Genomic DNA, 72089 nt, shown 5'->3' on the forward strand with positions numbered 1-72089 from the left:
TTCTCGACCAACACGTTTTTCCAACCTTTGAGATTCGTGATATCAGAAAAAGGTTCAAAGATAGTTTTCTCATCATGAACAACTGACACATTCGGTTTAGAACAGACACCACAGGCGTGACTAGTGAACTCCCCAGTTTAGAACTTTCAACTGTCGCAACCACAAGCAGGTTGGGCACAATCGGCTGAATCACAGCCGGACTAAAAGGAGAATCCACCGTGGTACCAGGAGGGCATGAGATAGACATTGTCAGCATCACAGGGTCCAAAGTGGGGCCCGTAGGCAGTAGGGGATGATCCCCACCTGTAGAATCCACCATGAACGATGGTCGTTTGAAATTTGAAACTTGCAAAGCGGGAAAAGGGTTTCTTTATCACTACACTATTGTTGTAATATTTACAAATTATAATTTTGTTCTTTCGAAGACATATTAGAAGAAATATTTCTTTAATATCCATGTGTTTATCCTAATTTTAATTTTTCTGAATATCTCTTTTAGTATTTTTCCTTCTAGTCAAAGATGTCACTCATTTTGTTTTCTAACTCAAAATCAATTAATTAAATAGAAAACATCAAATAAAACGTTTTGAAAAAATAATTTAAAAACATCTAATTTGTTATAAAAATTTACATTTTATAAAACTTAGTTTATTTGTATACATAATTACTTTATTAGTTGTTTAAATATCCTAAAAGAATGGCACTTACTTTTGACTAGTGATGATAAAAACTTATTATTTTTTCATATTAAATTGAATTTTAGGACGGAAATATGTATGTAAATAGCATATTTTACTTGAATCTTCTACTAGTAAAGTACATTCATAATCTTTGTATCCTACTCTTCCAAATCAAAATGTTTAAGATAATGTATATTGATTTGAAAATAAAACAAGTGTCACGTATTCATTTTATAAATTTATGTAAACAATAAATAGTATCAATAATAGTCATAGTTATCACTAAATTTAGATGGAATCAAATATTAGAATTAGAATGTATAGTGTTTAAGATAAACTTTTAATAAATCGAATTGAACACTAAAATAAATCTTGATAAATTAAATTAAACTAAACCAAATTGAACCCTAATAACAAAGCAAGTTGAACCCTAATAAAATGTGCATTCAACATTAAGGGAAAAAACAAAAAATGAGGGTGGGTGCAAAGGCGGGAGCGGGAGGGACTGCTTCTGGTGTGGCCGAAGAGGGGGAAGAAGATACGAATGAAGATAGATTCGGCCTTGCTCTCATCTACTTACCTCCTGGTTGGGGAAGGGCTTCTCTGTGGCGAATCTTTGGTTCCTTCCTGGTGCCCTCTGAGATGACTTCTACTGGAGGCGTTAAGGGATATGATGTGGGAGATGTAGCTTGGGGGTTTGATGTTCTGGTCTTTGAGAGGGGCGTCTGCGGATGAGGGGATGGAGGGTGCGTGTCCCCAGTAGGTGTTTTCTTTCTGGCTGGGAGCGAGGAGCCTGGAGAGGATCTATTTGTGGTGCTCTCCCCTGTCTCTTTCCTTTTTGTTCAGATTGTTGAGTAGAGGGCTCAAGGGATGAGGTATTCGGGTGTGGGAGTAGAGGTGGATGAAGTTCATTCACTAAGGGGGGTTGTGTTTCAGGTGAATGGGCCTTGTATCCATTCGTGGGAGAGTAGATCTGGCTTTGAGAAGAGTCAAAGGGTTGTGGTGAGGTGCATATGGGGTCATGTTCTTTCTCCTTTGCTCGGTTTCACGACTCCTTTGATGCTTTGGTCTGTCTTGTTTTGGCTTTCAGAAGGAGATGATTTTCGCTCTTTTTTGGTGTTGGGATACTCTCCTATTGAGGTGGAGGGTTGTCTTTTGAGTAGCCCTTTGGGAGGATTTTTTGGGCCTTTGTCCTTCTCCCATCCTTGTCTTTTTGAGGTGACCCTATTTCCTATTGAGGTGGAAACGTGGAGGAGGGGAGAGGGTGGGTTTTTGCTAGCTGTTAGAGAGCATTGTATGTTGTATATCTACCTTTTTCCTATTCCTATTGAGATGGTCATCTTCCATATTGAGGTGGGGAGATGGAGTGATGGGGCTTTTCGACTACTGGTGTTGCTCGTGCTGCCTGCTAAGGGTGCTGGTTTATTCTCCCAAAAGTGTCTTCTCAGATGGGTTTGGGACTTTCTTATCTCAGATTCCCAACTGGTTCTGTGGCTAGAGGTCTTCTTGTTGTATCTTGGTTTGGCCTTTTGGCTTTACTTTGTGGGAGCTTTGGCTTTGCTGGATGCTGGTAGTTTTCATGGGCCCAACCTAGCCAGTTATTAATCTTCTTTTTGGTTAAAGACAAGCTTTTCTTTTGGTGACGTGGAATCTTTGTTGGAGGTTTGAGGATCTTGGGATAACCCTTTGCTTGTTTTGGGTACTAGTTCAAAACCCAGATTCAAGGTTTGGGAAGCCTTTCAAAACCCTTTGTTTCTAGATTGGGTTTGTATGGTCAAATGTTGTAATCTGGAGTTTTTTTTAGTGGTTATGGGTGCCCGGATTCACCCATGGTTGCAGTTATAGGCTAAGGATACCTCTGTGTTTGTTCTTGGGGTTGATCCTTTCAAACCTGGATCTAGTAGGTATGTTGGGTTTCTATGTCTATCCTTTTTAACAACATCGTTTTGCATTAGTTGGAAGTTTAAGAGTCAGTTGTGCTGGTTTTTGGCTGTGGTCTTCATTGTTAATATCTTTGAGCAACCTGCCTTGTTGGATTCTAGATCCCAGTAAAATCTATTGGGTTTCGAGTACCTTCAAAACCTGTTGTATGGGGTTTCTAGTCCCCTTAAAACCTGTTTTCCCTTAATCAAAAACATTAAGGGTTAGAGTTTAAATAACACTATTAAGTAATTAGGATTAGAATTCAACTATAGCTAGGATTAAAGTTACAATTTTGATTATGGTTCAATTTGATTTAGTGTTAGATTAGTGTTCAATTTCATTTATAGTTACAATTCAATTTGGTTTACTGTTATGGTTAGGATTTCATATAAAATTAGAGTTAGGCTTAGTATTAAAACATTAATCCTACTTTAATAATGGTTACAATTGAATTAATAAAATTTGGTTTAGTGTTTAATTATATTTAATGATGAGATTCAACCCATCAATTTTGTCTAACGATAGGGTTAGGGTTATTGTTAAATTCAATTATGGGTTTAAAAATTTTGTTTTGGGTTAGGGTTAAATTTGGGTATGGGTCGAGATTAAGATTTAATTTGATTTTATGTTAGTGTTTAGTTTTGTTTGGTCTTAACTTAGATTAAGGGTTAGTGTTCAATTATATTTAAAATTAGCTTTCAATTTTGTATAATTTAGGGTTGTTAAATTTGGTTTGGTGTTAGTGTTAAACTTTCTTATGAGTTAGGGTTAAGGTTAAAATTTAGTTTTAGTTTTAGCGTTTAGTTTGGTTTAGTCTTAAATTACATTAAGGGTTAGCATTTAACTTGAATTGGTTTTAAATTATATTTAAAGTTAGGATTCAATTTTGTATTGTTTTAGGGTTACAATTCAATTTGATTTAGTGTAAGGTTTAGGTTAAGGAAAAGATTATGTAACTTGACTTAGTTTTAAATTATTTTTTAAGTTAGTTCATTAATCTTAACTATAATATCTGTAAATATGTGGTCTTAAATATTAGAGAATCCATTTTTTAAATTAAAATTCAATTATTATTATAATTGGTTTTATAATTTTAATAATAAAAGAAAAAATCATTTGTCATCATAGTAACATATATCAAATTTATGAAATTTTTATATTTTAATTGTATGAGGATAACTAAAATAAAGTTTAAAATATTTAAAGATTTGCATACAGATTAAAAATAATTTGAAAAGAAAACGAAAACATACTAAATATTATTTTAATGACCTAAAAATACTCATGTAGAAAGTGGATCCGGAAAATCCGGTAATAAGTGTTGAGACATGGACCAACTAGGACTCGAACCTAGGACCTTCCATACGTTGTTGGAGTGCTCTACCACTAAGCTATTGGCCCCTCTTGGACCAATCTATCATTCGTCCGGGTGTGGCTTATTTTCAACACCAACACCCCCACCTTATGCCACACCTCTCGTGTGCTTGGGGCTCCTAGCCTGGACCTGGCTCTAATACCATGTTGAGACATGGACCAGCTAGGACTCGAACCTAGGACCTTCCATACGTTGTTGGAGTGCTCTACCACGAAACTACTGGCCCCTCTTGGACCAGTCCATCGTCGGTTGAGGTGTGGCTTATTTCCAACACCAACAATAAGATGCAAGTTATTTGAGCCAATTAAATTGAAGAAAAACAATTTCTATAATTTGAAAACTTAAAAATTATGCATCTAACTATTTAAAAATTAAAACATAAACATAGAAAAAAAAAATCATAACAAAAACATAGAAAAAAAAAATCCGTAGATGCAATAGGGTGGAAAAGCAATTGAATAATAACAAGTTAATGAAAATTGGGTGCAACTGAATAAAATAATAAAAATTAAATTTTAAAATATGTATATTTTACATGTTAAAAAATAATAACATATTAAATGTTTTAAAATCTTGTTCATTTAGTTAGATTGTTGATCTCAGGGGATTTCGATTGAAGTGACTAAGTTTTATTTGATTGTTGTAATTGAACATCTACCTTTTCCCACACAATCACAACTGAAAACAATGAAGTTGAATCTAATGTAAAAACGAGTTAAATCCCAATCAATCGGGTATGTCCAACTCGGACATTGAACTAAAACCACAAATTACAACTTGCAGATTTCACTTATGATCCAGAATCTGGGGCTTGATTGACACTAAAATAGCATGCAGATTACCAATCCGTGTCGAATTTTAAAAGATAGGAAGGCCTGGGTCGGCATCAATCAAATGGCTAACAATATGAACATACTGTCATTCAAATCATGGTATATACCAGGCAAGTCTCAGCCACCTTCTCAATTGCATGAGCTCCATTTAAGCATCGTTAACATATTGCTTCTTTCATAATGTGCATCTTTGTTGCTATGCTGCACCTTCACAGTAAATGACCGATTATGTTGATGTACACGAATATGAAATCATTCACAAGCATCATCCATAAGTGATGGGAAATGTTGCCCAAGGAAAATCCAGAGTGTAGGCATGGAAAATGTCCTCTTACACCAAGGTAGTGGACTTCATGTTGATGGCATCAATTTTTGGGCAATGATTTGTATATTTATGTAGCATCTAGAGAAGCATATTAAGGGAAAGAATCTTTGAAACCGTTGAGAGCCCTTCTTCCCAAACTTCTACACTAAAGACACCTTCAAATTCAAGAAAGTTGGAACCATTCTCTTTGTATTTTTCTGGCGTGGTTGCTCTGGACTATATTGTATGTGATCAAGGTGATGTATTTGTGACAAACGAAAAGAGTAACATGGCAAGGATTTTATCTTAGAGATGGCAATGCTTTGGGCACAAGTGTATCTCAGTCCATTTAGAACTATCATTTCCATATCAGCACTCTTATTTTTCGTCTGATCCGGCATATCACATACACAAACAACATGACACAAATGAAACTGCCAGGATCGAAATAGAACCACAATGACACCAACACAACTGCCACCCTTGTATTTATGTCACTGTGCAAACAGCACAGTGTGATCCGAAACATTGATGTAAAAGAGACATATAATTGAATCCAGAAACAACACAAAGAATTATTTTAAATCCTGAAAACTGAGCTCTCTTAACTCTTTCTTCTTTGCTTCAAGAATGTTCTTCATTATTTCATGGTCTCAAGGTGTCAATGTCACCCTAGAACCATCTGTTCTGTAGCTTCTGTACACCCCTGTATCAATCCTGCATGCTTATTGAAACTCGTCATGTTAGGAGCAATAAAGTGCTTTCAAATTACTTAATTAGTCAATTTGATCGATAGATAAGAATAGCTGCCTAATAAGCTAAAATTACTAGCTTTTCATGTTCCAATTTGTATAAGTTAAATATCTAGGGGAAAAGCACCAGTAGTTGAGCACCCTAACTTCACGCTTCTCAAAATCTTACGTGGAAATCTCAAATCACTCCCAATTTTTTACAGTAGCTTACTTGGCAAGTCCCCTGCTTATAACTAAGCTTTCAGCACCACATCATCAAGTATGGTGCCACATCAGCATGCTTTTTGTCAAGGTGTCCAAAACAGCCCAAAAAAAAAAGTGAGACCAATAGGCGTGCAAAAGAGGCCCCAATAGTTCTGCAGTTGATATGGCATCACCCGATTGGTTACTTTTTACAATATTAGTACATTTCCTAACAACTATTGGTACATTTTCTCACGACTATTGGTACATTTCATAACAAAAATTGATATTTTATGTTTCAAACAATAGGTTTTATTTGTTCAATTTTTGGAACAAAGGGTATCAACAACCCTCACAACAATTGGTACATGCTCAACTACTGGTGCTCTTCCCCTAGATGGCCCCCCAAATATGGAAAAAGAATATTGTTTTTGAAAGCCATGGATAACTATTGTACCACTTATCACAAATATAGGGAAAAATGCAAGTCTGAAATAATCTCATCAGATAAACAATACAAAGAAGAAGAAAGGTAAAAGATCAATATTCTATGGTACAAGAACCACACCCTCTTGTGCCCCGCTCTCCCAATCTCCTACTCCATTTCATTCCTACCATCAAGTTCATATAATTCAAGCTTAGCCCCTACAAAGTTTAGTGGACCCAGCATAAGGATTTTTTACTCCAAGGCTGAAAGAGTAGCTTCATACAACCCATGAAACCATGATTTGACTCCTGCAAGGAACTCCCACATAAGGTCTCTGATTTAGTTTGTCTTTTCAAAATCTTTCTATAGCTTTTGAGTGACTGTGCTCTTGCATGCACAAGGAAATGAATCGCATGACTTGGGGTGTGACATTTATAACTACACAGAAGTTTTATGTTTCTCATGCTTCGTGGTTACAGATGGATCTAAGTTGACACATTTCTGTAAGCCTGGTTTAAAAATATGGTAAAAGTGGGCCTATGGACTCAACCGTTGGAGTATGAACATCTATCATTTTAATGTAGGGGTTGTCATGAGTAGTGATTTAGCTCAAGGCTTCCTAAAGCAAACTTTGAGAGCCCCAAGAAAACTTAAAAGAAGAGGGCAACAAAACTTCCGAAGTGACAAAATGCCAGAAAAAAAAGAGATCTAAAAAACACTTATGTCCTAGACAAAATACCAGGAAAAAAAGAGATCTAAACAGAAACACTTCTGTCCTAGGGATTCTTCAGAAGGGAAGACAAGATCAATAGGTGATACCTCCTATCCCAAAAGATGATTTGTATCGGGTAGTATAAGTCATCCGTGATATTTATGAGAACGAAGAGAAGAAACAGAGTTACGCTAAAGCATAGAATGTATATGAGAATGTCATAATTATGGAAAAATAACAGCAAAAACGCAGAAAAGGACATAATTATTCAGCCCGAGTCCAAGGAGAAATTTCTTCCAAGAAAGTGCAATTAAAATTATTCCTAGAAATGGAACAGTTTAAATGAATGATTTAGTGAATATGGTAATATAAATAGGCTAAAAAGAAAATTCTTGAACATATTTATAAGGAATTCTACTAAATCAAGTTTGTTAATCTTCATTCAATAAACCGTAAACAATAATCTTGAGAATATCTAAATTAGAATTAATCATACTCTTCACATTAGATTTGGAATCTTCCACGTATATTTTAGGGCATATCATATTTTAAATGTAAAAAAATGTGTATGAAAATAGATCACAGCCTATGTTAAACGATTATAGCATAAACCTAGTCTAGACGAGGAACTTAAATGGCACGATACATTCCATTGCAGAATGGAAAACCATTCAATACCATGATCTGCATCAACGTTGAGTATCATTCTGCGAACATAACAACTATATTTCCTCAAGGCCAATTTTCTGCAAAAGAAAAATAAAGAGCTCCAAAGGGGTGTGAACCTTATGGGGGTAAAAAGGTCTGCTAGTGCAAGCCCTAGGGCTTTCTGGTTACATTTTGGTTTTTGAAATTTTGAACAACTACAATTATTTTGTGTGCCGTAGGGCGTTTTGACTTAATTTTCAGGTTGAAAATTCTGTTGCAATCACCTCATGTTGGGTACTGCAGGTCTGAGTGGACCTTTGAACGTTTTAATAAATTTTTCAACAGAATGTATTATAGCACAAGCCAGTAGGGTTTTAGGACCTTTTCACACCTCTGAAATTCTGTCCTATGTTACAGGGTTCACCAGCTGCCAGGCCGGATCTGAGTTCGGTTCACATCAGATCCCGGTATTGGTGCAGTTCACCTGCAGATCTCAGCAGGTTTCTGCAAATTGGCCAAAAAAAAGATTTTTACATGCCAGCAGGGATCTAACTTAAAATCAGGGTTGAATATTATAAGTAATTGAGGATTTTTGTTGTACCTTGCTACAATATCATTTATAACCTAGATTGCCAGTTCGGGTTCGGGTTCGGGCACGGGTTTGGGTTCGAAGAACCCGGTACGCCGGTACGGCAAAATTTTGAAAAGGGGTTTGGGTTCGTTTGGGTTCGTTAGTACAAAAACATGTAAATTTTATATATATATATATATATATATATATATATATATATATTAATATTTGTGAAGCCTATAAGCATGAATTAAAATTTGCATGTCACATAGCATCATATAAACAACAAAACAAACATAAACTTGTAATCATAGCATCATGATCATACCATAATAGCATCATATACATCAAGTTTAATATCAAAATGACAAAATATTCAAGTATCATTGTTTCAACTTTCAACAATATAAACTTAAAGTTTAATCATCAAATGGATCATCTAATTCATCCTCCTCCTCCTCCTCCTCCTCATTGACATTGACATTAGATGAGCCAATGCCACTTGCACTTGCACTATAAGTTGGCTCAATTTCCGAGTCATCAAGTGTCAATGCAAGAAGCTGAGAAGCAGGAGCATCCAAATCAGTATGCTCTGGCTCTATATCCCACATCTTTGTTTCCCCTTGTGTGTAGTCATGTTGTTTGTGTGAAAGAAGACGTAGGTTGGAATGCACATATACTAAATTCTCCACTCTTTTTGATAGCAGCCTATTGCGCTTTACAGAGTGGATGAAAGAGTATGTGCTCCAATTTCTTTCTGAAGCAGATGAACTAGCAACCTATGAAGACAAAGTAAACAATTAAAGTTATACATTAATAAAAATAAAATTACTAGCAACCTATGAAGACAAAGTAAACTATATTTAAACTAAAACTTGTAAATTTAAAATTTTAATTAATTAAACTTACTTGTGATAAAACTTTTATAGCGAGGGGTTGTAGGTGTTGGAAGCATGTGCCATGGAAGTACCACCAGCTATGAGCATCCTTCTTGGATCTATGACGAAGTGCATCAACACTTAGACCATTCCCATTTGCGAATTCTATGAACTCGTTTGTAACAACATCTCGCAAATCATCATCGAGATATAGTCCAAGAAATGTTGCCTTGTGCCCATCAGATACTTCTAGATCTCTCCGTGGTGGAATCCTTCCTAGTTTATCAAGAAACTGATTGCTATAGTACTTAGGTGTCAAGGCATAGGCAAGAAGGTGCAAAGGAGTGGTCATCTTATTCCACCTTTCTACAATAATTACTTCCAGTTCTTTGAAGAATTTCTCCTGAGGATCATTCTCTTTTTCATTTATAGTGACCTTTATTTTTTCAAGCATTGAGTCAATGCCATCATAAATCTCACCTATGCAAGGCTATCCATGTCTGTATAGCGAATCATGCTCATGATGGGCTCAGTGATACTTAGGAGATATGTAACAAGATCCCACCATTTCTCACTCAATATTCTATCCTTAATTTTTTCTGCCCTCTCAGTGCTACTTTGCTTCCATACAGTCCAATTGGTGCTGATCACCATATTGCATAGTGCCACTCTAACTTTCACAAGTCGTCTTAAGACGATTGTGTTTGATGCAAAACGGGTCTCAGCAACCTATAACACAAATTAATGCCAAATGATTAAAAAATAAAGCAAAACTTTAAAGAAGAATACACAATATAGCTTACACTATGATATTATGAACATTGAAAATAAAAAAAAATCAGAAAATGTAAAATTAAATTACTATTTCATTTACCTTCAATAGCTCCAAATTCGAATAGGTTCTAAAAATCCCTTGAGACATGTGGTGGTTTGTGATGAACATCTGGATGTCCTCAGCCTCTGCATACACATCTCTGATCCGTTTTATTTTTTGCCCAATTCTTTGTAGCATAAGATTGAGTGAATGTACCGCACAAGGTGTCCAAAAGATGTGATCATAGCGTTGCTCAACCAACAAACCAGCAGCTCTACAATTTTTTGCATTGTCCGTTATGACTTGGACAACATTGCGGGATACCATAGACTCAATGGCAGAGATGAGAATTTCTGCAATAAATTGGCCATCTTTTATTTGGCCCTCACAATCCACAGCTCTCAAAAACATTGCCCCTTTAGGGGACACCGCTATGACATTGATCAAGGGACGGTTTTTAGCATCTTTCCACCCATCTGAAACAATTGTTACACCTATCTCAACCCATGAATCCCTTATGGGTTTCAATGCATCTTCAACCCTCTTCACCTCTTTCTCCAGTAATGTTCCACGTACCTTCTCATAACCGGGGCCCTTATACCCTTTTGGAGCCTCATTAACACTTTTTATCATTTGCTTCCAATATGGGGAACGAACAACATTGAATGACAACTCATTTGCATAAATGCACCTTACTATATCTTCGTCAGCATTGTCTCTACTCTCATTTTGGAATGCGGTTTCTAAAGGCCCCTTTGTTCTTTTATGTGTCAAGGGTGGTTCACTTTGAGGTTCATTTGTGGCCAAGAAGGGGTGGTCTTCTACTACAATAGTGGGATTAGAAGGGCCTTGCATTCCCTTTGTTTTCTTTGATGCAGTTTGGTTCAATCTACGGGCTTCCCTCTCTTCTGTCGCCTCATGCTCCCTAATATATTTCATCACTGTCTCATCTGGTATAGGTTTACCATTTTTTCCAGGGCATTTTTTGATGCCTCTTCCTTTTATTCCACACAAATGGCCTACCACCCGATAATATGAACTATTATGTTCAATATCACATCCATGGCATTTCCAACGGAATCCCCCACCTCCCCCGGAAGTTGTTTTATAATGTCCACATATTTCCATAAGGGAGAATTTGGATCATTTCTTTGTTTTGCAAATATTTGTTCATTGCCAATGGAGGAAGATGTAGATGCCATTCTAGTTCCTATGGCAAGAAATAATATAAACATATTCAAAAACAAAAACTAAATAATGAAAAAAAATTCAAGTTTCATGTTTGACAATTTGTGAAACAAAAAATGTTTAGAAACCTACCTCTTGCAGCCAATGGAAGCTTGAAAATGTATGGAAATGATGCTGCAACACTTGTTGAAGCTTCAAAAAACAGTCTTCAACTCCTCTTTGATCTTGGAAGCCAAATTTTGTTCACCCTTTCTTCAACCTGCTCTCATTAAACTTTTGTTTGCAACACAAATGAGGTGAAATGAGTCAATAAAATGTTTTAGAAGTCAATTTTAGGTTATAATTTTCACTTTTTACAAGGCGGAATTGAAAACAAAATTAATTTTGCAATGTTTTTTGACTTTACGGGCCGCCCGGGTTCGACTGGGTCCGCCCGGGTTCGACTGGGTTCAACCAAGGTCGAACCCACTCTGGGTTTTTCAAACCCTGGTCGAACCGGACCCGTACCAAGGCGGCCCAGGGGTGAACCCGGTAACCTAGTTTATAACCTTGTAAACTTATATGGTTTGGATATGTAATGGCTTCATAATTTATTGTTTTTATACATCTGCTTAGTGCTAGTTGCATCAGCTGTCACATTATACCAACATTATTTATTGTTGGATTTGCTGCGACAACCGTGATAATTTGATGTATGAGGGTTTCCCATACTTATTTTTGTTATTGATAAACATTGATCAGCATTTATTAGAGAAGATAAACATACTGGCTGTATCTATATATAATATGATTTTTTTACATATTTTTTGTACAAACGAACCCAAACCCCAAAAAAATTTAGCCAAACCCACGAACCAGCTCCACAAACCCCAACCAGGAGCAGTACCAGAACTGGCAACTTAGATTTTGTCCATAAAGGGTTAGGGCACGCGCTCAGATCTGCATGTCTATTTTTTTAATTTCAACCTCCTTTCAGACCTCCCTTTTAGGCATGCGCTTCTGCAATCTTGATCACATTTTTGCTGAAAAATATGTCCAAACCCTATTTGTTTTTACAAGCCTGCAAACTGAGTTTGAAACCCTAGATCATGGGAAAACAAAACATGAAGAAACACTGAAACCCGTTCATAATCAAACATAGTCCTCTTTGAGATTGAAAACCTGCAAGACATCAAAGGAAAGACAAAACCCTAGGCGCCTGGAAAACAGCAGTTTATTCTTGATATAATGTTCAAAAATATATTGAAAATCTGCCATAGATGCTGAAAAAGTATGCAACGACCAAGATACCTGAAATACAAACTGTTCTCAAAACCCTGCTGGAATCTGTTGTTTATCATGACTGGAAACTTGACATAACTGCTGAAGCTATTTGACTTGAAGGTGTGCATTGGAGCATCGTGCAGAGAAACTATATCAGTACCCCTTAGCTTACAAATTTATTGTCCTGTTGGCATTGAATTTCCCCTGTTTGTGATCTGCAACTCCATTGGTGAGCTCGCTATGCTACCAACAGACCCCAAAGTCTGTGGACTAAGTGGAGGGCTGGAAGGACCTACAACCAATGAACCAAGATTGGCAGCATTCATCTGCTGAGGATTCAGCTCTGGTTGTGAGTTTAATTGTTGTGCATTAAGTTGTTGCAGAGAATTTAATTGGTAGTGTGAATTAATTTGTTGTTGTGGACTGATTTCTTGGCTCAGTTGATGTTGAACATTCAATAAAAGCTGTTGAGATGAGGGTGGTTGTGGCACATTCAATTGTTGCTGAACATTTAACTGCTGCTGTTGATTCAGCTGTTGTGAATTAATTTGCGGGGATTGATTGTTCAGTTGTTGGTTCACATAGAAGCTCTGTCCAGTGACTCCATGCATGCCACTTGTTTTTGGATAATTCATACCCCTACTTTGTAAAGAACTCATGTTGCTCCTACCTTGTTGTGTTCCATGTATTGCCAAATTCAGTGAACTATGAGCCTGATTACTGGCAGATAAACCTGACATCTTCTCAATATTTCTTAGGGATGGGTTTATCATTGCAACTGGACGCCCTCTGCCTGGACCCATACGTACTCTATCCCATGCTGTCTGAGTATTTATGGTCCCAGACCGTATGTGATGTTCAATAATATTTCTAATACCAGGGGTCTGTCTCATGCTGCCAACACCAGAGAGCTCATTGATATTAGTCAAATTCGGCATGACTCCCATGGATGCTGAAATGTTGTTTATGCCTGTCGTGCCCATACTCATCGCTCCACCCAGCCCAAACATATTTTGACCATTCACGAGCATGCCAACACCATTCACGCTGTTGACACCTATATCCCCCACCCCAATAGTACTAAGGTTACTGCTCATGGCCCCCTGCAGAAAAACTTTCCTCTGTAATTGCTGATGCTGATGCTGCTTGTGAAGCATCTGCATGTTTATCTGATTTTCACTATTCATGATTTTTGAATTCATCTGTTGATTTGGATTATAGCTGACAGAATTTAGCTGGGCTAGGTGATTGGGATTATATATAAGTTGCTAAGACCTTTGTAGCTGTTGTGGATATTTCTGTAATTGGTGTTGTTGTTGCATCTGGTGCTGCTGATGTTGCTGATGTTTCTGTTGTTGCGCTGCTGCAAGCTCAGAAGCAGGATCAAGCTGCAGTGACTTTGACATACCCAATCCACTCTGCAAAAAGCCTGAAGAAAGCTGTTGGTTGGGAGCATTGCCTGGAGGAGGCATTCGGAGTGCAGCTAATGCATTAGGAGATGATAATGGCATTGAGCTTAGAGGAGGCATGCCACACACAGCAGTAGAACCTGCCATGTTTTGACTTGCCATTACAAGAGGTGAAGACGGCAACTGATTCATATTGTTTCCCAGTGCAGAAGCACTGGGATGTTGGCACTCTTGAATGGGTTGAACTTGATCATCAACCAATTTATACCCATCCTTATCCATCTGGAATTGACAGATACAAAAGATGATAAATAATAGAAAAGGATATTTCAAGATTTAATCAATGAAAGGACAAAGTCAGTTTGTCACAATTACCAGAGCACTAAACTGCACAGCCAGCCTGTCCGCAAAATGCTGCACAGTGCACACACCATTCAGAAGAGATGAAGAGCAACGTTTTTTTAAATCTTCAATGAATAAAATGTGAACCAGTTAGTTTCCCAGAACCTGCCTGTAAATGATTTTAACTTACAGTGTTCAGCAAGGAGGGTAGAACATCATGAGGGCAAGAATTCAAGGAGTCTTCTTCTTGATCGTTCCCAAACTGCACGACAGCCTCCACAATTCCATCCTTTGCACATTCACTCATTACTAATCTAACTCCATTTCTATGAATCAAAACTGGATCACTATTTCCTGCAGATAAAAGTATGCAAAAAGATATTGAATGAGCAATCAGATTAATCATACAGAAACAGTCACAGACAGAAACAAAAAAGAAGAGTTCAAAAATAAGTCCAACCTGGATACATATGACCTGCATGTACAAAATTCATAATTCGTGTTTTGCAAACGTTTACACCTCCACCAACAAGTGAATTGGACAGACTTCTTTGTCCTTTGACATCCTTCTGATCTTCATTATTTGTAGCATTATTAAGAGCCTTTGCAAGCAACTGCCAAGAAGGTGGAACCTTCTTTGGTTCACGGACCTCTTCCACACTCTTCTTTCTGATAGGAAGAACATGTCTAATTTTGCAACATCAATAAAACAATCAGTTCTCCAAAAAAAATCAAATAATAAATACTTCCACATTTAAATTGAAAGACTGTTCATTACTTTGACCATCAATCTGTAATATCCTGAGAAGCAACCAGGAAATGGTCTGATCCAGTAACAAAATTATGACAAACAGTAAGTGAACACTGCTTGAGGGAAATGTAGCAGCAATTAGCTAGCATAAAATCTATCCTAGCCACATTGATACTTCTTTCCCTATATTAATTTTTTCTTTTTATATATTTATGGAATTTGACTCCACGAGATAGATTAAGGAACCACCTTCTAATAGCATGTCACTCCATAAAGAAATAAACAGAGCCTGTACTAAAAAGGCCAGTTACAATACTTAATTATTTCCACAAGAACTGGTTGGTACTGTGACTGTTTTGCAACATGAGCCACATTCTGCTTCCCACAATTTACTCCCACTACCAATATGCTATCAAAGAAAATATTAAATGGAAATTGCTCTAGAGCAAGCAAAGCAGGAATGACAGTTAAGATTATAAAAACCAAACAATGGCGATACTACAGAGAAACTACAACATCCTTTCTTATATTTCCTTAAAGAAAAAAATGGATACAAGGAAACGCTATACCTATGAATTACTGACACCAATGCTGATATAGTCTCAAGTTGCATGTTTTGATCCTGGCTTAAATTAGACTGATCTGGCTTGGTTAGTGAATTGGGTAAAGGTGCCATGCCAGTTGATGGACTCATAACATTAGATGGTGCCATTGAATTTGTAACACTTCCTGGTGATGGAACTCCACTGGCAGTGGGTTGCTTAGAAAGAGAGTTAGATTTGCGTCTGCTAAATGACACAGATTGCTGAGCCTGTTGATGGTGTGAATCAATCTGAATTGAATCGACCAAAGTAGCTGCAGTCGATACAGTTGATAGTCCTAGAGATTTCTCCTCCTGTTCTCCTGCAGATACTGCCATATTGTTACATGATGGTCCAAGAGAGATACTGGTAACAGCTGTGGATTTCAGAGGTTGTGACAACTCCCCCGATTTTGTCAATGGCGGAGATTGCAGTACACTTCTCCCAACTCCTCTGATTTCCCTGGGACTTTGTACCAATTTCTTGTTCAGTAACAACTCATCCCTTTTATGATCCTTTTCACCTGTTTGACCAAGAGGCTGCCATTGGAAAGATGGCTTACTATATGGCTGCTGTGAAAAGCGTTGAGACAAAATTTGTGGTGAACCTGACTGATCATTATTTAGTTCCATCAAATGTTGTGTAATTTACTTCTAGTAAATTCTTGGCTCTCTTTCAATACCAATCTGACCCTGCTCAAATTCTAGTTGTTCTTCTTTTCCCTTAAAGACTGATGTGTTTCTTGGATCTATATAAGATGAAAGCTTGGAATCTTGCGCAGACATTTCACCACCTGTAACTAGTCGATCATCATCTGCTGTGATCTGTTGAGACAGCCTATGATCAGACATGTCAGAAATAAACGTGAACTCATTATTTTGATTTTGTTGCATGAACATATACTTTCTTTGTCGATCACTGGTAGGTTTTGCATCAAATTTTGGCCCAATATTCTGCTGTTGAAATCTGTCCATACAAATCTGCTCTTGCTTTGGCTTTTTTAAATCTGGCTTGCTTGCCGGAGCTAAATCTCGTTTCCTCTTACCCAGCATGGGTACATACATATTTCTAGCATCTATAGTGTTGGTACAATCTTCCATAGAGGCTGGTGCAAGGCTCACAGAAGTGACTGGTGGAGATATGTTTCCTGGACTAGGCAAAATTCTAGGGCGATTAAGTCCACCTTGCATTGGTAATGAATTTGATGTTCCTTGTACTTCAAGTCTGGACAAGTCTTTCCCTGATTCTATACAACATTTAGTTCTTGATCGAGTGGCTATACTGCTAGAAACATCAGCTGAAGTACGAGCAGAACTCTCTTGACTGCAAGAAATGCTGGAATCTTCAAATGCAGAAGCTGTTCCATCAATTCTTGTCTGAACTATTGCCTTCTCAATGATTCCTTCAATAGAAACTTTTTCACCATGGGAAAGGTTGTTAGACATCACCTTAACCAAAGGAAAACATCCTCTCTGTTTTCTCTCATGTTGTGACAAAGGAAATCCCAAGTTGAGCTTCAGAACACAAAAACCAACCCAAAACAACTATTAATTATGTAATATGTCAGTCTTCAAGAAACCAAGATCGATAAAGAGCAGTTTATGAGTGGCAGATAATGACTACTACTACTGGAATATTTCTAGGTATATGTGACTGCAGAATACACCATGGCATTAGAAGATGTGAAAATTATGAACAGAATAAATATCATTATGCTGACAACAACACAAAATTTGAAGCAATATTTTACCTTTTGTTTGGGTTAGAGTTCTCACATAGCCTCTCCAGCATTGGAGCAGGATCCAAACAAAGTTTTGGTTGCACTGCCTTCAATATCCGTGACTCAATTTCCTACAAGCACATAGCAAGTTTAAACAATAATAGATTCTTCCTAAGTGCTACACCTTCCAAATTTGATCCAAATATCAAAAAAGTTTAATCACTAACCATAAGATCACTGTAGGCCCAACTCCAAGACTCTACCATAGAAGAAATATCCTTTACAATATTCTCCATAGTAGGATGCAGAAGAACTTTCTGAACTACTGGAAATCCTTCTACTGAAGAGACAGAACCACCTGAAGTGGTGAGACTTTGCGATAATCCCGGACCTGAACAAATAGGAACGATTTGTTTCAAAATAATGAAACTAAATGGAACTCATTCAACTTTTTCTTGTAGTGGCATAATCAAATACAGCAGACATGGTAAACAAACCTATTAACATCAAAAAAAAACCAAAAGAAAAAATTCACGTCAAATATGCTCTGTCACTCAGTCTTGATCATTAACATAATATGGTATGTGCCTGTCACAAATAATACTTTACCCGCTAGTGGATGATAATAAAGTCTCCCTTTCTAGTAAACAATCTAATTTGACCACCTGTTTCAACGATCTTAAACTAATAATAAAAGTAAGAACAGCACATCTTACAAAACAAAATAAACATACTAAGAACACTGCCCATCATCTCAACTAACCACTTTGATCAGTTTTCTGAAAAACAAAATACCTCTATCTAACAACCAGTTTAATTCAACCACCTGATCCATTGTACTTAAATGTAGAAAATTTTAGAAAAATCAAATGCTCATAAACTCAGTCCAGAGATAGCTCAACGCTGTTCATTACCTCACACATAACACTGCCATTAACATACTTGCATGGTATTTCTTCGAGAATATCCCCAGGTAGCCAACCATCATTGATTGCCTGTAAAATTTGAGAGCCATAATGTTTTAGATTAACATCAGTTCAAGAATATCAGCATAAACTATAGCCACACGAGTGACAGTTCTAATTCAGAATGTTGAAAAAATTTAAAAGGAAACTGTTAGTGTTGTAGCTGCGTGAGATATTTTCTCCTTAATATATTCTTGTACAAGGCAAGTCAGTGTTAGTGTTGTTACATAATTGCAGCATTTCAAAATCCGTGTTCAAGGTTATCCTAAGAGCATACAACTACGAACAAAAAATCCTAACCCTAATGCAGTCAGAAGATCCAAAAAAAACAATAAGCATACAAAAGATCCAAAAAGAAATCAAACAAGAATGAAGAAAAACATAAAAAATGTTGGAATACTCCTGACCACTGAGAGCGGGGGTGAATCAGTGGTCTGTTAATATTAATTTACACAATCAGTAAATTGCTTCTAAACAATGGCTCTCATTAAGCTAACAAATCAAAAATTTCAGAACAAACAATGTTTAAGAAGTAGGATCATCATCAAAGATTGTATGAGATACAAGCACAAGATATATGACACAAGGTTTTGAGTGGAAAAACCCTAAGGGTGAAAAAACACTATGAAAATCTTTCTTTATTATGCCTCACATAAGCAAATACTGCCAATTTGCAGGAGCACCAACTCCCAATACTCACTCAAGCATATCAAACAACATTCAGAGGATCACTCTATTACAAGACAAATCCCAATTTAAATGCAGATTTGTTGGCATTAAAGTTGTCATTGATGTCAACATGTGTGTGTGCAAGGCTGATTTGATGAAGTTGTAGAAGAGTGCCATTGATGCCATTGATGTCAACCAGGCAGGTCAACTTGCAGGCTGCAGATTTAGTAGAAGAGATCACAGAGATCGGGTTGATGAAGATGATAGTGTTATTGCAGACTTCCACAATGCCTATGAAGTCTATGAAGATCTTTGTAATGTCCCCTTTTGAGAGGACACTAAATTTTGCCCAGTATACTTGTAGAATTATTGCAGGTTGTCTATTTTCAGTCTATTGTGCTAATTTGGACAGATTTAGTTTGAAGTTGTTTCCCTCTTTAAATGCACAGGCCTGTTGTTTATATCAATCTGATCTGCTGCCTATACTCAGATGTGTGTGTGTGTGTGTGTGAAAATCCTTTCTATTCCATCAAGTCTAATTCTCTGGTTATTGATTTAATATTTCCTCTTCTTTTCCTTCAATGCCTGCTTTATTACTATTCGCAGATTTGTATTTGTGTTCTGATCTCTTTGATAAATGTTCATATCATTCTTCCAGATTTTCTTATAATTCCGACTTAGGTCTGCTTCTAAATCTTCTTTTGACGCTTCATATATTTTTTTCTATTCCATGGATCCATACTTCTCAAATGAAAACTTCTCCACTTTATATCCTCCAACGTGAAGGAGAGTCACACCTCTTCATCATGTATGCCCTTTGGCAAGAGACACACCCTTCACCCTTAGCACCCTTTAAAAGAGTGTGACTCTTTATTATTTCTGTCCTTTGAAAGGGACACAACCTTTCACAATCAGTTCTGCACTTCTTATTTAAACCATATCTGCACTTTTGATTCCCAAATTATCTCCCTCAAATGAGGTTATCTTCTCCCTTTTATATCTCATGTTTGAGGGAGTCACAACTTTTCATTTCATGTCTTTTGACCATTCATTAACTTAATTAAATTTTAATTATATTTAACTATATTATTTTATATTCTCATTTAAATTATATTTTTATTCTTTTGTATTTTAATATTATTATCATTATTTATTATTAAATTATATTTCAAAGTGGGGGCATTACAGTCTCCCCCACTCAAGATTGCTTGTCCTCAAGCAATGATCATAGAGTGCTCAAAATGATTCTTAATATGAAATGGCTTTGAAAATACACATGGAATAAACAAGCTGAAAATACATCAGATATGAAACAGAACACGGAGCAAACATATGCAAACACAGAGCATACACACGAAAACACATATTGTTAGGTTCTTGACACTCACTAAGAGTATCCTCTACATTCACTAAGAATGTCCTTAGCACTCACTAAGAATGCTCCCGGCACTTGCTAAGAGTGCCCCAAACATTCACTAAGAATGTCCCTGACATTCACTAAGAATGCCTTGTTTTCTTGCTGGATGTTTCTCCATCACAGTTTTCTTCTATCATATGTATGTGTCCTCTTTTGCATTGATGGTTATAGTTCCATGGTTCTTTGCATTTGAAACATAGACGACTCTTCTTTAATTCATCTCTAGCTTGGCATTGATGCTCGGTATTCCATTGTTCATGGCATAAATAACATTTTCTCCTTATATTGTCCTTCCTTGGATCTCGGCTGCAGGTGTTACCTTCTTTCCACTTCTCTTTGCAATCAAAGAAAAGGCCCTTTTTCTTCAATTCCTCTCGGTCATTGTAAGAAAGATATGGTTTCTTGTGTTCATCTTCTTCTTCAAAATGACTATCTTTTGGTGGTACTCTCTTGTGGTGACCTTTTTTGGGCAGAGTCAAGTCTTGTGGCCTTAAGAATTGCCTTTAGGAGGTTCAAAGGCGCTTACTAGCCCTTGGGCTGCATCATTCAATCCTTCTATGAATAGGTAGATAAGTCTGTCCTCGGATATTCCGGGGACCATAACAGCTAGCCTCTGGAATTCTGAAATGTACTCCTCAAGGGTTCCTTTTTGTCTAATCCTCATAAGATCTTTGAAGTGCTTTTGGGGATGAGTGTGGTCAAACCTTTCAATGAGCCTCTCTTTAAAAGTGTCATATGTTTTGATATTTTTGTGGTCTTGTGTGATGAGACCATTATGCCACCATTCATGGGCTGTACCCTTCAAGTGTAATATAGCAAATGTTATGGCATCCTTCTCCTTCATAGGGCAAAGAGAAAGGTAGGTCTCCAATTTTTGAAGCCATGACCGGGCTGTAACTTTCCCGGTTCCATCACAATTGGGAATGGTTAGCTTTCCTACTTTGCTTTGTATCTCACGGTTAGGTTGGGCTTTCCCTCTTTATGACCCCTACTAGAATCTACTCTACAATATTCAGAAAAGGGAATGCTCCTCTTGATTTCAAGATCCAATCTTGCATATTCTATGGCAATCTCCCTTAACCTAGGGATATGAGTTCCTCCATCATCTTCAGAGGTTTCTTCTCCAATCAAAAAAGAGTGCATATTGGTTCTATGGGTAGATTCTTGGGTAGCTCTGTCATTTCCTTCTGATGGGCTTGGTGACTTGTCCATTCTATTTTCGTGATTTAATTTGAGATCATTTATAGTTGATGCGATGTTTTGGAGTGCTTGGGCAGTTTTTTCCATAAAGTTTCTAAATTCTTGTTCCATGGCTAAAGAGGTTTTCTTTTTCTCTCTTTCTAAAGCTGTTATGACTCGCTGGCTCAATTTCATTAACTAGGGCCCTTCCTAGGTTGACAGGAACATGCTCTGATACCACTTGTAATGTCCCCTTTTGGGAGGACAATAAATTTTGCCCAATATACTTGTAGAATAATTGCAGGTTGTCTATTTTCAATCTATTGTGCTAATTTGGACAGATTTAGTTTGAAGTTGTTTCCCTCTTTAAATGCATAGGTCTGTTGTTTATATCAATCTGATTTGCTGCCTATACTCAGATATATGTGTGTGTGTGAAAATCCTTTCTATTCCATCAAGTCTGATTCTCTGGTTATTGATTTAATATTTCCTCTTCTTTTCCTTCAATGCTTGCTTTATTACCATTTGCAGATTTGTATTTGTGTTCTGATCTCTTTGATAAATGTTCATATCATTCTTCCAGATTTTCTTATAATTTTGACTTAGGTTTGATTCTAAATCTTCTTCTAATGCTTCATATATTTTTTTCTATTCCATGGATCCCTACTTCTCAACTGAAAACTTCTCCACTTTATATCCTCCAACGTGAGGGAGAGTCACACCTCTGCATCATGTATGCCCTTCACCCTTAGCACCCTTTAAAAGAGTGTGACTCTTTATTATTTGTCCTTTGAAAGGGACACAACCTTTCACAATCAGTTCTGCACTTCTTATTTAAACCATATCTGCACTTTTGATTCCCAAATTATCTCCCTCAAATGAGGTTATCTTCTCCCTTTTATATCTCATGTTTGAGGGAGTCACGACTTTTCATTTCATGTCTTTTGACCATTCATTAACTTAATTAAATTTTAATTATATTTAACTATATTATTTTATATTTTAATTTAAATTATATTTTTATTCTTTTGTATTTTAATATTATTATCATTATTTATTATTAAATTATATTTCAAAGTGGGGGCATTACATTCTTGTTGGATGTCCTGAAGCTGGGGTTGTGAAAACAATAAATCATGTATATCAGCAAGACCCCACTATGTTATACCGATTACATTATGGTCTGATAAATAAGCATCACGAGTCGTATTGGGATAACTCGGCCGATGAAGAGGCTAGGCATCAGTATGTGCGATCGGTGTAAGTCGGGCCGATGTCGGGTCGTGTGCAGTTTATGTCGTGTTTTCTCATATCGGGATAGCAATGTTGAATACAAAGTAGGAGCCACTTATCGGGATAGCTAACACAAGCAAAGTCACAATATTGTGTAATGCCAATAGAACAAACCACTCTGACATCATTGTATCGGAATAGCTATGCCGACTAGGAGACTGAGGATGTGTATCGAAGTAGCTATTAAAGGCAGAATGACAAATTCTTACAATGGCGATAGTGTAAGCTATTTCGATAGAGGAAGAATGAAGAGAAGACCCCTCGGCATGATCATCGGCATAACTCATAGCAATAGAACAAAGGAATCACAAGGTCATCTCTGTGGAAGCTTGCTTAATCAGAATAACATATGCCGATATGGAGGTCTTTGGAGTTGCGATTTTGGAGTAGCTATGCCGATGCTTTTTCACATTGGGTCATCGGAATAAGTTTGCACTGACAGGTTAGTGTCCAGATGTTAATCCGGTAGTGTTGGCTATTCCGATGAGTTTGCATTTTAGGTAACCTATGCCGATGAAGTTTGTCAACATGGAGTTTGAGTTTCGAGATACCAGTGCCAATAAAGGGAGGTTGATAGTATGTCATCAGAATGGCTTATACTGTCGTTCTAGCATGTTTTTCCTATGTCGATAGTTATGGTAATTCCAATATGTGGTTGTTTGGCTTGGAGGTTCGTCGTTCGGGATAGCTTATGGCGATAAGAGAAATCAAAGGTGAGATTCTCATCGGAGTAACTCATGCCGACGAAAGGGAACAAAGGCATCACATGGTCATCGGGATATGTTGTGAAGGCGGAGTAAGTGCTAGAAGTCTGCCCGACAGTGATCGTTATGCCGATGAAGGGGCAAGGTGTTACATTGGGATAAGTCACGTTGATGAGAATGGCAAGTTGAGGTGAACGATCGGGATAATACTTCAAGGTCCGACTGACAGTTAAAATCATTCTGATAGCAAGTGAACAATGTGATATCGGGAGACTTATTCCGATCATGAATCCATAACTAAGAAATCGACATCCAGATAACTCTGGTGATGATCATGAGGAAAGAGAAATCTAAATGACAGAGTAGATCGGCATAAGTGTTTATTGTAAGCCTGATATGTTTGCAAAGCATGCCACGATTGCAGTCCAATTGTTACAGAGTCTTACGTGGCTGATGACCAACCTTGACCAAGTGACCTGAACGAAGAATATGAAGACATGTGGCTCCTTGGTGGACAGAACAAATCAGATATGCAGAACTCAGTGACGATGGAGATTGTTGTTGATTCTTTCAAGGTAGGTCGACAAAGGATGGTGATTTCATTAATGGCGATCCAGTTGCAGACAGGTGCGCGGCTCAAAATGATAAACATGCAGGAAATCAGATCTTATGGACTGGCAATGAGATCGGATAGCTATAGGTGAAGCAGCTGAGCTTGCAGATTTGGAGGGAAATCTTGCAAATATAGAGCTAACCGAATGAAGAGGCATTTGATGAGATTTGACAACAGTAGTTGAGGCAGCTGAGATGGGAGAGTTGTGTGGACAAGTGGCAGAGCAGGCAGAGTAGAACACAGAGATGATGTGGCACGTGAAACCACCACGATGCTAGCAGTAGAGGTTGAATCTAGCAGATCAACGGCTCAAATTCAAAGCTGATGAAGAATATAGTTTGGCGCGTATGGGAATTTGAGTTCCTTGTTGGAAAGAGGTAAACCGACTAAATGAATGGTATGTGATGTTGCTAATTAGACAAAAAGGGGTTGCCGCCAAGAAAAGAGAAGATATTGAGAATGGTGAAGAATCGCTATGGTAGACAAAGTGAGTTAGAGAGAGAGCAGTTGCAGAAATAGAGAAGAGAGAGTAGTTGTAGAAGCAGAAGATTGAGAGCAGAGTAGTCTAAGAAAGGTGAAGCTGAGGCCGAGAGAAGCAGACAATCAGACAGAGGGAGAAGGAAGAAATAGAGGAAGAATACCAACAGGCAAAGAAATCCTTTCTAAAAGTGTGAAAAATTTATAAGTAATTACAAAACACATTTGTAACAAGGTTTTATCATTGCATTGTAACAACTGAATATTATTGTATTTCTTTGAGTGGGTGCTCAGAGCAGGGGTAGGTGCTCTAAATTGTAGGGGGGTGGTGCTCCTTGAGTTGGTGCTCAAAACATCAGGGGCTGATGCTCCTTGGGTTGGTGCCCTAAAACATATTGTAATCAGTGATTTCTTGTGAGGCTAGATTGGAGCAATAGACTCCAGCAGCTATTCTCACCGAGGTTTTTCCCACATTGGGTTTTCCTGGTACATCTGGTGTTATGTGATGTGCTCTTGCGTGTGTGTTTATGTTTGTATTGCATCCTTAAAATCTGCACACTGAACTTAAAGTTTTGAAATACACTAATTCACCCCCCCCTTCTCAGTGTCCATTTGTGTTCTTCAAGATTATTTGCAACAGCAGATTAGACATAAATAGACTGCTTATATCTCCATCAAATCCCACATACGTAAACCTTGCACATACAGTCATAAACTGTCTTTCAAAACATTGTGTTCTTCATATTGCGTCACTCAAACAAAAATGTATTCAATTAAAGTTCCTCATCACAACATTTTATCAAATTCTTACTCCCTCGATCACCATTATCTTCACTGCTTGTTTACAACTTTCTAACATAAATGTTTCATTGAAACTCTCATATCATCTGCAGAAGAGTAAAAGATTTTTTACCAAAAAATACTATCCAACAATTGCACACCAGTCTTCTTCAATTTCGAAAACTCTTGAGCAGTTGGAGAAATCTGTTACACACTGAACCACTAGTAACCACCTTTCAAAAGATTCATGTTAGATGAACTAGCCGTTGTAATTTGAAACTGTCTTACCCACGTATGATAAAGTTAAGTGTTGATCTTTGCATGGAACTAGAGATTACTTTTATGAGTAATGTCATTAACATTAACAATATATTTATTAAAGTAATCTTTGAAGTTCTTGTCACTGTAAAACAATGTTCTTGTCGCAGGCTGCTCTGCTCCTGTAATCAGAATGACAGGAACTTAAAACTTTGTTCCAAATCTTTACATATCATACACTTATGGCCTTGTCTGCATCATAACTTCCAGAGCACTCATTAATGATGTATATCTGTTACCTTGGGCTTCTTAATAGGCTCTGTCATGAACGTGATAACTTACCTCAAAATTTGATAATCAACGGTTGCTGTTGTGTCCTTATATTACTAAACATATGTATATCGTCAAGTAGGACATCTTTTTTCATTAATCCTTCATTCTGCTGTCCTAGAAAACATGATTCTCATGATACAAAAACTTGTGCAAAATCTGTCTAAACAACATTTCTCTTATCTGCATCCTTTCTAAGCCACTGTTGACATCAATGACAATATCAATGCCAACAAAAAATTCATTATATATCAGAAAATCGCAATTTAATTGGTTAAGATTTGCAATATTTTTCTTTTTTACCGATTAAATTGATCAAAGCCTTGTGTTCACCATTTTTAACAAAATATCATGATTTCTTGAAAAATATTCCCAAGCAGTGCAAGCAGAGATTTCTTACAATTAATCACAATCTCAAAACAATTTACGATTATATACTATCAACTAGCACCAATGTCAATTCATTTTTCCATCCCTGACTTGCTCAACATTTGTTCTTCCTTGTACCAGCATTCATGGGCACAACAAAAATCACCTATGATGATCTTCAACATTGTAAATCTCAATCATCTTGAGGAGTGAATCATTCATTGAGTATGTTTGTTGCTGCTGCTTCTCTCTCCAGTGCCTCTCTACTAATGTTGTTGCTTCTCTCTCCAATGCCTCTCTACTAGTGTTGTTGCTTCTCTCTCCAATTCAATGAGACCTTCATTGGTGAGCATTAAATCTAAACTAGGTTCCCATGGGCACATGTCCCCAGGAACTTTTTGCCCTGCACCCATATTGGGGACATTTCAAGGATGCAGGGACACCTTGGAAACATCCCCCTACAATCTCCAATCAAAAAAATTGCGCTAGCCAACCCAGAAACATGGGGACTTCACAGGGACAGCTGGGCATCCCCAATACATCTAGGGATGTGAATGATGTCACCTACCTGTCCCAGGGATGGCATGAAAACATTGGATTTTTCTTTTTTTTAAATGCCCAAAATCAATTAAAATTTATTTTGTTGTTTTTTCTATCACTGTTTCAGAAGATTTTCGCTCATTCCAAGCCGAGATATCAACTGTTATAACAACAGTCATATCAGTGAATTTGCAGGGGCATTTTTGTCTTTGTTTCTGAAATAAACATTGGACAGTAGCATTTCTTGCGTCAGTTTTGTGACTGTCATTTTAAGAGTTTACTCAACAATTTGATAACTTAATAAACAAAATAGCAGCTCTTCATATATCCTAGGGTTTCAAACATGCAATTTCATTTTCAGATTGTGTCTACTCCAACAATTTTAGCAATAGAGTAATCTAACAAAGACTGGTCTAGCACATGTCAAAGGCAAGAATCAGAATTAGCGGAGAAGATAAAAAATGTGTAAAATAGCCTAAGTTACCATTCCTGACCCTGGTTCAGGTTCAGGTTCCAGTTTGAAGGTTCAGTTTGCAGGTTCAGTCAAAAATAAAATTAAGGTTGGGCTCGTTTTGAGTTCATTCATACAAAAACATAAAAAAAAAAAAGAAATATCAAATATATACATATTTGCAGCAGTTATTAAGTTCAAAATACACCACACATAGCATCTTATATTACATAATAAACAAAACCACCATATTAATAGTCAAATATTAGTCGAACTCAAATGTCATGATATATATTAAAGTAAAAAAATAATAATGTGAAGTGTCAACAATCAGCCATCATTGATCCAAAATCATACGGGTCTTCAAAAATCGTGATATAAAAAGGAAAGTCAACAAGAAAAGTCATAATGTGACATTTGCAAAGACAAAAGCCTCACCTGAAAAAGAGTCTCAGTTGTACGGTTATAGGGGTGCAGAGAGCTTATTAACTCTTGCGCTGATGGTGCTTGCTTTCCTTGTTAAATAGCCAAATTTTACCAACCATGAATATATTACTAGAAGAAGAAATAAGATTCACAGCTAAAACAGTCAATTGCAAATTATCCATATACATCTGCACAATAACAATTGCAAAATAACAACCATTGTTTATTTGCAAACCTCTGTGGGCTTTCCAAGAGAAAATCCATCAAGGAACAGATTGACAGCAAAAGAAGCCTCATGCTCTGCCAAAAAACAATTAAATTTATAAAGAACTTATTGCACAAAACAAATCCTCTAAAATATCAACTTATTATGAACAAGACATAATATTGATTATGCAACCTAAAGAAGGTGAGAATGGCTCAACCCACCAGATGTTGTTGGAGAGCCTTTGGAGGTCGTTGATAATAGAGAATGTGTATTGTGATTGGCATTGATATTTGGCAAAGCAACCTGCACAAGTAGATAATTTTGGTACACTATTTAAATTAGTGATCACAAGGGAAATATCATTTGATACAACAACAATTTTCTTTTTCATACAAACTAGTTAAATGCAAGACAGAAAAAGCAATCTTATCAATGTCATGAATGAACAAAGCTGATTAATGATACTTGAAAGCACAGCAAGTTACAATAAAAAATAGGATATGTAATGGAAGTCCAAGATTGGAAAAATAACTAACACAAACAATAAAAAGCCAAACTGAAGGCGATGATTCCAAAAAGGGTTAACTCTAGAAAGTCCAAAAAGATAAAGCCACTTGATTCGAGTAAACATAGCCATGCGAAAGAAAGATCAATGAGCAAGCAGAGTAAGTTGACTGAAACATGATGGGAGATAAAAGTTGTCTCTAGTTTGTGTCAACTTCCAAACTTAGAGGACCAATAACTTCTCTATCTACTGCTGTACATGGGACAAAATAGGATTTAATGATGCCCATTGGAGAAATTGATAGGCTAAGAGAGCCCATATAGACAATCCTACAAAGCAGAGAACTCCACCTAGTTCCTTTCATAACATTTATGAATAACAAACCTCCAAAAGTAGAGATAAAATAGCATTGTCAACATATACTTATAACCTAGATTGTGAGCAGTAAAAAGTAAATGACCCTTTGATGCTGAGGAGTATCTAGCTCACCACATTTAATACAAGAATAAGAGGACCGATGAGCCTTAGTTCTAAAGAATGAAGAGGGGAGGCAATATCTCCCTTTTCTGTCTCCATTTGTATTTGAAACTCAACATCTAAAGTTTCAATGACCTTCGAACATCTAAAATGGGCTAAAAGGAGATTAGGCTCAATGTCCCAAAGGACAAGATTCAAGCACCTTTTGTTGACATGATGGAAGGAGGTGGTTAAGTAACCTTCAAAGTCCCGATACAAATAGTGACATCCCTATCATATCCATAGCAGACATGGAACTTGAAATAAAGTGCTTCCAGATCCTCTTCGAAAGAAAAAAGATTGGATGTGTTATCATCGTCCGCGCATGTGCGTGTGTGTGTGTGTTCAAACATCAAAATTATAAAATATAAACTATCACTACTATTATTATAATGATGCAATCCATACAATGTAACTATCCCGTACATAAATGATAAATCCATAATTGCCAATAAATATTCAAATATCATAAATGTAATATCATATTCATAATTTGCAAAAATGATAATATTCAAGTTTCAAAATGTCATGACACAATGAAAATTCAAATTACAAGCCATATTGATATGGCCTATGGATTTAATCTCCATATTCATCTTCATCTAAAGCATCAAACCCAAGCCCAAGGTCATCATTTGGTTTAAATGATTCAGCATCATTTGAACCACCATCCATTGGAATGCCACTCCCACCAGTATGTCTCCCTCAAGTTCCATAGCTGCCTCGTCTATAGAGACTTGGGCAAGCTATGCAATTGTAGCATCTAAATCAACAAACTCAAGGGCTAGATCCCAATTCTTTGTTGCACCTGCATTATATTCAGGTTCCTTATGTGATGACAAACGAAGGTTGGAGAGTATGTGGACCAAATCTCGTGCTTTCTTTGCACCCAAACGATTATGTTTGACTGAGTGGATGGAGTATGTACTCCAATTCCACTCAGCTGAAAAGAACTTGCAACCTTTTAAAAGTTAAAACACAATTAGAAACTTATATTATAAAATAAAAATATTTTAATATGATAGCATCAAATGGAATTGGAAAACTATAAAAATAAAAAATAAAAAAGATACATACTTGGGAGAGAAGTTTAATTGCAAAAAGCTGCAAGAAAATGGAGCCTTGACCATGTACATACCATCACTCATCAGCATCCATCCCATATCTGGCATGAAGAGCTACAACATCATGATATTTTGTACATACAAATTGGCGAAACTCCCTCAAAACAATATTTCTTGTCTCCTCATCTTGATATATATTTTTAAAGGCAGCCCTATAGCCAGTAGCAACCTCGACATCTCTATATGGGGGCACCCTCCTTGGTGTTGCAAGCATCTCTGCACTATAAAAGTTTGGCATCAAAGCAAATGCTAAGAGATGTAAGGGGGTGGTCATCTTGTTCCAACAGTCATCAACAATTTGTTGCACAACTTTGAAAAATGTTTCCGTTGGGTCATTTTCTTTTTTTTCGTATTACTTCTCTTATTTTCTCCACCATACCATCATAAATTTCACCCAAACATGGGTGATCAGTATTACCATACCTAATCATGCTCATGATGGGCTCAGTGAAATTCAAAACATATTCCACATTATCCCACCATTTCTCATTTAGGATAAATGCTCTTACTTTTTGAGCTCTTTCTATGTTGGACTACTTCCATACACTCCACAAGGTGTTGATGACCATAGAACTCAAGGCCTCTCGCACCTTCACAATTTGTCTTAAGATGAGTGTGTGAGACGCAAATAGTTTTTCAGCAACCTAACATGACTTAAAAAATACACATCATGTATCAACTATAAAAAATAAAAAATAAAAAATAAAAATTTAAATTAGTGATTACCTTCAACAACTCCAACTTGGAGAAGGTTCTGAAAATGGCTTGTGACATATGATGATTAGTCACAGACATTTGAATCTCCTCGCCCTTCACATACACTTGGTCCACCTAACCAATTTTCATGCCGATCTTTTGAATGATTAAGTTGAGTGAGTGGACTGCACATGGTGTCCAAAAGATGTGAATATGTAGCCTCTAGTATAGACCCAACTGCCCCACAATTTTTAGCATTGTTCGTTATAACTTGGACAACATTTTAAGGCCCCACCATGTCAATGGAATCTATGAGGATATTGGCAATGAAACTTGCATCATTTACTTGCCCCTCACAATCCACCGCTTTCAAAAACATTGTCCCTTTAGAGAACACTGCTATAACATTGATCAATGGCCTATTTTTACAATCTTTCCATCCATCAAAAACGATGGACACACCTGTTTTCAGCCATGTATCTTGATGACTTTCAATTGTGTCTCTATAGAAACTTTTTCCTTTGCCAATAAGGAGGTTCACACCTTTTCATACCCTAGACAAACATAATCAGAAGGTGTATTGCAAAGGGTATGCACCATGTCCCGAAATTAAGGTGATCTAACAATGTTAAAAGGAATCCCATTGCCATAAATGCAATGCCCAATGCTCTGATCTGCAATCTATCTCATTTCATTTTTGAAGGCAATATCCAATGGGCCTCTTTTCCGTGTAACCACAACATTCTCTAGTGCAGAAGGTGGTGGTATTGGCATGAAAGGATGTGGGCCAGCCGGTCTTGTGGAGCCACTACTACTACCTCTTCGATCTTGCCTTGGCAAGAGGATGATCACTCTTTGGTTTCCCACTTCTCCTATCAGCTTCATCTTGTTCTCTAATATATTCCATAACTAGAGCTTTTGGCAGCCTGTTGCCATTTAATCCCTTACAAAATTTTATTCTACGTTCAAGGATGAATCAAAGGTGACCTTTCACTCGATAGTATGAGTTGGTATACTCAATGCCACAAAGATTACACCACCAAAGAAAACTCCCAACACTAGACATTTTCTTAATCATTGTTGAATAGTGCCAAAGTGGTGAATTGGCATCAATTTTAAAAGGGTTATGTTAAGTTCAGGCCTGGGCAACTAAACTAGAGCTTGCACTTGCACTTCCCATCTGAGCCATAATGTATGATTATATGAATAATGCACCTAAAATAAAAAATAGAAAACACAACATTTTGAAAAAGTTTGATTAAAAATTGGCATTATAACCCCATATTATGCATATAAAGTGTAAAAAATATGCAATACTTCTTTAAAGAAAAATTAAAAACTTCAAAAAAATTTAAAAAATCTTGAAAACTTAAAAAAATTCAGATTCACTCACCTTTGATGGCTAAATCTTCTTTCTCCAATGATTCCTACACCTTTGATACGTGTCTCACACCTCCGTGGCCTTCACTTTTGAAGAAAAATGCAAAAAGCTTCAAAAATTGCTTGGAGAAAAAAACTTGAAAGATGCAAATAAAATGAGAAGAATGAGTGTATAGAGGAATAAAATGCATAATAAGGGCAGAATTAGGGTTGAAAAGAAAAAATAATAATTAAAAAACTGTTTTTTATTAAAACAAATCACTTTTTTGTTAATTTTAAGCAATCAGATTATAACAGACTGTAAATGAACAGTAACAGCAATGAAAACACAAGACAAAACACACCAAAACCCTGGAAAAACCTCCCACTTGGAAGTGAAAAAACCAGCCTCAAAATAAAATATGTATTATCTCAAATGTAGGCAATTACAAGGCAATGAACTTATCTTGGATTGCTGTCCAATCAGCAAGTTAGCAGATCACGATCTCACTTTACATAACAATGAAGATTGCAGCTCTTATCAACAGCAGATGACTAAGGAAGATCAGCAGCAGATGTCTAAGAGAGACTTGACCAGATTCACACAAGGAGAGACCTCAACAAGTTCGCATGATGACCTTGACAACTTCGCCACAATCAGCCTTGAAGAATTCGCACAATAGGCTTGGACAAGTTCGCATAAGTGGAGGAGAGATTGTTGTTTGGAGAGCGGATAACATTTGCATGAGATGATGATAATGACTTCATTTGATGTTAGTTTTATATCCAACCTTTGGCACCAATCTCCCAAATCGGTTTGCATATTTATTTATTTATATTATATTGCCATTTTACAAGTTACATCATTTGCCTCTACGTTACATGTGTTTGGGCCCAACCCTAAATACTTCATTTGCCTTCACGTTGCATGTATTTGGGCCCAGCCCTAAATGGTTCGAATTATATAAGAGAAAATACATATGGATTTTAATTGTCATAGACAACATTAAAATGCAATAGTCAGGTATCCGAGCTAGCTATTATTTTCAACACTCCATCTTAGCTAGGGAGGATATTTGTCACTTGTCATGATCCATTCATGACCTTCATCTTGCATTGCCCGCAAGGATGAATGTATAAGCTCCATAGAGTATACCTACAATAAAACACATAAATATCATGAACTCATTTCATGATGTCCATCGTGCATTGCCCGCAAAGGATGGATCCACCTTGCATTGCCCGCAGAGGGTGGAAGAGGTCTTACACCTCAGCGTTCTCCCAGAGAAGGATACAATGTCACCTTGCATTGCTTGCAGAGGGTGACTCCACCTTGCATTGCCCACAGAGGGTGGAGGATGCAAACTAAATTGCATCACTAAGATTGAGACTCCCTCTCAATCAATGTTGTGTTCTCCACAATTCCAAGCTTCTCTCTGAAGTACTCAAACTTCACTCGAGCTAGAGGCTTGGTGAGAACATCTAAAACCTATTCATCAGTGTTGATATATTTCAGTTGGATGGAACCTCTTTGTGCCATATCACGAACATAATGATAATGAGTTTCCACGTGTTTTGACCTATCATGAAACACGGGATTATTAGACATTTTAATACAACTCTGATTATCACAATAAATAACAGTGGATTCTCAAGGTTGTCCAAACAACCCAGCAAGAAGCTTGCAAAGCCAAACTGCTTCTCTAGTTGCCACTTGAAGCAATGTATTTAGCTTTTGCAGTACTCAATGCAACTGAGGACTGTTTCCTACTGGCCCAAGAGATCATAGCGGAACCCAAGCTGAAACAAATTCCTGAAGTGTTTTTCCTGTCAATAACACTTCCAGCCCAATTAGAATCAGAGTAGCCTTCCAAATTTATCACTATGTTGATTGGATACTTCAGCCCATAGCCAATTGTTCCACACAAGTATCTCAGGATGTGCTTGGCTGCCACCAAGTGAACATGCTTTGGTTGGTTCATGAATTGGCTAAGTGCACTCACTACATAGCAAATATCCGGTCTAGTGTTAACTAGATACATCAAGGATCCAATCAATTGCCTGTACTCCGAAGGATCTGCAAAATCAGAATTAGCTGCAGAAATACTCAACTTCTTCAAGTTAGTTTCCATAGGAGTAGACATAGGTTTACAATCCATCATACCAAATCTTTTCAATATGTCAATAGTATATTTTCCTTGACTTAGAATAATTTCATTAGGTCTTTGCCACACTTCTAACCCTAGAAAGTAATGCATTAGGCCTAGATCCTTCATTTCAAATTCAGTGGCTAATTTTTTCTTACACCTAATGATGGGACTATCTTCACCAGTTATGAATAAATCATTCACATATAAAACCAAAATTAGCATTTCACCATTAAATACTTTGAAGTAAATGCTAGGATCAGCATCATTCTTATAAAACCCTAAACTAACCAAGTTCTTATCAATTCTTTCATACCAAGCTCGAGGAGCTTGCTTGAGGCCATAGAGAGCTTTCTTTAGTTTGCACACATGAGTTTCTCTATTATGAATCTCATAACCTTCAGGTTGTTCAATATAGACTTCTTCCTCAATAACACCATTAAGGAAAGAAGTCTTTACATCCATCTGATGTAACTTCCAACCCTTGGCTACAACAACAGCTATAATAGTTCTAATGGAAGTATATCTAGGAACAGGAGCAAATGTTTCTTCATAATCTATGCCTTCCTTTTGAGAAAAACCACGAGCTACAAATCTAGCTTTGTTTTTCTCTATACTACCATCAGCTACATGTTTAATTTTAAACAACCATTTGGAAGAAACAACAAACTTACCTTTAGGTCTAGGCACAATATCCCAGACATCATTCTTGATGATGGATTGATACTCTTCGTCCATAGCTAATTTTCATGCTTGCTAGTTCATAGCTTCTTCTATGCTAGATGGTTTCATCTCAATGATGTTGCACATCATTGCAACACAGTTGGAGAACTTCTGAGGTCTCTTACTTTCTCTGAAAGTGCCACTAGGAGCTGCAAACTTTTTTGCATCTTGGATTGTGCTCCTAACCCAAAGTGGCCTTTTCTTGCTAACTGCAATATCTCTAGGTCCATCAGTTTGATCCAGAGGCTCAAGAGAATCATCATGCTCAATAGGTTCGGGAGGCTCAAAAGGCTCAATCTGAATCTCAGGGTTAGCATCAATATCCATATTTTGATTATCATTAACTTCTTTATCATTATCAATAAGAGAACCTTTAGATTTCTTGAAAGCAATATTTTCTTCAAAGGTGACATCCCTACTTACCTCAATATACCTTTGACCGGGAATGTATATACGAAATGCCTTGGAAGATTCACTATATCCAACAAGGATACCCTTCTTCCCGGAAGGCTCTAGCTTAGTCCTCTTTTCCTTTGGCACATGAACATAAACAGGACTTCCAAAGATCCTAAGGTGGCTGATATCTGGTTTGACTCCAGTGAAGGCTTTCTCGGGAGTTATGTTCTTCAGGACACGGTGAGGGCATCTATTTTGAATGTACACTGCAATCTTGGATGCTTCGGCCCATAAGAAGGTCTGCATGTCTTGATCATGAATCATAGCTTTGGCTGCTTCAACAATGGCTCTATTCTTTCGTTCAACTACACCATTTTGTTGAGGATTATAGGGGACGCAGAACTCCCTCTTAATTATTGTCTCTACACAAAAGCCATTGAAGCCACTTGAGGTGTATTCACCTCCATTGTCAGATCTTAACACTTTAATCCTTTTGCCAGACATATTTTCAACTAGGGCTTTAAATTCTTTAAACCTACTTAGTACTTCATCAGATTCTTTAGATTTTAGAAAGTAAATCCAAGTCTTTCTAGAAAAATCATCTATAAATGTAACATAGTATAGAAATCCACTAGGTGAAGGAACAGACATGGCTCCACATAAATCAAAACGAACAAGTGCTAATTTTTCTTTAGCTCTACTTTCACTTTTATGAAATGGATTTTCAGTGTTCTTACCTAATGCACAACCCTTGCAACTATCATCATGAAATTGACTAAGTTTAGGCATACCTTTAACCATCTTTTCAAATGAAGTGCCTGATAGTGAAGATGGTCGAGCCTTCTACGCCATAGCTCGGTAGATTCAGAAGCTTCATGAATGAGTGCTCGAATAGGGTTAGCTGAAAGCTTATACAAACTATCATATCTATTTCCAATAACATGAGCAGATTTAATACTAGATTTCTTAGGCCATGCAAGTACTTTACCCTCAGAAAATGCACTTTGATAACCTTTATCTTCTAGGGCAGAAATAGAAATTAAATTCCTCTTAATTCCAAGAACAAATAAAATATCACTAAGATGCAAAGACATGCCAAATTCTAAATTTAAAAAAGTGCTACCAAAACCTCTTACCGAATACTGAACATCATCACCAATTACCACATGAAGGTTGGACTCTTTCTCCATCAAGTCTTAGAGATGCTCTCAATATTCTATGATGTGTCTAGATGCACCACTGTCTATCAACCAAGTGTTACTATCGGTTGGCACATTGCTGGACAAGGCAAAAATGAAGAGGTAGTCTTCATTATCCTCTAAGTTTGCAACTTCATTTAGGTTGGCCTCTCCTTGCATGGGCGGATTCTGACATTCTTTAGCATAATGTCCAAACTTGACGCATTTGAAGCAACGGACACGTGACAGATCCCTTGGCTTCTTCCTTGAATCGTAAGCAGGAGGTCTGAAGTCTCTATCTCTTTTGAAGTTGTTCTTCTTCCAATGGCCTCCCTTCCTTTTAACATGTTGAGATGCAAGCACATGTTGGTCTCCTCCATGAGTGCCTTTATGCATTCCTCTGGCAACAAGGTGTGACTCCTCTTGAATGGAATCTGACCAGAGGCGATCAAAGGAAGGAAATTCAGCTCTTCCACTTATGCTTTGAATGAATGGATCCCAAGAGTCAGGAAGACCATTCAAAGCTATCATGACAATATCTTTTCTTTGTCCACAACTTCGCTTCCAATGGCACTAAGTTGGTCCTTCAATTCTGTAATTTTCATGAAGGACATGACTGAATCTCCTTTGCTCATTTTGACTTGAAGAAGTTGCTGCCTCAATGTAAGTGTTCGGTTGATGTTGTTGATCTCATATATCCCTTCTAGATGTTTAAACATCTCTCGGGTTGTCTTCAATTTGGAGATAACTGGAACAAGATGATCCTTCACGGAATCAATAAGGAACTTCTTTGCCTTGAGAGCATTCTTCTTGAATTGTTTTAGCTCTTTCGGATCCGAAGGTTCTGACAGATCCTTATCTACCACAAACTCTAACAGCTCTAATTTTTCAAGAGTAAGGAGCGGACCTTCCATGATGTAAAATTGAGGGCACCTTCAAGTATGTCCTCTACTTTCAGACCTGTAACCTGTTGGTTGAAAATTTTGTACACTTGGGGAAATATACGAAATTGTGGTTTCAACCACAGCACACGAGTAAAAACTCTCCTAATTAAGGGAAGGCTCCCCCTATCTTACTACATCTTTGGAAATAAAATAGGATGGAACAGCAATCTTTCTTTTTTTTTCAAGAAAGACAATATCATTTTCTCTTCACAGAAAAGGATAGTGATTGTATATGAATAGCAGTAACCACTTTCAAGTGAAATGAGAGAAAGGAAATGAAGTTTCCTGAAAACGCAAAGACTTTCGTCACTTCCTTCGGGACAGGACAGCAATATCAAGCTCAAAGACTTGATTATGTGAAGTCCTATCTACCCTTTGCTATACTAAATTTTGCAACGAATAAAAGATAACAGCTCAAAGACTGGAATAATCTATTCTTTCAACACAAAGACAAGAACTAATCCAAGCTTAAAGACTTGCTGCTATTTCTTATCAAACAGTAATTTTTTCTCAAGAATAGGTGCAAGCTCAAAGACTTGCTGCTCCTTCTAGAGATTTTCCTATTTTAATTAATCTTCTCTACTTGCAGCTCAAAGACTTCAAATCAGATTGGACTAAGCTCCTTTAGAAACACTTTGCATAGAAGAAATAAAAAGATTCAAACTCAAACATGTAGCTCAAAGACTCAAAACTTGAGTGATCCTTCTTTATTATTCTTCAAAACCTTCAATTCACATACATAAGCTCAAAGACTTCTTGCTGTAAATTTGGCAGAGTTTTTGCTTGCTTTCCCAAAAGATAAAAATTACAATAGACCCCTCAAGTATTTATAGAAGAGGAGCCTTGAGAAAAAAGTGGGAAGATCCTAACTAACTTGAGAGATTCTCTCAACCACCAAGACTTATTCAATAACTAGCTAAGACTTATTCCAACTACAGTCCTAATCGAACACAACTTGTAGTTGCCTTACATGTAATTACAAAAGTGCAAGTAATGTGTAACTTGCATTTTACAAAAAATACTTTTACATGCAACTTGTCAAAATAAAAATTACAACTAAAAATTACAAAAGAGGGAAAATTCAACTAAGTGTTGAAAAACACTTAAGTTGAAGCACAAAGACACAAATCCTTGAAATTTCTGGATGCTCACTTGTAGTTCCTCGGGATTTGATTCATGGGTGTTCTTGGCAACAACCATGGTCTTCACAATAGTGTCATGACACCGGAGGAGCGCAAAATTGTTTTTATCCAGGATAGACTGGATTTCATGCAGAAAAACTTGGTGTTTCATCAATGTCTGAATTGAAGCGGTCGTGAACTGTTCGCTCCTCCATTCATTATGAATCCTCATTTGTAAATCAGCAAGAACTTCTTCTTCTGGAATCAGCTCTCCATCCTAACTTACTATGTTACAAGAGGCCTTTTCACAATGTGAGACAATATCTCGGTAAACTTCGCCCCGAAGTCTTTTTACATCACCGATCTCCTCAATGAGGGATTTAAGAACAAGGGTCTTGTTTTCCAGGAGTTCTTCAAATTCCAAGTACATGACCCTGGAAGAGATGATGGCGTGCTCCTGTAGAACACTCAGTTGTTGTTGGGGCATGGTACGCCAGATTGTCAAACTTTCTTCAACACTTTCCAGATTCCTTTTGAAAGTATTAGAAGTCTGATCCAGTTTCTCCTCAACAGTCTCCAACTTAGAAATTATCTGAAAAATCTTTCATTACCTGTGCACATAGATCATGAAGTTGATCAACCAAGGAATCCAGTGCTTGTACTTTTTGAGCAGCCCTTTCCACTCCACGAATTGATTCTTGGGAACCAGAAGAACCTATGGAGTTACTCCCTTCAGCAGCAGGTTTTGTAATTTTATAAACGACTGCCATAAGTTGTCAGTTTTCCTCTTCTAGTTTGTCTTTCTTTGCTAGAAGCTCATCACACCTTTGCACCAGCGAAGCAACAGAAAACTGAGCATCATGTTTAATGACCTCATGCGTCTGTTTTCCCAATTCTATCCTTGTAACCTTATAATCGGCAGCTGATATTTCTTCAAGTGGCTTATCTGCAATAGGTTCCACAATTTCAGCTACCCTCATCTTGTTGTTGTCAACAGTTACTCTGGAGATAATCTTGGCCTTCTTAGCAACTTTGGATCTGGATTGTTTCAGTTGCTGGTAATCAAAGGCATCAGGTGAGATTTCTTGCTTCTTCCTTTTCGGGGTAAAAGAACTAAGCCATGGAGGCACAGTCATCAACTCCCCTCCAGTAGCAACCGTAGGCAAAGGAGAAGCAGTTTCTGTTTGAATCACCGTGGTCATCCTGGGAGGAATATCTGTTTGGATAGTGACCACGGTTTGCTCAGTTACCAATGGGCATGAAGATTGCCTCATGAATTCTTCAAAACCAGAAGTGGAAGTATCAATTTTTGATAACTGGATACAAGTAGGAATATCCTTAGGAACTTTCAACACACTCTCTTGTTGATGATCAAGAGATGGCTCATATGCTGAAATGGGAATTGCATTCTGAGGAGACTCATCCACAGTCAAATCAGGAGGAGAAAGAGGCGTCTCAATGGAAACTGGTGGAATGATCTCATGAGGCAAGTCTGAAACTGGAGACTTAGGAGCATCATCAAATTGTTGCCCCTCTTCTGGATTATCCAGATCGATCACCTGAACATGGAATCGTGATTTTTCCTTCCCACGAACTATCGTCTCCTCAGGAGGAAGCACTACTGCACGACTGACTCGCAACTTGATCCTCGTGCCCGAAGATGAAGCACCCTCCTTGTTGTCAATTTGAATCTCAGACTTACGTCCAAGAGGCCTCGTAGAATCATCTTCTTTACCAACCTTGATTTTTATAAGTCTAACAGCATTACTTTTCAACCATGCATTGGTGTTGGCCAAGATAGGTTGAAATCTGTCGAGGATGGATATGCACTCTTTGTGCGACCATTGGATCAAAGGAAGTGGAGCTTCCTCAACCCTCCGTGAAATGTATTCAGGATCAAGTATGTGCCCATCATCAATCATCCCTTGTAGGATATCTACCAAGTTCAAATCAACAATTTGCTCAACAGTGAGCCTACAGTAATCCATCTTGAGGGCTTCGTCTTTTGTGCGGAGATCTACCTAGATGTCTTCAATGCGATGTACATGCACAAAGGATTTCTTGATCTTTTCCTTCATACCCCTATAATCAAAATCAGCTCTAGGTTTAAACCTTTTGAGCTTGATTTCCTACAATTCAGTCTCCATGGCTTTAGCCTTCACAGATGTGACATGGGAATACCGGACAATTTTCAATGGGTTTGTGGTAGAGATCCGCATTCCAACCTTGTGCTTAACAGACTGAAAAGTGTGGACAGCCATGATCTGTCTTCCCAACTCCATAAGAATGATCTTATCAGTTGGGTATCTGGGAAGCATGTATGGCTGACCACCATAGCATCCGATCCTCATATAGGTGAAGGTGGGAAACTGCAGAAACAAACATCCATACTCGCACACCTTGTCCCATGCCTCATCTGATACTCTATTGTTCCTGAGATTTCTATCAAACTGACACCTGAAATATCCGAAGAATGCATCTTGGACTCTTCTAAAATGCAATTTGTTGGGTTTCAATGGCAACTGGTCATAATACTCCCAAACTAGTATAAATGAGCGATCACCCTTGGTAGAAAGACCTGGAAAGTGTCTAAGTGATGCTGCTAAGTATACCAAATATGAATTCATGAAGAAGGTCATGGTGGTAGGAATTGCTACAAGTTGTTCGCACAAGGCATCGCTGATGACTTCCCCCCATGAAATGTGATGAGACTACCTTATGAACATGATGAACTGGTACATCCATGGCTCAAAGACATTGGAATGCTCAAGCCCCATCATCCTGCTGAGAAGGGTTATGGTGTCTCCAATCTCCCATTTGAAATCACAGCGGTACAACTTCGCCCACCTTGAGAAGGAGGCTCGTGGCTCTTGGATCCACCTATTGATGTGTCGCTTGCAATCTTTTTCCCTCTTCACATAATACTCCACTGCACTTTCTTTGGAGATTTCCATATAAACAGGTGCATGAGGTATTTTGAAGACCTTCTCGATCATATCTGCATCAAGATGGATTATAGCTTCACCATCATCATTTTTGATGACTCTTGACTCTTTGTCAAAATGATGGGCGCAGGCAAGAACAAACTCAGGTTCTAGGGCAGCCACCGAGAAAGAAGATGCATGATGGATATGGCTGTCCAACAGCCGTTGCAAGTTATTATCCTGTGGATCTTCTACCCTTTTGACGAATTCCGACATATCAACGTGCCCTACTTCCGTGTCTCTGATGCAATCCAAAGGAGAAGAAACCTGGGAAGGTGCTACCTCGTTCTGATATTTGCCATATTTGTATTTCATCTTCTTTGGAGTTGGAGATGCCGGCAAATCTGACATTGATTGTGAACCTGGAATACTATGATGAAGACTTAAAAGAGTTAAGGCAACATCATAGTCAGTTGCAAATATCATTCTTCCTTCTCCAAATGGGAAAAAGTTTGATTCTTGAACTTTACGATTTTGTGAGAGGAAAAGGGGAAATATGTAGATATGGGAAAATCTTGACTTTGACCAATTTTGGATCTTGGGGAAATTTTCACAAGTATACAAGTTGGAAAGAATATACATGCAATCGGGATTTTAAAACCCAAATGCAAGTACACTTGTAAATTTGCAAATGGAGAAATGGACGAAAAATGAGATTTTGACTTGCGGAAAATGATGAAAATGGAAAGTACGGAAATGGGGAACATGAATGGATAGAAATGGGAAAATCCGGGAAAGTCATTTTCATGAAAATGGGAAGAACTCTTCAACATGTAATCCGGTTTTCAAAACCCGAATTTGCAAGGGAGGGGTATTTCACACTTTTCAACTTGGAATTTTAACCAAAAATGGTTAAATTCTTTAACCGTAGGGGAAGAACAAGAATTTCCAGCGAACTTGTAATTGGGATTAAAAATCCCGAATGCAAGTAAAGATGAAATTTAGGGAAGAACAATGCAATTCACAAATTGCATACCAAGGGGAAGATTTCTCTCACAAAAACCGATTTTTGGGGGAAGAACAACATATTTACAAAAATGCAACTAAGAAAGATAACTAAGAAAACAAAAAAATAATAAAATGAAGGAAAGAAAAGAAAGAGAACATACCTTTCTTCAAACTGAAAATGCTTCTCCAAAAATGCAACCAATTTTTGGAAAGAAGAAGAAAAACCAATAAATGGAAGCAATCCGCAATGCTAAAACCCTTGTCACATTTTTGCAAAAATGCCACAAACTGAAAAACGTGGCAGCAATTCCAAATTTGGAGGGCCAAAATGCCAATGAGAGAGCACACCCAAGAGAGTTAAAGCAAAACGCCTAAGGAGGAGATGAAGAAATGGTGTCAAATGCTTTCAAAACGCAGCCAAAGGAATTACGTGGTGAAAAACGCGGCCACCAATGCATCTTAAATGGCTCATTAAATAGCTTGAGACTTATCCCAAACTCCATGCCTAGGTAGGAGAGTTCAAATCGATTTAGAAGAATGCAGCCTCATTAAGTTTTAATCCCCCAAAATGTGGCATTTTGGAAACACATTTTTGCTGATTTGGAGCAAAAAACCAGTCAATACAACCTCCAAATGGCGTGACAAGTGGTTTCAAATGCATAGGAATAGAGTAGAAACCAAAACGTCTCTCCTTCCTTGAAGATCTCCACAAAAATTGATTGAAAACTTCAACAAATTTGCTTCCAACTGAAAATCGGGTTTTTTTGGAGAGAAGAACAAGTTCGAATTTACACTTGCATGTGAAAATCGGGTTTTTAGGAGACAAATACAAGTTTAAAATTGTCACTTTTTCACTTGCAAGGCAAAATCGGGTTTTTTGATCCAAATAGCAAGTTTTATTTTCAACTTTTTCACTTACTAAGCAAATTCGGGTTTTTTGGAACAAATGACAAGTTTAAAATTGTCACTTTTTCACTTGCAAGGCAAAATCGGGTTTTTTGGAGAGAAATGCAAGTTTTAATTACTTGCAAAAGGGAAATAAAATCCCTACAACAAATTATACTTGCATGCACATATGTAATGGGGATTTAAAATCCCTATTACATGTAAAAACCATTAAAGTACGGGTTTTTAGACCAAACTGCAAGTTTACTTGTAATCTAGCCAAAAAATCCCTATTTAACTAAACAAGACCAAAAACAATTAAAAAAATAAAGCAAACAAAGGGAAAATTTAAAACAAATTACAAGTAACATCTTTTAAATAAAAGTGCACATGTAATAAGCCAAAAATTCCCCTACAAAGACCAAAACAATGAATATCATTAAAACTTGCAGTTTGAAGAAAATTCTCCACCTGCAGTCAGGGTTTTAAAACCCGAAATTGAAGGAAAGACATAGCAAACGAACCCAGAATTCGATGAAATTCGAAAAATAGTTTGAGGATGGACTAAGGATTAAGCCAATCCAAGGATTAGTCGAAATTATGCTTCGGGAAGCGTGTCATAGAGTAATTTTTTTCATTTTTTCACAAAAAATTTATGTAGTGGTCCTTCATTTTTGGAAACAAAAATGAGGACAACATAACCATCTTGCAAAACTAAAACAGCAAACTGAAAGTGAAGGACAGCTAATAATCTAATTATTTAGAATGAACCTAAAACTCTGATACCATATTAATTTTAAGCAATCAGATGTTAAGTTTTAAGCAATCAGATTATAACAGACTGTAAATGAACAGTAACAGCAATGAAAACACAAGACAAAACACACCAATACCCTAGGAAAACCTCCCTCTTGGAGGTGAAAACCCCAGCCTCAAAATACAATATGTATTATCTCAAATGTAGGCAATTACAAGGCAATGAACTTATCTAAGATTGTTGTCCAATCAGCAAGTTAGCAGATCACAATCTCACTTTACATAACAATGAAGATTGCAGCTCTTATCAACAACAAATGACTAAGGAAGATCAGTAGCAGATGTCTAAGGGAGACTTGACCAGATTTGCACAAGGAGAGACCTCATCAAGTTCACATGATGATCTTGACAACTTCACCACAATCAGCCTTGAAGAATTCGCACAATAGGCTTGGACAAGTTCGCATAAGTGGAGGAGAGATCATTGTTTGGAGAGCAGATAACATTTGCATGAGATGATGATAATGACTTCATTTGATGTTAGTTTTATATCCAACCTTTGGCACCAATCTCCCAATTCGGCTTCCATATTTATTTATTTATATTATATTGCCATTTTTCAAGTTACATCATTTACCTCCACGTTACATGTGTTTGGGCCCAACCCTAAATACTTCATTTGCCTTCACGTTACATGTATTTGGGCCCAGCCCTAAATGGTTCGAATTACATGAGAGAAAATACATATGGATTTTAATTGTCATAGACAACATTAAAATGCAATAGTCAAGTATCCGAGCTAGCTATTATTTTCAACATTTTTGACCCATGGGCCCTGCTTTTTGGGCACACCTGAGCTTGGGTTCTGTGGTGACATATTCACACATTGCCTGGGGACCCCTACCTTTTTGCTTTCTAGGGTTAGTTTAGTTTGCTTGGTTGCCTAGTCTTGGCTATTAGTCTTTGCATCGAAGGGTTGCCAGGGGACTCATTAGGATAGCAGGCTCTGCTTGAGTCAAGTGGATCTCCTCAAGAGGTCAGGTCAATTGAGTGATTAGGGGTTATTTAGATCAGAGTTCCCAAACTCGCCGCGAGTCAGGCGAGTTCGCCGAGTTGGCGAGTCGAGCCAAGCTCAGCGAGTTTTGCTGACTCGGGACTCGGACTCGGCGAGTTTTGACCATAACTCGCCTAACTCGCGAGTTAGGCGAGTTATGGCAAAACTCGCCGAGTCCAAGCTCCAAAACTCGGCCACCACAGGTCAATCTTTTGACTTGTTTGACAAGTTAGTATCTTCGTCAGGATTCATATATGGAATATAACATTTAAGTATAAGTGACATTTCCTTATGTCTTTTCTCTTTCTTATACTTTAAGTTATATTCCATATATATTGTCAGGATGTTTGAGAGTGGTTTCGGACCTCCATGAGTTATAATGCAAAATCTAGTTTTTGGAGGATCCTTCAAATTTCCAGACTTAGTCAAATTTCAGGCCATTTCAGGATCAAGATGACATTCCAGACTTTTAAGGCGAGTTCACTCTGACCTTGATGTAAGGGATGGGACCTAGGAGGACACTATGCATTCAACCAAGGTTTGATTTAGCAACTTGAAGCGTGACCAGATAGTACACAAAAACCCTAGGAATGATCTAAATAACCCCTAATCACTCAACTGACCTAACCTCCTTCATTCCACCTTGAGGAGATCCACCTGATTTGATGACCTTTGAGAAACTCAATCCCTTCAATGCAAAGGCTAAGACACTAAAACGACCAACAACAAAACTAAAAGAGCTAACCCTAGAAAGCAAAAAGTGGGGGTCTTCATTTGCAATGGGGCGATGTGTGAGTACCTCACAACAAGGATGTTTCTTAAAATTTTGAAAAAAGGGGGTGAGTTGGGGATATTTCCTACCTATCCCCACATCCCAAAAAATCCCCCCATGGGGCACAAGGTTATTTTTGGCAAGGGACATGTCTCTGAGGAGCATATTTCAAACCCTTCTGGCCTTACAATTCCCCCTTCCATCCAACATATATATAGCCTAAAAACTAAGAGGTCCAAGAAAGACCAAGGTCAACTATAGTCCCAAGGTAAAACCTAAGTTCAAAAAGCACACTATTTAATGCTACCATACACAAGCATTCCTTATAGTTTCCAAGTGAAGATGTTCATGATGTCTCATGTTGGTGCTCCCAAAATTTCAATTTGGCCAAAGAAAATACTAAACAGAAGCCCCAAACAAGTAGATACTCTACCAACATGCCTTTCATGGCATAACAAGCTAGCACACATTATAATTGGGCTTTATTCAATAATGGGTGCATGAAACAAGTTTTAAATTGTTAAAAATCTCTTAATTTCAAGGTTTTTTAAATTTTGCCGAGTCATAGCCGAGTCGTTGCCGAGTCATAGCCGAGTCACGAGTCGAGTCGGCCTTGCCGAGTCCGAGCCGAGTCCGAGTCTGGGAACTTTGATTTAGATCATTCCTAGGGTGTTTTTGTGTACTATCTGGTTGCACTTCAAGTTGCTAAATCAAACCTTGGTTGAATGCATAATGTCCTCCTAGGTCCCATCCCTTACATCAAGGACAGCGAATTCGCCTTGAGAAGTCTGGAATGTCATCCTGATCCTCAAATGTCTTGAAATTTGGCTAAGTCTAGAATGTCATCCTGATCCTGAAATTTGACTGTCTGGAAAATTGAAGAATCCTTCAAAAACTAGATTTTGCATTATAACTCCTGGAGGTCCAAAACCACTCTCAAACATTCTGACAATATATATGGAATATAACTTAAAGTATAAGAAACTTATACTTAAATGTTATATTCCATATATGAATCCTGACGGAGGGACTAACATGTCAAAATTCGCTCCTGGCCCTTCCAAAGGGTCCAAAGCGAATTTCAAATTTCGCTCCTGACCCTTCCAAAGGGTCCAGAGCGAATTTCCTTATATCTCCCTTCTTGGTCATAATTTGCCTCGTATATCTTATCCCTATGGTGTGATTGAGAGAGTATTGGTGTGTGAAACAAAGAAATGTGATGGAAAGTGAAGGATTTAAGCATAACTGCAAATTTCGCTCCTGGCCCTTCCAAAGGGTCTAGAGCGAAAAAAATTTCAAGCTCCTAACCCTTCCAAAGGGTCCAAAGCGAAATTCCTCAAAAGCACCTTTTTTCCTTTGTGTGAGGTCGAATCCTTGGTTTTTATGGCATGGATGGGGATGGAGTGATGTGTCCTTGCCTTTTGAGGTGGATTGGAGTTGAAAAAATGAAGAAATGAGCTCAAAACAAGAATTTCGCTCTTGACCCTTCCAAAGGGTCCAGAGCGAAATTCCCAAAATCTATTCTTTCTTCCAGTTTTTGTGTCAAGCCAAGTGTGGATCAGGGTGGATTGTGCTTGGAGATACCCCTAGGCATGCCCTTGAATGGATTGTGGCCACCAAAACTAAAGATTTTGAGCTAAAACATGAATTTCGCTCCTGACCCTTCCAAAGGGTCCAGAGCGAAATCCTAAATAGGTCTTGTCCCTGGTCATGTTTTTGAGCGAATTTCTCCTATCAAGCCATTTTGAGGGTCAAACAAGTGTTGCATACATGGGAGAGAGATCCAAAGATGAGAGTCCAGGTATAGAAAGTGAGAAGGATAGATCTAGGTGAAGGAAAACAAGCAAATCAAGAATTTCTCTCCTGACCCTTCCAAAGGGTCCAGAGCGAAATTCCCAAAATCACCTAGTTTGCCCATGATTGAGACTAAGAGATGGATTCCTAGGCCTTGGTGGAGAGAAGGCTAGCATATGCTTGTTTCGGGAGGCATTTTGGAGTAGAGAAATGTTAGAATTTGAGCCTAAGGAATAATTTCGCTCCTGACCCTTCCAAAGGGTCCAGAGCGAAATCCTTAAAACCTCTATTTTTCCCCCAATTTTGCATCGAGCCTAGTATTGACGGAGATTAGAAACATCTCTAGGCATGCATTTGAACAAGTTGTGGTCACAAAATGTGAAGATTTTGTCCTAGAATGCAAATTTCGCTCCTAACCCTTCCAAAGGGTCCAAAGCGAAATTCCTTATAGGTCCTGTCCTTGGCCTAGGTCTAGAGCGAAATCCTAAATAGGTCCTGTCCCTGGCCATGGTTTTGAGCGAATTCCTCCTTTCAGGCCTTTTTGAGGTCAAGCAAGTGTTGTCTTCGTGAGAGGGGGATCCAAAGGTGAGAGTCAAAGGAAGTATGAAGAATGAAGCTAAGTGAGGAAAACAAGACAAAATCTCAAATTTCGCTCTTGACCCTTCCAAAGGGTCCAGAGCGAAATTCTCAATTTCACCTAATTTGCTCGTGATGAAGGTCAAGGTATGAATTCCTAAGCCTTGGTGGAGAGAAGGCTAGCATGTGCTTGTCTTGGGGGGCATTTTGGAGTAGAGAATTGATAGAATTTGAGCCTAAGGAAGAATTTCACTCCTGACCCTTCCAAAGGGTCCAGAGCGAAATTCCTAGGAGGTCTAATATTTTGCCTAGGTCTTTGAGCAAAACCTAGTCCTAGACAATTTTGGAGGCGAAAGGCTAGGCCTAAGATTATGAAATGATGAAATGAGGTCTAAATTGAGCAAAATAGCAAAATTTGCTCCTAACCCTTCCAAAGGGTCTAGAGCGAAATTCTTATAGGGCCTGTCCATGGGGAGAATCTTGAGCGAACTTCATTTTAATGTCTTCTTGTTGATGATTTAAGGTAAGAAATGCTATGTTAGAATGAATATATTATGTATACTTAATCATCTTTTGTTTGTTTTGCAGATCAACAAAATCAAGTTCGAAGGAGACCAGGCCAAGGCAAGGATGACCTCTTCAAGTCTCATCATTATCGAGGACATTCCAAGGGCATGGAGGAGGACTCAAGGTGCTTTTAAAGCATTGTAAGACTTCAAGTGTTTGAGGAGTTGCAAGCTAGCCTCAAGACCTCATTCTACCACATGAAGAAACCACATGGCGACAGAGAAGAATGACCTTACCAACACTTCAAGGCAAGGTATGCTTTCGGAGAAAGAAAACTTGACAGTGAGGAGGCCTTATCAAGCAGGAGTCAAGGAGGTACATCATTCATCGCATCAAATTGAGACAGAAAAGAGATCAACCAAGACACTAACGTTAGGCAAGGTAGCATCCCAGTCACTGTTCCTCCAATCGTATTGGTCCACCTCAACATGTCCAAATTCAATGTACTTGACTTAACGGGGGCGGCACAAACTTTGGTGTACCTACCCCTGCTTCCTATTGGTCCTCATTCCTTGAATGTAATTTTCTCATTGGCTAAGGAAGTTTGTTATAAAAAACCCTAATTAGGGTTTCTATCTTGTAAACCTAGCCATTGATTCCAAGTCAATTAGAGCCATCTGTTTGTAAGGGGCTCCCTATATAAAGCCCTGGCTCTTCATTTGTAGAGATTAATAGATAATAGTTAGGAGTTAGCAAAAGAGAGATAGTCAATAATTAGTAGCTTGATAGTAGATAGTATTTTAGAGTAAAGTAGAAAGAGAAGGCAAAGATTGTTGCCAAGACATTGTTGCAAAAGACATGTAAACTTCATTGAAGAAATGGTGAATTCTATGTGTCGACTCAACAATTTGCATGGTCTCCATACTTCTCAAATTTAATTTCATGTTATTAGATGAATGGAAGAAATTTGTATGATCAATGGTGAAATTCATATATCCATACTACTAGCGGTTTGTTGATTGCAGACTTGCCTTGCGTAATCAATTGGAATCATTCAGCTTAAGCTTAACTTCAATTATCGCTTCTTCATTGATATGTATCAACTTGATGGTGTCTATGCTTGTAGCAATGATCTGAACATCATAAAGCTAACCTTAGAAGATCGCACTAACCTTGTGGAGATGATCATAGCATGTCAAAGCAAGACTTAGTTAGAGTTTCATCAAAGGTCATCCATTGCTCCTACATTCTTAGTTTTAGAAATTAGATCCCTCTCCAACCCTTATCCTTTTTTCCTTTTTGAAATCAAGGACCATCAAAGTCTCATGTTCCAGTGATATCCAAAGCAAATCAGATGCTCAGGTCATCAAACATAAGTTCCCTTGTGAATCCAGAAAAATCACACCACACCAACAGAGCTTATCCACGCGTAGAGATCCTAAATACAAGAACCTTGGAGTTGCCTCGATTGATCCTTAGGCGAAATCTTCAGCATTTGGGGAAACTTTGTTCAAGAGAGGATAAGATACCTTGGTATTTTATTATGTGTTCGCATGTGCATGAAAAATACATCAACAGGTTCTCATGAGTCCACCCAGGTTCACCCTAGGTTGTCCCCGAGTGTGACCCAAGTGGTTGGGTCCTCTGTGGGTCCTGATTCACAAGAGCCACAAAGGACCCAACCGCCCGGGTCGCACTCGGGGAGAACCCAAGTGCAGACCAGGCTCAGACCCAACTTCGATTCCAGCCTTCCAAAGCAGAATCCGATATCTGAGCTTACCATAGAAAACCAACTTGGTGATGATAGGCTGCCACGGAAAGATCCTAATAGACACAAGAAATCCAAGGTTGGACTCACACCCTCAAGTAAACACCCTTTCAAGTTCCACACAGTACATCTATTTCCACTTCACAACTCTTGCAAGAAATAATGTGAATGTGCATCTTCAAAGCCCATAGGCAAAGCATTATTCGGTTACTACAATCAACTTCTAGATTTGTGAATCCTAAATTTCTAAAACCAAAGACTGACCCAACATCAACTAATGAGAACTAACCTTGCAAACAGTAAGAATCTCCTAAAATTATTCAGACCTGTATCAACTAACTACAATTAGGCATGCGCACTACGACAAAACACCCCAAAATTTTCAAGCCCACAATTGACAAAACATCAGCAAAGTAGAATTAGATTTGTATATCACAAAACTAACCTAAATTGTAACTATCATCTAACCAGAAGTAAATTTGCTAATTGCATGTAACCTAAAATGTAACAAACAAATATTGGATGCCCACAATTGAACTTGATTAAAAAATAAGAATTGCCCCAAATTTTTCAAAACCCACAATTCATCCATCAATAGCCAATTACAATTACCGTAGAGTATTTGATGAAATACTCACAAATCCACAACAATCGTTTCAGACCCATAATTAATTAATGCAAGTAAGCCTCCATTTAATTGCATGTATCCTAAAATGTAACAAACAAATATTGGATACCCACAATTGAACTTATAGATTAAAAAAAAGAATTTCCCCAAACTTTTCAAAACCCACAACTGATCCATCAATAGCCAAGTATTTGATGAAACACCCACAAATTCACAAAACTCATTTCAGACCGATAATTAATTAATGCAGTACGCCTCCATTTTGCCAAAAAGGCCCTTGATTTTCAAAACCCAAACAATTGACCTATTATAGGCTAACTACAGTTAACCTTGCAGATTTGCGTCAAGTTTCTAGAGTTTCCATAGCCAATGAGTGATCCAACACTAGTTAATTACAATTATCAAAACCATACATTTTCAAAAACTTACTTTACCTGCTTTTTTTTTCAGTCCAAAACAGCAGCAAGTCATGCACGTATATAAAAAAACGCTTACCTCAGCTCTTCTCCTCTTATGTTGATTTACTTCAGGAGGCTTCTCTGCATTATCTGATGAAGAGGGGCATCTGCTCGGAATGGGTCTTTTTTTAATTGGAGGGCTGTACTTGATTCCTGTCTTAGCAATCTTAAATGAGACCCCCACCATTCTAAATCACTAGCACTTGCAACTTTAGAAGATGCCAGGGATGTGCTGATAGGAAATTTAAGGGAATGCTACTATCATCGTCTTCCTGCATCCAACCATTATTATCTTCATCGCTAATCCCTTCAAGATTTTCCACAAGCCAAAATATTTTGTTGCACCTGAAAAATAAGCACATGCAGCTACAGAATAATCAGACCACTATAAAGATAGGAACCACAAAAAGCCATTCAATGCTATTTTGTAATGAAATACCAGGTCATGTCAAAATATACAAATATTAATCACCCACAATACTTAAAACAACTATACTTGCATCTAGAAAATATAAAAAAGTCCATTAGTATTCTGACAAGTCATGACAAGCCACAACCGTTTCGATTAACATCATACTTTTGATAATACCATGACAAAACAAAACCAATGAAGCTAACCAAAAAACCATTTAGATAAGATCACATTTTAAAAACAATCTTTGCATGGGCCCTTTAATTGCTCACCACTTCTACTAAACTTGACATCCTGAATCTTTGTTGAGCTAAAATCCATACCGAAAGTTCCTAAATGTCACATAAAGAAACATAACCATCTCAACAACTTAGAGGCCACTGATGTACTATAAACTAAATCTCCTTCAAGCATGTCATTGGAATTTCAATTATCTTGATTTTGGTAGTAAGAGATTTAATATAATCATGAGCACTTCAACCACTTCAAATCAAGATTAACAACTTCAATCGTTTTCTAAATTTCAATTGTCATCTATTATGGTTCCTCTTTTTTCCTTCTCAAAAATGAACCTTCTAGAAGAACACATTATTTTTCTTATACATGCGCACAATTATTGACTTTCAAGGATAAGATGAACCTCTAAATTGACTTACAAATATATCAGGCATGAGACTTGGAAAAATATAGAACAAAGTAATTAAATTCTAAGAAAATATTCTACCTGCCCTCAATGTCAAAATCTGTTGAAAAAAGTGAGTTAATCGTTGGGGTCCCGTGGAGAGTACATGCAGCAAGTTTATGTGTAGGTCAATAACTACACTTTTATTTTGCAAACACAAGAAATAAATTAACCTATCGGAAGTTGCTGCAAACTCTCAATGCACTGCTAGCTAGGGTTGAAATTATGTTTCCTGCGCAATCACTGTTCTACAAGTTTTATTTTTATTCTTATATTCTATTATTTTCAATTTTGAAATACATCAGGTTGCATGGGACGACATGCAACACTAATGAGGAGTAGACCCATGAGCCCAATTGCCGGACGGACATACCAAGGATTAAACTTTGGTCAAAATACTAGTCCACCATTGCCATCCTGAGAAAATTTACCAACCAAAAACAAATGTCTAATCTCTGTAGCTTAAAAATCAATGCGAAATTGGATCCTAAATAAGACCATGATAAGAGGAGACTCAACTATATACGAAATTCAGAAATCAAATAAACTTTTATAGCAATAACATCAAGAACAAGGAAAATAAAATAAACAAAAAATTTAAACCACTAAATAATCGTAAATTTCATTCACAGCTCAACATATATCTAAGTCTAAAACTACAGAACCAATGCCTTTATTTAGCAAATGAAACAAACACAACAAAAGATCCGGCCGAGTACAGATTCTCGAAAAAACTCACTGAAACCATAGCAAATGACTTACCTCAATATTTTGCACAAAAATGTGTGGTGCTGTTAACCATGCCGATGAGAAAATCAATCCCTCTGCAGCTGATGCTTCAATCTATTAACAATAAACAAATTAGTAGATTTTAAAATATGTGGGTTTTAGAGCTACTAGATTCGTGAGCTCGCAGACAAGATTTTTGCAGCTTACTACGAAAATATTGATTGCGAGTTAAGATTTATTTAAGGGCGTGAGGCGAGCAAAGTGTCAAATCAGTTCAAGTTATTTATTCCGTCTAACAAATTCTGCAGAGTTGCAGTGATCGAAAGAAGAACCAGAAAGAGAAAATTGAGATGGAGGAGTCTTGACGGCTAAATACAATTTCGGGAACGTTGAGTTGCATGAATTTGCTTTTTGGTGGGGGGGCATTTATTTTAATGGTTTTTAACAATTCAAATAGGAATTTTTTTTTAATTCAAATACCTAGGATTTAACAATTTACGTAATTATTATTTTTTTTATTGAGTTTACTAGTAAGGTACTATTAGTCAATTAGATGATTTTTAAGTGCGCTTTTAATTAGCAAAATCTAATTATTAACTTTTCTAAGGGGTTTACTAGTAGGTCACTATTGGTCAACTAGATGATTTTTAAGTGGACTTTTACTTAGCAAAATCTAATGAATAGAATAGGATTGGACCTCTTCCCTTCATCTATAAAGTTTCTCTCTTATTTTATGTTATGTTCGTTCTTCAATATACTATTAATCCAATGAGTGTCAAAGAGGTATGCAATGTCACTTGGCAAATTTTTTCTTCTGTTTTTTTTAAGCATTCATGTAGCACATGAGGTTATTTAGCAGATGATGTTGTATGTGCAGTAAAGACTTCAATGGAGAAGTGATAGCTTCAAATCGACTATGCATCTGCTTACACTAACTTTACATTTTATTTAATATTTTTAATTTGGTCTCCTAAATGCAACATCCTTAGAAAGTACAAAAATAAAGAAAAATTTATTATGTAAAAAAAATTCTCCTTCCTTTCATACATCTTTTTACCTCTCTCTACACCTCTATAATGCCCCTCCTATTCGCACCTTTAAGATGTGTAGATCTTTGCATGTTCGGATAATCTATCCAGGGATGTGTGGGTTGTGATTGTGTGTTGTTTTGGTGTGATCATTATGTGTTCTTCTTTAGTGTGTATTGTGTGCCTTTATGAATCGTGATATGTATGCACATCACCCACATGTTTGAGATGGAGATCCCTTGACATGTCAATCGTTGATGTTATTGCATTGAGATATGTGCACGTGTGTATTATTGTTTATGGTTCCTATTGACATGCGTTTTGACACACTCACCAATAGTCAGGTAGTTTATGTGAACACTCACCACCTCTCCTGAAAAGCAATAAGTTTTGGGAAACTAACTACTCCAAGGTCTCTATAGTCAGGTCTCGACGATGATGGGTAGCTCAATGGTTGATGTGGTTGTACCTATCAAGGGGCCTGTTGGTTGAAACAAATTCCAATAACTTCCAATAATTTAACTTTTTTTTATATTTTATGATTTAGATTCTCTTTCAAAATAAACTGAAAAAGATAGATCAAGGAAACAAGAAAATAACAATGAAACCAATACAATAACAACTTAATGAACTACACAATTAGCACCCTGCAATCCAAAAATCATCAATATCATTCAAACCAGCATTCAATAACGGGCCTCCAATAAACATGCGAAGTCATGCAACCTCATAAATTCATGGAAATAATACCACCACAATATCGTTCTATCACATTAATTCTCATTCACCACTTACGTACGCAATATGATTCATAAAGAAATAAAACATAAGACCAAAATAAGTTGTCGATTTCAAACAATAGACATTACCATATTGCAAAGAACAAATTCATAGCACATATGCATAGATTAGGCAATCTATAAGCTGCTTCTTGTATTAACTCCAAAGAATGTATCACAAAACTACTCAAATTCGTAACAATAATGTAAAATATCTAAGTGGACCTCAAATCAACAATTTGTGGACCCTTCCAATGAATCAAAATTTCTAATTTATAGAGTTTCTTGCCCTACTTTCTAGGAAATAAATATATCTAAATTAAGCACTAAAAAGCAAGGAGTCCCAGTTGACATCCAAGTCTCTCCCTTGAACTCCAGTTAACTATTACAAAACTACGGCTGGGTGAGCATTATGAAAACAGTGTTGTATGAGCTAACACTTCATAATCATGCAAATAATACAAGTCTCTGCCTTGAACTCCAATTAGCTACTACAAAACTACGACTGGGTGAGCATTATGAAAAGAGTGTTGCATGAGCCAACACTTCGTAATCATGCAAAAATGCAAGTCTCTGTCTTGAACTCCAGTTAACTACTACAAAACTACGACTAGGTGAGCATTATGAAAACAGTGTTACATGAGCCAACACTTCGTAATAATGCAAAAATTCAAGTCGCTGCCTGTGAACTCCACATGATTGTTACAAAATTGTGACTGGGTGAGCATTACGAAAATGGTGTTGCATGAACCAACACTTCGTAATCATCCAAAACTTGCTCAATAATCAAGGTACGTGCTGGAGCAGCAGTTGAAGTCCCAGTGTAGTGGTGGTGATGGTAATCCAGCATGCAAAACTAGCATTACAAAATGATGGGAGACACAATCGACATGCAAGTCGCTACCTATGAACTCCACTTAACTGTTACGAAATTGTAACTGGGTGAGCATTACAAAAACGATGTTGCATGAACCAACACTTCGTAATCATGCAAAACTAATGCCCAAAAAGAAAGTGTGACATCCAATATCAGTTGAAGCTATAGTGGTTGTGATGGTGGCACTCCTCCAACATGCATTTTGTTTTTTCTAACTGGATGTTTGTCCTTCATTCCTCTTGTAGTTCTAGTAGTTGTTGATGAAACATTCTATGGAAGTGACTGGTGGGTCAACAATATACTCCATTCTGAATTTAAAAACTCTGAGTACCTCCTCTGTACAATCTAGTCTTCTTTCGAGATGAGGTGCAAGGTTCCATAAGTCTAATTCAACTGTTACGAAACTAGTGCTTACTACCTACTTCCATAACGATGCTCCAGAGGTAGGTATTTCGTAACATGCAAAACAAGATACATAATCAACTTCATCATATTAGCAAAATCATAAGGGACTCTAAAATTTTGAGATTCTGGAGTTTCGAGCTTCTACTTAACTGTTACAAAACTGGCGCTCACTACTCACTTTCATGATAGTGCTCCAGAGGCAAGCATTTCATATTTTCAAGATTTTGGGGTTTTGGGGTTTATTATTGATGATTTCAAGATTTCGGGGTTCTGGGGTCCATTATTGAGGATTTCAGGATTTTGGGGTTTCCGGGTTCTACTTAACTATTATGAAACTAGCGCTCATCGCTCACTTCTGAGATAGTGCTCCAAAGGCAAGCATTTCATAATTTTAGCATTCTGGGGTTCATTTTTTAGGATTTCAGGGATTTGAGAAACAAGGCCAACAACCTACGGATCAATAAAAGTTGATTTTATTGAAAGCATGAAATCTAACTCCAAATCCTAAACTATATGAAAACAGGAAACACGAAGAAAAAAAGAGAAAACAAGGACAAGGAAATGAAAGATCAACCCGAAAAAGGAAGGATGAAATAAACACGAACAAGCAATGACATGACGACAACAACGACCAAGGAGAAGGCACACAACAAAGATGAAGACACACAAGAGATAAGCTCAGAACCTTAGGGACCCAAGTTTCCAAAAACATATAGAAAAACAACCCAGGAGTTCAAGAATCCGAACTTCTGGGGCGAAAACAAAAAGATGAACAAACACTTTGGGACTCCAAGAACCCGAAGCTCCAAAGTGATGCTCTGAAATGACACAAAGAGAACTCAGGAGTTCAAGAACCCGAACTCTGAACAAGAAAACAAAAACACAAACCAGAACTTTGGAAACCCGAACTTCCAGGGCTACACGAACAAACAAATGACACAACAATGAACTCGAGAACCCAGGGACCTAGATTCCCAAACAAAGAAACAAAAACAAGAAAACAACCCACCTCAGGAACTTAGGAAGCCGGGTTTCGAGGTGAACAAAACAAAAGCTAAAAAGCAAAGGAAAAAATAACATAAGAAGATAAAAGAGGGTACCCGTATTTTCATAAAAATAAAAATGATGGGACTAGATATGTAGGGCATAACAGTTCCTTGTGAGGACCCAATGCATTCTCTCTTGATGCTAGTTTATCTAATGTATCTAAGATGGTGTTTACCTGATTTTGTACAATTAAATTTAATCATGTTTGATATGTTGGTTAAATGTGATTGTGGACTTAAAATGCATGTTGAGATGAAATGATAATGTCATGATAGTTTATGATATTTGAGATATTAATATTGATGTTAAAGTTAAAAGATTGTGTTTTAAATCAATTAAATGAAATAAAATGATATATAGGATATTGACCCTCATTTGAGAAATTATATGTGCTTCGACTATTAGATTAACACATTAGTGCCCTTGATGTGTGTTAAGTGGTTGCAAGTATAGGGTATTGACTTTACCTAGCTACATGGGTCTAAACATACTCCAACAGTGGTTATGAGGAGATATCACATTGGCCAATTCCCACTATGCCTTACTCATCATATTTAGCCGAATACGATTTCCTATGTTACTACCAGTGTTATGCACTAGATACCGTGTTTGGTAATGTTTTAGAAACCCTAATCCCCTATGCGATTAACTCATGAGGAGTGTCTAGATGTCTATGTTACTTTGCATTTTTTATTAAATTTAATGTAGAAATGAGTTTTATAGTTTTTTTGGTAATTTATTGTCCAAAAAATCTAATGTGTCTTATTTATATTGGTTTTGAATGTATTGCATATTTGGGGGTTAGATTTGACCATTATAAAATTTAATTTAATTATTTTTATTTCAAAAAGGCAAAAAGCCAATTGGGTTTTATTAGAGAAAAGAATTCATTTTTGACACTTAGTCGTTTGTAGAGTCTTGAGGGCATGAAAACCCTCTTTGAGCTTGATTTCTGGTTTTTTGATTGGGGATTCATTTGTGCATGGATTTGGATCAAATTTGTTGTAATGGGATAGGAATTGGGAGGATTCTTTTCTAGTTGATGGATTTTTTATTTTGTTTTGTGTTTTGGGAACATTTGAAATTTCAATTTTGGAGCAATCTTGAGGTAGGAATCTCATTTCTCCCTCATTTCTCATTCTTTTTTGTTTCTAGTTGCTTTAAAATACATATATATTATTAAAATATGCATTTACTTTCTTTAAACCAATCCATTTGGATGAGTAGATTAATTTTATTTTTTTATCGGTAGGATGAGTAGATTAATTGTCGTGAGCAAATTTTGGCAATTTCCCATTTTACATCATCATTATGCCTAATTATCATTTGAATGGGTAAATTGTTGATTTTATAATAGAATTGGGATGTTGGGCATCTAAGGACCAAAAGGGTATTCTTAGTTTATTTTTATCTTTGAATTTTGAATTATATTGAGTTTTGAAACTATTTTAATGGTAGATCTCACTATTCACTGGTAGTTTTTGACAAAAATAGGAAAGAATGAAAAAGTGGAAGTTTTGTCAAATGTCAATTAATTGTATCGTGGAATAATGAATTTATTATATGAAATTTTGATTTTGATTAATTTAGATCTTGTTTCATGTGGTTATTGCATTTTGTGAAATTATGGCTATTTGATAAAAAGTTGTGAAATTGTAAGAATTGTAATGTTGTTCTAATATGTTTTTTGGTTTTAATTTTGTGTTCATTGGAACATGATGAGCCTAGGATAGGTATTAGATTCAATTATGGGAGTGGTGTCCAATGGTGGCTAAGGCATAAAGGGGCCACCAACATAACCCATTGGAAGGTTATATAATAACTAAAAACTAAGTAAACATAATTAATAATTAACAAAGATAATATATGTCCATCTTATTCCTCGAGTACTTGTAAAGATTAAGGATGACTTAGGAAGACCTGGTAGTTTGTGGGTCATGAAAAAAGACTGAATCTCCTTGTCTATTGGAGAGGACTACTTGGTTCCACATGAGACATAGTTTCAATCTACATGATGACACTCTTGTTCAATTACTCTATAACATCTAGCCTTGTAGTAGAGTAGCACTTCAAAAATGTTCATGCCTTTCCTGTTTGTGTTAGGTTATTGTTGTTAAATGATTTATATGTGTTGTTGGACTCTTATGTTGGCATATCCCTCATGCTTGGATGCACTATACCTTCATTCTTGATGCTATGTATTATGCATGTTTGGATTGAGTATTATATCTTTCCCCACATGTCTTGCATGTGTGAGTGTTTTTGGCCTTTGTGACTATATAAAGTAGAAAAAATGAAGTGGACCCTTTGGTTCCATGTAGGTGGGTTGCATGTATACCATTGTTAGTGTCTAGAGGATAGTAGACTGAGCATTCTTAGTGAGCCCATCTCTCATGGTTTCTTTCACATTTTCCATATAAGACATTGAAATGTATTTGTATATTGAATGGACATTTGAGTCTTCATGTAATGTAATGTAATATAATGTATTCATTGGACCTTGTGTGGAGAGGATATATAATCATAATTAGACTATGTATTTGGTTTGCACAACTCGGTGTTAGAGTTGAACATGATTGTTCATGATTAGTTCAATTGCTTGTGTTGCAAAGTGGATAATATGTATGCAAGAATCTTTTTTTTAGGTTTAAATGAATCTATTGTGTGTTAAGAGACATCTTTAAGAGTGTTGTAGATCCCTCATATTGTCTTCCTATCTTCTAGTGGTGACCTATGTCTTGTTGTGAGAATTTTTGGGGTCTATTGGAGACCTTTTGGAGCATCTTGTAAAGTGTTGTAAACATTAGTAAGTGTCTTTCTCATGTGTAATTATGTAATTTGTCTTAAAGGATGAGTTTAGGATGTTAAGTGAGATCATTTCACATCTCCCCATACTCTCCTTTCATTTATCGGTGGCATATAGTCTCTAGGGGAGTCAATTCCTTTCCTCCCCCCTAAGACTTTGTGGTGTTTTCATGTTCTTAGAACTTCTTGGACACCTATGTCTTAGTTCAACATGTTCCTGGCATCTCATCATGAATTTAAACATGTATATTCACTTTGAAATAGTAACTTGCATTCAATTAAGAACATGAAATAACATAGCAAGAGATAAGGAGTTTAGAGTCTACTCGTAACTGGACTAAATGATTTGTATCTCAAGCCTCAGTGTGTATCTGCAAGAGGAAGAGAATCACTTGAGTGCTTTTCCTCCAACCACAAAATGGTAGTCCCCCACATATTTTCCAATTGGAAGTGACCCTACCCTTCACAAAGTCATAAACAAGGGAATTGATCTTGAGGTTTGCCATATGAGTATGATGTGGTATTCCTACATAGTTCTAGTCAACGATACAACTATAGTCATCCTTTTGACTATGAATGAACAAATGATTAGATTATGCAATTGGACACAATGAATTGACCAGATGCAAGCAAACCTATACATATATGTGTCTACATGTAGCCAATTCATACATATGTATGTATGAATCCAAAGATATATATGTACACACACACACACACAACATGTAGCCAATTCATACATATGTATGGATGAATCCAAAGATACATATGTATGTAGAATTACCTACAATAATCTTTATGTTTAACTGTTAATGTCCATTTGAATTTGTTTCTATAATGTGATTTCACAAAAAAAAATGTATAAATTTTGTCATCAAGAACATCTACTCAAATTTTTGACACCACGAATTACATGTACCTATGGCATCAATATCTGAGTACTTAACCCTACCTGGTATACATTTATACTCACGATGAATGATAAGACCATATCCAAACAATGATGTTAATACACAAAGGTTTGACTAACAACACAATTGCAAGTAATTTTGTACAAATTTATGTTTTTAGAATTTAATAAACTACTCTTTGTTTTATATGACCTATGTATTGATGTTAAAATAATAATACATCTATCATCATAATGAAAAAGACATTATTTGTATTGTTTTAGGAGCATCAACATAATGTATACATAAAAGAATATACCTCAAATTTTATTTATGTTCATGTATATTGAATTCAAGGGCACACATCATATTCTTAAATTAAATTAGTCTTTAGAGGATTACTCATAGTCACATCTAAATAAAAATTGAATTATGTGATTTAAATTAGACTTCATTGGTAAGGTCATTTTATATCTAAATTTCATTCCAATTCAATGACTTGTATTCATACATTAATCTTGAATCTTGAAAGGAATAATTTTAGTTGAATTGGATCTTGCATTATATAATGAAGAGTAAATAGAATAAAAGCTTTAAGTGGAAAATATCCTTTTAATTTAATTTATTCTTTTTATTATACATGGCTCTCAGAAAAAAGGTTGATTTGTCATTAATAATATAAAGATGATATATCGACTAATTTCTTTTAAATTACAGTAAATCTAATTATTCAATTCTTAACACTAACCATAACACAATTTCATTATGATATACAATTAATTTACTATGGTGATTAGCAAGAATGCTATCGATTCTCCCATATAGTATTGGAATTCCATTCCATTATTCAAACTACATAAAATTAAAGGTGGGACTTTATTTTATTTTATATTATTATTACTATTTTTAATTTAAACACCATGCTATACCAAATGAGTTGCACCATTTCTTAATAAGGAGTTCTTTACATTTTGATATAACAACTTGCAAATGTTACAAAAAATTCAAATCCAAATGTATAACATGTACACCCTATGGAAAATTATGAATAAATAAGAAAAGTTTAAGCACCCAGCTTTAATTTTCCCGACTGCCAAGTTTAATGTTTTAATACAACCTAAATGTGATAATTTTCTATATTTATTTTATTTCGTGATTAGTGTGTTTTGACTATGCTTTGCATAATTATAAGTAATGTATCAACAAATGGCAACAAATGCACTAGATGGCCTAATTGAATTTAGTGAAACCCTAATTGGTAAGTGTTGAAGAGGGAGGTGAGATTAAGAAATGCAGAGGCAGTGAATTGAGGAGAATATAGTAGAACATAAAGGAAGTGGGGTGGCATACCCTATGGCCAAGGAGTTTGCACCAAGTCGAGGGTTTTGGGTCTAAAATGACATTTGAATTGACACATTGGAATACTTTTCTTACCCATCATTACATAAAAAAATTAAAAAAATTACATTACATTTATGTCACAACACAAATACACAATTCATTTCACATAACAATTTCAACATCACAACAATTAGAAAATAATAATTTAGATCTCAACCTCTCCAAATAGGCTAGATCAACTTAATTAGTTTTATGCACTAGGTCACCATGTAGCCTCCCTGGTCCCTTTGGTCATGGGCATCTTGCACACTTGAGTACGTGTTAGTTCACAATAATAGCATTTAAAGCAAAAATAAATTTAACACCCATTGTAATAAAATCACATATATCATCTCCTACTATACATCTCATGACAATCATTCATTAGTTGTATCATCCCTAACTAGGAGTACTGGCTACTCAACATTTATAACATTAGCCTAATTTTGCAATAATAAAATTGACCATGCTTAGCTCAATTAATCAAGATCATTAAGATAATCAACATGTTCACACATATAAGTATAACATCATCTAATCTATCTTCAAGTCTACCGTGCTCAAATATGAACTGTCATTAGTCCAACCAAAGTACACATAATTCATAAGTTCATAACAACATGATACACAATTATATCTTAGTGTCTCAAAATGATGCAAGAATGGTCCTACTATGAGTATGCAAATCTATTATAGGGGTTGGGCCTCACAAAACATCTCCTCAGGTATGTTCTTGTTGACTAATTTTTAACCAATCAATGACTCAGTCTCAACTTAAAAACCAAATGGCTCATATCAAGTTCATAAACATTTAGAAACCAATAATTTACTTACGAATATAGTTTTATTTAAGAAATAGTCTAGAATAAGGAACAACTTACTTGATGTCCTATTGGTTCTTCAATCTGGTTTTCATTGTTTCCCCATTCCTAATACACTAATAAGAATTCATACAATTCCATATACTCGAATGTGTACATAAAGTATGTCCCTTGTACTTATTTGTATACATGTGGGCTTATGAAAAACTATGAGTTTTCTTTGTTCATGGCATGGAAAGAAATAATCACTACTCATTTTCCAAAATGGCTAAGTAATAAAGATAATCTGAATAGTACTACTATTCTTAATAAACTTGTACATAGTAAGAATTTTCTATATCACAAAAGACTATATTAAGGAAATGTCCATATACTTCTAATATAAACATCTGGTAAAATCAAATTATATTCCCCTTTTCAAATAAATATACTGCACACATATATAAGAACTATCAACTCTACAATTAAGATTTTTATTATAATAAAATAACTTATTTCAAATAAAAATATCTTGAACTTTGACAATTTTCTTAAAGAAAAGCCTATTAATAAGAAAGAATGCATGCATGGAAATTAAGATGCAAAGTTGATAAGAGTTTGTAGTTGCCAGTTTCTCTTAGACTATGACTTCCCTTCCTCAAAACAACACTCTCTCTTCTTCTTTTACTTAACTAAGTTATGAGTCATCTAACCCTTACGCAATAATATGAGAGAAGAGTTGACAAAATCTACACAAACTAACTTTCGAATGTCCCACACACTACTAAACAAATTGTTATTAGCACCAACTCTGCCACTAATTTATCTTGACTACTTTAGTTCAGCTATAGCATCACTCTTCCAGACCACACTAGAAACTTCACTAATATCAATCTCCAACAATTCTAAAAGAGTAGCAAAGAGTGATATTATATGATCAGAAGCAAATTTGACTTATTGAAAAAAATATTTTCATATTTTTTCTAGTTTTTCTACTTGTTAGTAATTGGGTTTTTTTAAGGCCTTCGAGGCATTTTCAGCCCTTGAAATGTTGCAAGTTATTTTAATACTTCACCTTCAACTCTTGGAGACCTTTCCAATGAGTTGAACGACTCGCAATTTCGAGTCATGAGTAGAAAGTTATGTCTAGTCAAAGTTAGGACAAATTTTGATATAGTTTTTTTGAAAATTTCGTAGTTTTGGGTTTTATTATGTAAAAAACAAATATGACTGTTGAGTTTCGATTCTCAATGGGTTTTGGTGACCCTTGGAATCTCATGAACTGCTATATGTTGGATTTTCGAATTGAATGGATCACTTTTTGGCTTGCTTCAATTTTGTGTTTACCTTTTTTGTGTAAACAAATTCACAATACCATAGGTTCTCACTCAGGTGTTGTCATCTGAATCCATGATTCAGATCAGTGGTATCAGAGCAATTTCGCTCTTGTATGTCATATCACATGCGATCAACATATCAAAGATTGGGGTTGGAAATAAGAAATCCTTCAGACTACCTTCCTTTGAGACGCACACGATCGCAGATGGCTAAGTTGCAAACTGATGATGACATTAAAGCTTTGGTTGCAGATGTATTAACAAAACAACATGAAGAAATTATGGAGACACATGAGGACAAAGCAAAACCTAAGGTGGTAGAATCTTGCACAGAAGAAAGTCATGAACAAGTCATTGAGGTTGATCCATACGCAACAGTAGCTACTACGAAGATATTGCCTTGGGAGGATGAGGAAATATTGGTCCACTCATAGATGTGGGCTAGAGGAAAAGCCCTACACTTTATTGTTGATAGTGGAAGTCAAAAGAGCCTAATATCAACAAAGACTGTGAAGAGATTGAATCTGGAAACAACCACACACACACAACCCTATTCAATGGGATGGGTAAGTTAAGGGAGAGATATTCAAGTGCACCAACAATGTTGCCTTTCATACTCTATCAAGCCTTTCAAAGATGAGGTGATCTGTGATGTAGCTCCTCCAGATTTTTGTGATGTTCTGCTAGGACAACCATATATGCACTAGTGCCATGGTGTTTATGATTCCAGGCCTCGCAACGTGACAGTCAAATTAGGTGAGAAGAAATACCGAATACTAGAGGTAAGCCCTACATACTCTACATCTTTGATTAGTGCTAAGCAATGTAGGAGGTTGGTTGCCAAAACGAGAACATTCATATTATTGATGATTCATTTTGAAGGAGAAAGGAAATCAATATATAATTCTCGTGCCATCACAAACACCACAACACTACAAAAAAGATCAATGGATCAGATTTTGATAAAATATGAGAATCTGTTTAAGTTACCAACTAGGGTACCTTCACACTGCCAAGTGAGACACGCTATTGATTTGATATCAAGGTCTCCATTGCCTAATAAACCAGTCTACCATAGATCAGTATTAGAAAATAATGAAATTAAGAGGCAAATACAAGAATTGATTGAGAAGGGACATATTCGTCCAAGTGTATCACCCTATGGCAGTCCCATTGTTCTGGCAAAGAAAAAAGATGGAACTTGGAGACTTTGTATTGACTATAGGGCCTTGAATAAAATTTCAGTCAAAAATAGGTATCCACATCCTCGAAAAGATGACCTTTTGGACTAGCTTAGAGAGCCCGATTCTTCACAAAAATTGATTTGAAATCAGGATACCATCAAGTACCATGTGACTCAGCTGATGTATGGAAGACAACTTTAAAATCTAAAGAGGGATTGTTTGAATGGCTAGTGATTCCTTTCAGTCTAACAAATGCCCCAGCGACATTCACGAGAATGATGAATACTGTACTTAGACCATTCATTGATTCCTTTGTGGTAGTATATCTGGATGACATAATCATCTTCAACAAAAATTTGGAGGAACATTTGCAACATGTGGAAAAAATTCTCAACTTTACAAGATCATGGGCTTTATATAAACAAAGAAAAGTGCTCCTTTGGTATGTAGAGTATTAGATACTTGGGGTATGTTATTGACAGGGAGGGTTTCCATGTTAATCCTGATAAGATACAAGTGATTAAGGAGTGGCCATCTCCAAGAAATCTCACAGAGCTACAAAGTTTCTTCGGGTTGGCAAACTTTTATCGCAGATTTGTGTTGGGGTTTTCCCATTTGTCTTGGCCTTTAAATCAGTCATTGTGAGGGGGAACACAAGAAAAGTTCAAATGGATAGGTGCTCAACAAGAAACATTTGAGGAGTTAAAATGAAGGTTATATTCTGCACCAGTTTTATCTCTTTCTGACCTACAACAGTCATTTGAAATACAAATTGATGCATCAAAATATGCCCTAGGAGTAGTTTTCATGAAACATGGTCACCTTGTTGCATATCATAGTGAGACTTTTTCTGATACAATGCATCAATATGCCACTTACAACAAGGAATTGTATGTTATTGTTCAAGCTTGTAAGTAGTGGAAACATTATATTTTGGGCAAGGAGATTGTCATCCACACAGACCACAAACCTCTTCAGTTTTTGCAAACACAAGGGAAGTTGCAGAATGATTGACATCAATGATGGTCAGCCTATCTTCAATAATTTCATCTCAATATTCACCACAAGAAGGGAAGCACTAACAAAGTAGCAGACTATTTGAGCAGACCTCTAATTGTAGCTATAATTATGGCATTGGACTCATGTGGTCATCAAACTAAAGCCTAGGCTCGCTTGTATGAGAATGATGTTGAGTTTGCAGATGTTTATAATCAATTGGTGAAGGGAAATCAAGTGAATGACTTCTATTTGCATGATGGAATGCTTTTTCACCTTGGTCAAATCTGTGTGCCCAATGCAGAACGCAAAAAGATGATATGGGAAGCTCATTGTAGTAAGGTTGCTAGTCATTTTGGCATAGGTAAAACTACTGTTATACTTCAGAGGTATTTTTATTGGCTAAAGTTGAGAAATGATGTCATTTCATATATTCAAGTTTTTACTGCATGTGTTATTCCTAACCCTGCCAATAGTAAACTTGGACTATATTCATCACTGCCTGTTCCTGAAAAACCTTGGCATTCAGTTTCTATGGAATTTATGTATGGTCTTCCTGCAACCAAAAGAGGCCACGATGGTGTGTATGTTATGGTAGATAGGTTCTAAAAAATGGCAATAGTAGTGGCTTGTAAAAAGATAATTTTTGCAGAGGACACTGCAAAGCTTTTCTTTGAACACGTTTGGGTTCATTTTGGTCTGTTGAATACCATTATTTCAGATAGGGACAACAATTTTCTTAGTAAGTTCTGGTCTACATTATGGGAGAAGATGGAAACAAAATTGATAAAGTCTACTTCTTTCCATCCTCATATAGATGGCCAAACAAAGGTAGTGAATCAGATGATCATTCACATCCTACACATGTATCACTCAAAACATCCCCGCACATGGGATGAAAGTTTTCCATATATTCAGCATAGCTACAACAGGTCAATTCACAGTTCGACTGGTCACAACCCATTTGAGGTTTGTCTTGGTTATCAACCACTTGCACCCATGGATGTTTCCATAGCACTTATTCAGCCTGATCTGGTTCCACGTGTTGGTAAGGAGGAATATAAGGCAACACAGTTCATTGATAGAATTCATCATTTGCAACAACAAGTTCATGAAATCTTGGATCATACCAATAAGAAATATAAGGAGAGACATGATGAGCATTGTACTCCTCATAATTTTCAAGTCGGAGACAAGGTGTGGTTGCATATCCAAAAGGAACGATTGCAAGGTGCCAATAGGAAGCTTCGTCCTCTGCGTTATGGGCCATACACAATCATCAAGCAAGTTGGTGATAATGTTTTTAAGCTCAATTTACCCCCATTTCTGGGTCTTCATCCAGTCTTCAATGTTGAACTCTTGAAGCAATATTTTCCTCCACTATTAGATGTTGTAGAAATAATTTCCACTATATAATTGAATCCTGATGCAGCTTCCCCATTCCAGTATGATTAGATTGTGAACACCATGGTGAAAACACTCAAACAACAACAAATCTATCTGTACAAAGTGGTTCGAGCAGGGCATATTGCTCAACAAGGAAAGTGGTTTACCAGGGAGAAACTTCAGCTCCATTTTCCTCATCTCATTCAGAGTGTTGATGCAATGGGCCCCATTTCTTTTCAAGGGGGAAGTAATTATCAGAAGCAAATTTAAATTATTAAAAAAAATATTTTCATATTTTTTTCTAGTTTTTCTACTTGTTAGTAATTGGGTTTTTTGAAGGCCTTCGAGGCATTTTCAGCCCTTGAAACTTTGGCATGTCCCTTAGAATGTTGTCATAGGCAAGTTCTTTTAGGACTTCGCCTTCAACTCTTGGAGACCTTTCCAACAAGTTAAACGACTTGCAATTTCGAATCCTAGGTAGAAAGTTATGTCTAGTCAAAGTTAGGACAAATTTTGATATAGTTTTCTGAAAATTTTGTAGTTTTCTGAAACAAATATGACTATTGAGTTTCGATTCTCAAGGGGTTTTGGTGACCCTTGGAATCTCATGAACTGCTATATGTTGGATTTTTGAATTGAATGGATCACTTTTTGGCTTGCTTCAATTCTATGTTTACCTTGTTTGTGTAAACAAATTCACAATGTTGGTATTTTGGATATGATATAATTTTGTCATTGATGTCAACACTTATCAACTCTAGTCAACCTATTAGCACTTGGAGAATTGGCAATGTTCACCGGAAAGCAAGTGACTTATGCACAGTCGCCGATATCTAATTCACCGGTAGGATATATTGTTCATCGACACTTGGAATGACATGGAAAATACTTGGTTATGTCGAAGACATTGTTTGGACACTTTGTCTTGGAGATTTGTTCATTGGTATATTCGAGTTTGCATATTTGTTGTTACTGGCAAATAGGTCCTGGATAAGCACCGACAGACTTATCTATTCCAGATCAGCATGACACGCTATGGAGATGATTTATTATTGTTGTAAATGCATTAAGCCAACATGTTGAATTAGATATTGCATCGGTTATTGATTTACTTGTAAATTGTTTTTATTGTAATATCTTTTGTAAAGCCGACCTACACATTTTGGTCCTAGGCTTCGATATATATGTAAGATCTTATTTTATCGAAGAGAAGATGTAAGGACTGCGAATGCGAAAAGGATTGTTATAAGGTATATGTGAGAATAAGAAGAGCTACACACGCAGACATCATTTGAAGGTTGAAGGAAGGTTTTATGAAGGCATATCAGAGCTAAACCAATACTGAATCTAGCATATGAAGATGTTATTTTAAGCAGTACGTCATTATTGGATTTAACCATCCAATTGTAGTCAGTGTGTCTCCCATATTGTGATTGAGCAGTGAGCTCTAGGCGCTTGGCCTTTTTGCATGTGCAAACCCCCTATTGTATACACATACTATCTGCAGTAGTATCATCTGATTGTGGGTAAGGTTTTCCACCATGGTTTTTCCCCTTATAGGGTTTCCACGTACAAATATTGGTGTTATGTTTTGTGGATGTTATTGTCTTTATGTTTCATGCATTAATCTTTACCGGTACTGCAATTAACTGATAAACTGTGTACCAGCATTAAGTTTGGTTTACCAGTATTAAGCATTAAGTTTTGGTTAAGTTAATTTTGGTTTGAATTCATTTGACAACTAATTCACCCCCCCCCCCTCTCAGTTGTCTCTGGGACCTAACACACAATACCATAGGTTCTCACTCAGATGTTGTCATCTGAATCCATAATTCAAATCATTATAACTATGCACATTTAAGAGTCTGCAAACAGAATGCATTTTTTCCTTCTCGTGAGCATATCTCTTCTCTTTTTTTTGTTTTTCACTCTTCAGTTCTTTACAAATCCTATACGAAAGAAGCTAATGAAAAATGGTTATCAGGCGAAGTGCCCATTTCAATAGGAATACTATCAAACTCACAAAAACATATGCATATCCATTCAAGAAAATGGTTTCCTTTAGTATATCTTGTATCCCTTTATGAAAAATAAAACATGTTTTCCAATACCAATAAAAATGCAAAAGGAAAGCAAGAATAAACAATTTTCAAAAACCACGAAGAACAAGAAGCTAATAGCCATCCTATCGAGCTTTACCCAAGCATATATGTTGTTGGAATCAAGAGCAGTTACAAGCTTAATATCTTTCACTCCATGCTATCAAACATGACTTCTATTAAGTATATTTGTAACTTGAACTCCTATTCATTCAAGAATCCAATTACTACAGCCACATAGAATTTAGATGAAAAATTATTAGAGAAATACTATAGCTGATAGCATTACAAGAAATCCATTCCCAAGCTTTAAGAACATCATGTGTTGATTTACTCATAGATACACAAAACACATATCATTGTCACACAGTTAGTTTTCTGATATCAGTTGAGAGTAGCATGGTTAGCATTCACAAATCAGAAATAAAATATACTATGCCTATCAAAAAACATTATAAGAAATCATTTATAATCGGCTAAGCACAAAGATATAAGCACAAAGATATAATAACAATTTTGACTCATGGAATTTAATCCCACTATATCACAAAATTCAATAGGTTTGTATAATTAAATCCTAGTATTTATTGGTCAATGGGCCCTTGGTCTTCTGGTGAAGTTGAATGGTTCCAAATGAGCCCACCAGGGATCAGGTCTTGCTGAGTGCAAGGCTCCGACATCATAAGGGATGAGGTCGGGATCATGCCCCAGGTGAATTTGGTGGAATAGATACCCCTCAATCCTTGGCTCTTAGCTGAAGAGGTTCAACCTATTGGCTCGTTCCCTCATATAGGGTGGCAAAAAATACTTTGTGAAGGTCCTCGCTAGGCTGGCAGCTCGTAGGCTTCATGTCCTTGCTAGGCTGTCATGCTCGCATGTCTAGACCTCCATCAAAAATAAAAATAAATGCTAGGATCAACTTAGGTATATTGACAATTACCTGAAGTGATGCATCGTGCAACAATAAAAACACAACCATAAGACAATGATATCTTGAACGTATGTGTGTGTAAGTGTGGAGACTCATATGGAATAGCTTGATAGTTCACCATATTTATATCCCTCTCTCTAGTGATGCTCTCCCTCTCTATCCTGGAGGGAAGGGTGGATCATCTTGCTTCCGTCTTAGCAACCACAATTGCAATTATCCCATTACATAAACATAATTGTTTAAATTAAAACAAAACAATAATCATATATCATTAAGCAATAATGACAAGCATTAGATACACATAAGCTCAATTAAAAACACCCATATGATGTAATATAATATTCACATGCTTATTTGCCACACCATAACATGAAAATAAAATATATTATTAATGTCATAAAATGGGGTGTAACACAAGAAAAATAATAATATAAAAAATTCTCATGTTTC

General features: G+C 36.7%; 1 protein-coding gene and 1 pseudogene across 1 annotated transcript; both read right to left on the reverse strand.

Moving 5' to 3' along the window:
- Nucleotides 1–8713: 8713 nt before the first annotated feature.
- Nucleotides 8714–12702, reverse strand: LOC131046327 (uncharacterized). Its single transcript, XM_057980045.1, has 5 exons — nt 12579–12702; nt 11421–11561; nt 10161–11310; nt 9318–10015; nt 8714–9187 (listed from the first exon to the last, which is right to left on the reverse strand). The coding sequence occupies exons 3-4, from the start codon at nt 11226–11228 to the stop codon at nt 9767–9769; spliced, it is 1317 nt and encodes a 438-aa protein (XP_057836028.1). The 5' UTR covers nt 11229–11310; nt 11421–11561; nt 12579–12702; the 3' UTR covers nt 8714–9187; nt 9318–9766.
- LOC131046314 (protein PHYTOCHROME-DEPENDENT LATE-FLOWERING-like) lies at nt 12417–54096 on the reverse strand (annotated as a pseudogene).
- Nucleotides 54097–72089: the final 17993 nt, after the last annotated feature.

This window comes from Cryptomeria japonica, chromosome 2 (genome assembly GCF_030272615.1).
Source record: "Cryptomeria japonica chromosome 2, Sugi_1.0, whole genome shotgun sequence".
Classification (NCBI taxonomy): domain Eukaryota; kingdom Viridiplantae; phylum Streptophyta; class Pinopsida; order Cupressales; family Cupressaceae; genus Cryptomeria; species Cryptomeria japonica.

Excerpts from the sequence above, each read along its gene's own strand:
- LOC131046327 (XM_057980045.1), bottom strand. The coding sequence starts at position 11,228 with ATGGAAATATGTGGACATTATAAAACAACTTCCGGGGGAGGTGGGGGA. Across the intron at positions 10,016-10,160 it reads CGAATTTGGAGCTATTGAAG|GTTGCTGAGACCCGTTTTGC; the intron begins GTAAATGAAATA and ends TTTGTGTTATAG.